The sequence below is a fragment of the Adiantum capillus-veneris genome, chromosome 21, assembly GCF_014529385.1.
Source record: "Adiantum capillus-veneris isolate H3 chromosome 21, ASM1452938v2, whole genome shotgun sequence".
Classification (NCBI taxonomy): Eukaryota; Viridiplantae; Streptophyta; class Polypodiopsida; order Polypodiales; family Pteridaceae; genus Adiantum; species Adiantum capillus-veneris.
The window spans coordinates 122,054,011-122,114,958 of NC_140951.1; the positions used below are offsets into that span (position 1 = coordinate 122,054,011).

At 42.7% G+C, this 60,948-nt stretch overlaps 2 protein-coding genes and 1 long non-coding RNA gene across 5 annotated transcripts; 2 read left to right on the forward strand and 1 right to left on the reverse strand.

The window, feature by feature from the left end:
* Positions 1-17,005: 17,005 nt before the first annotated feature.
* LOC147431650 (uncharacterized) lies at positions 17,006-20,090 on the reverse strand. 3 transcript variants are annotated; one of them, XM_086494170.1, is made up of 4 exons: positions 19,941-20,090; positions 17,963-19,258; positions 17,646-17,842; positions 17,006-17,372 (listed from the first exon to the last, which is right to left on the reverse strand). In XM_086494170.1, the coding sequence occupies exons 2-4, from the start codon at positions 19,241-19,243 to the stop codon at positions 17,264-17,266; spliced, it is 1,587 nt and encodes a 528-aa protein (XP_086350296.1). In that variant the 5' UTR covers positions 19,244-19,258; positions 19,941-20,090; the 3' UTR covers positions 17,006-17,263. The 3 variants fall into 3 exon arrangements, with proteins under 3 accessions (XP_086350296.1, XP_086350294.1, XP_086350295.1); XM_086494168.1 differs by having other exon boundaries at positions 19,885-20,060; XM_086494169.1 differs by having other exon boundaries at positions 19,796-20,060.
* Positions 20,091-45,866: 25,776 nt separating this feature from the next.
* Positions 45,867-47,268, forward strand: LOC147431651 (uncharacterized). The gene is made up of 3 exons (XM_086494615.1): positions 45,867-46,325; positions 46,446-46,642; positions 46,902-47,268. The coding sequence occupies exons 1-3, from the start codon at positions 45,936-45,938 to the stop codon at positions 47,008-47,010; spliced, it is 696 nt and encodes a 231-aa protein (XP_086350741.1). The 5' UTR covers positions 45,867-45,935; the 3' UTR covers positions 47,011-47,268.
* Positions 47,269-50,108: 2,840 nt separating this feature from the next.
* LOC147431652 (uncharacterized) lies at positions 50,109-52,235 on the forward strand. The gene is made up of 2 exons (XR_015185763.1): positions 50,109-50,387; positions 51,891-52,235. It is a non-coding gene; the product is annotated as an uncharacterized LOC147431652 (long non-coding RNA).
* The last annotated feature ends 8,713 nt before the right edge of the window (positions 52,236-60,948 follow it).

The window sequence follows — 60,948 nt, forward strand, 5'->3', positions numbered from 1 at the left end:
AATTGTGTCCTTCCCTATTGACAACAAACCCATATAAGTCAAACAGTGTAACGCTAAAGCCAATGGCAGACCGTGGGAAGGGAAAGATCACAGAATGCTACACACCTAGTCCAGAGCTAGTTTGGGCTCCAAGGCAAAACCAATTTATTCCACCTAGCTCAGGAAGGGGGGAGTTCCATGAAGCTTCTAGCTCCTCATGTAATACATCCATAGAGGTAAAAGCTTCTACACAGCCTCCACCTACAATAGTGGACCTCCATGAAGCTACAAAGGAATCCACACCTTCCAGTGTTCAAGAATCACCTAATGAACCACTTCAAGTTAGATCCTGGGAGAGTACCTTACCACCCTTGCAACTCGACGAGGCACCTAAGGTAATAGAAAACTACTGGAAAAAATCTTCACCTATAACAACTTGGAACAACTGGTTTCAAAGGGTGACGACATCATTTCAAACAATATGATCTACCCAAGGAAGGGGGGAGTGTTTGTGAACATCCATTATTCACTTGCTTCCCTCTCAACCTTTTTCCCTGACCTCTTAATCTCCAATCTTGGGGAATGTATATATAAAGCCTTATACTCACAAAAACAAGAAAAAAAGTAAAAGAGCAAGAGCCATAACACAAATCATAAAAACAAATTATGCACAAGAACACGACTCTTGTAATATTTGCACTCTAACCATCATCTATTTGCGTGTACAGATATGGCTAGTACGCTAGAGTCATCCACTCCTGCCTTGGGTGAGAGGTACCCTTGTTACTTTTCACAAATATTTCACATGGTCTTTCCAGTGCTTGCATGTGAATGAGATTTGATAGGTACGCTAGCATGTGAGAGGAATTTTGAGGAGTTAGAATGGCTGATACGTCTCTTGACCACATCTGATGCATACTTAGTAGAGAGCGTTTCTCCCATTGCACAAGCTTACCCTTTTGACCAAGATGACTATAGGCGTCTAGTGACCTTCTTAGTAAACATGGGCACCTATGATGAAGAAGAAAATTTACAGGACTACACGGATGGCACATATGGTCTCATGGATGATGACTTTGTTTATCTCGACGACGAGGATAGGGGTTTAGCCTTAGGGTTTCCCCCCAACCTCTACAATATCCTATTCCCTTGACTCTCTAGGGGAGTGCAAATAATTAGGTTAGGGTTCCTTATGTTTTTTGTTGTGTTCAATAAGTGTTGGTACCTTTTCCCACTAATGTGCCTCCTGGAGGTATTCCTTTTGTTTCCTAGTGTGTAAAGGAGCGTGTTGCTATTGATAGGATTTGGACCTTCATGAAATCTTTATCTCGACTCACTCTTCAAATCAAGCGCGACCATCGACACAAACAGGTGTTTCTTGTCCATTAGCATTGTCCCTTATCTTTTTTGCATCTATGATTGTCTGCTTTGATTGTGATTGGTAGCATAATATCCAGCACATTTGCTAAGTATCAAACATTTAATTCAATGTCTTTTTTGTCATAATCCCTTGTTTAGGTTTAAACATCAAGCAAGTCCGACTAAGCTAGTTTGACCAAGTTAGGTGTTAGAGATCTTCTCTTAATACCATGGGGAATGCCTTCCTAATAATTAATGGTTACTTAGGTTCTTAATCCAATTTAGGCAGCATTGTGTGAAATGTACTAGGGCTTTCTAGTGGGCTTGACCCTATTGACCTTTAGCTTAAGTATTATAAAGGGAGTTTACTAGTGTGATGAGCCTGGGAGGTGTATCAGTGTTATATGACACCCCAAAGTTACAAAATTAAAATGATGAAAATGAACAAACAAAAAATCAAAGTGCCACATTGTAAAATCTTAAGCCGGAAGAGAAATCTCAGCTTGATTGGGTACTTCACTCACATGTATCGCCTATGGTACTAGAGCCCTAGAGGTTCCCAGTATGGGCGCTTTTCCTTGAAAAGCAAAAAACCCAAGGCATACAAAATAAGCACACACATCAAATTGAATCACTGTGAAAAGACTTTGGGGGGTCAAAGAAAAGGTAATCAGTCAGGCGATGATTTCATGAGAAATTCCTTTTATCGTAGCTTAACTACAAGGTCCTCTAGGTATAGCCTCTAGTCAGCCCTCGAACATGAAATACTCGGCTCTCGCGATTAAACAACTTAATTAACCAGAGAAAATTAAGAAGCTTACCCATGGTATTAATAGTCGATTTCTAGTGCCTTTCGACTGTTAAATTAGCGACCCTAGACTTGTTTAATTTTTTACCTTTACATCTATTTATGCATTTGATTACATTGCAATTTAATGCTTATTGCTGATAAATTGTTTAAAATTCTGTTACCAATCAATTGTCTGCCTAAAATTGCATATGCTTTTTAATCGCTTATGAGAATGCAATTACTGTGCAATGTTGTTTGATTTTGCAGTGACTAATGAAGGCTAAGGACATTCATCTCAAATGCTCTTCCACCTCGACCAACGAGCTTCAACTCAATAGCTTCCGAGGACGGAATCTACATCAGGAAGGGGGGCATGTTAACCCTCACGGCTCATGTACACCCTATCACCTACGAGACGGACGTTGTAACCTACGGTGGACATTGTATTATTTATTTGGTAGAGTCAGGTATCGGGCTTGGCAGTCCAATAGGAAAAGGGTAAGAGTGATCGCCGATGAGAGGCGCACTCTAGCTGGGACATTCAAGGGATTAGTTGGCTAAGCATGGGCGCCCAAGTGTGAATGGGTTGAGCTCATATAAAAGCCAACTAAACCTAAAATTCACTTATTCTCTCATTTGTGCAATAGAAGAGTTCTCTTGCTCCATCTCCATCTCCATCTTCGTCTTCTTCACCTCCTTGTGTGTGTGTGTGTGTGTGTGTGTGTGTGTGTGTGTGTGTGTGTGTGTGTGTGTGTGTGTGTGTGTGTGTGAGAGAGAGAGAGAGAGAGAGAGAGAGAGAGAGAGAGAGAGAGAGAGAGAGAGAGAGAGAATTGCGACGGCACGACGGCGGTGAAGCGGTTGAGTGCGACGTAGCGGCGTCTCCTTCTTCTTCGCGGCAAGGAATCCTCCACGGCAGGAGCATACAGCGGTGAGTGACACACCATTGCCCTCTTTTGAGCTTACTAGTTAAGCTAGTTGTGTGCTTGGAGCCGTCTGTGGCTCGCACACAGTGTTAGGCAAGGCCCTTGCTTCGACAATGCGGCAAGGAGCGCACAGATGCCGATCAACGAGTGCCAATGGTCCAACTGTCAAAAGCTGAAGAAGATGCACTTAAAGAGTAGGTTGCTCAGGAGATAGGTGAACAATGGAAAGCAATGATGGATTGGGAGTTGAGAGTTCTCCATTCAATCAACGTTACTCAACTCACTCCCAACCAAATCAATGCACAATGGCATCAACAATAACTGCTATATCCTTTGATCAAGGTAGAAATTTTTACAGAAGGTTAAGGGAAGATTATATAAAGACATGCAGGCAGAAGGTGCAGAAGAAGTCCATCCCAAGTGGAGAAAGAGCTGGCTGAACAAGAATCTCAGATACTTGATTCTGTTCACAAGAGCACCTGTAGCACTTTAGAAGGACCCGAAATTTTGTCCTGTACCAAGAGTAAGGAAATGGCAAGCACATGAAGCAATGACAAAGAAGCGACCTACATGGTTGAATTATCCGAGATTTCCAGCTCCAAAAAAGGGAACATCAACAACGGAATACATGGTGAAAACCCTAACGGGAGCCATGATATTCTTCAAAAGTCTCCCTCATTTCTCATGCTATGCTCTACAAAAATTTTCCAAATGCTGCTCACATGCATTGAAGCTTTTCATGAGCCAGAGCAAGCAAGAGCACCGTGAATGTCATTCCTCAAAGGAAATATAGGTCTTTGCTATGACCTAAGCGGCCAACCTGGCATTGTAATGAAACTTAAAGTGTTGCTTCTACATGCTCTTAGCTTCATGTACATGTCTTTTATGCTGTGTTTGAGTGTGTTGTGCGACGCATCAAGTGGTTTTGGCTCGAGGTTGCTCCATATACAAATCTTGACTTTCAAAGTTAATTAGAGGTTTGAACTTGTTTCTAAGCTTGGACAAAGGTAGCTAGGACTAGAGAGGATCCATAGGACCCCTCATTCGTCACTTTTGGTGTTTGCTCATCCCAGCTAGATTTTAGGAATTGAGTTTTGGTCACATTTTTGGGTTCCCCTTGGTCTTATTAGCTAGGATATCAAGTTTTATCAAGTTTAGAGTCTGTTTGAGCCCTCTACAATCTTTAGGAATCTTGGTTAGCTCACATGCGAGTTTCTCGCTATTCACCAGATCTACCTTGTATAGAGAGTGTGGCACCTTTCTCCTTAGTGCATTGCTAATTAGGGCATTGAATTCAATGTTTCCATGCACTACTTGGGTCAGCTATGCCCTCGGATTGACAAATTTTGTTGGCTTGAGTTCTCGCTACGCTACATCGTCCGATTGCGGTGATGCGCCAACATTGGAACCGTTGCCAGGAACGTAAGGCTTAGGAGGTCGCAGTGAGGTTTACCAATCGTCCGTTGTCGTGCAACTCCGCTTCCATGATAAGAAAAAGAGTAGAGAAATGCAAGCTAAGATTCTTTGAAGCCTACACATTTACTGAGCAGTGATCAGGGCTTGTTAACAGGCCAAGTTTAATTATTAATGTATGCCAAATGCAGCTTAAAAGGGCCAACATATGTCTTAATGATGCCAAAAATGATTATTCTTGAAGTGAGAAAAAATGGAATATTATGATTTAAAACTACAGTGCTTGAAGTGATTTATCAGCCTGTGTCTACGGCTCGTTGATTGGAGCTACGGTGCAAAAGTTATGGCAGTTTGAAGTTTAAGTCGATTGCACATCCGTATTCGATTGGGCAACTGCAACTAAGGGGACAAAAATGAAATGAATGCATGGGCTTGAAGTGCTCAATTTGTGGAGCACATCGGTCTTTTCAAATCAGTGATTGGAGTTCTGATCGCCAAGATATTGGCCGTGAAAGATTCACCGGGGGCGGGTTTCGTACCGGTCCGGTAAGCTTAGTTGGTGTCTCAGCTCTGGGAGTTTTTGAGTTTCACCCAGGGTTTTGGAATGCGGAAGTAGTAATTGCTTGAGGAGTCTCATGTACGGGATGCTATCTCATGTAGTGCTTGGCTGACGGTAGTCGTGATTGGCAGTGCCTGTCTAGTCTGACACTCTTAAACTGAATGTGGTGGGAAGGCCTTACATCAAATGAAATCACTTATACTTTCATCTTGCAGGCATGTGGCACTATTCAAGACTTTTAGGGGCATCAAAATTCAATGATATTGTCAGTCGAGGGTGGATGAAGAAAGATGTGGTGCTTGGCGATGCTATAATTGATATGTACGCCAAATTTTGTGCCTACTGCATTGCCTTGGCCGGCATATATGCCTAAATTGGTGCCCTTACAAAGCCAAAGGGAGGCCGGCCGCCCAAAGGTTCATCTAATGTCCACCCTAATTTTAGTGGGCGTGTAGGCAAAAGAAGAAAAAGAAGGAGATGGCAGGCAGAAGAGAGCGCAGGCAGCGTGGAGGGAGAAGGAGAGACGTAGAGTGATGCTCCGATGAGCGCGAGCCAGAGACGAGAAATGACAAGATCACCAGAGTGTGTGTTTTCCGCACTGGTCCGCAGATTTCAGCAAGGTCAGATTTGGCGACTGCCACGTCACAAAGGGGGTTTTTATGCCTCCCTAGCAACGAGGGCACCATTGTTGCTAATGGAGGGGCAATCTATTAATAGGGGGGGACACCAATCTATTAATAGGGGGGGACACCTTTTGCATGAACTATTGGAAGCCAACAAGAGAAAAGAAGGGGTATTAGAGGATGATGAGCAAGAAAACGAGGAAAGAAGGCCAACCAGGGCAAGAGGGGAAGGAAGGAAGGGAGCTTGGAGGCTAAGCTCTCTATCCTCTCTCTTGACCTTGGCTAAGAGAGGCTAAGCTTTCTATCCTCTCTCTTAACCTCGGCTAACGGAGGCAAAGATCTCTATCCTCTCTCTCGTCCTTGGCTAACGAAAGAACGAGGTTACGAAGGGAGGATGAATAACGAAGAGAAGGAGGAGGACTCAAGGGCGAAGCAAAGCTTGGCAAAGGAGAAGGGTAAGGGAATTCACCGGACGATCTTGGTTGAGATAGGAAGATAAAGGTCGAGGATTGAGCAAGACGAAGCAAGAAAAGCATAAGGCAAGCAAAGGAGGCTTGTCGAGGCAAGCAAGCAAGCAAAGAAGAAGGAGCCTTGAACTTGGGTCAAAGGGGCAAGAATCTCTCGAAGCTTGAGCAAGCTGAAGCAAGAGGACATTCCAAGAAAGGTCAAGATTAAACAAGCCAACAAAGCAATCAAAAGCGAGAAACTTGAGACGAGGTCAAGGAGGGAAATCTCTCTCTCTCTCTTTCTCTCTCTCTCTCTCTCTCTCTCTCTCTCTCTCTCTCTCTCTCTCTCTCTCTCTCTCTCTCTCTCTCTATCGTCCTCTTTGAAGAAAGGAAGGATCTGTCGAGCTCAGTAATAGAAAGCAATGCAAATATATAGAGTTCAACAACATTCAAAGCATGGAAATACGACATGGAGGAAAATTTTGATCATCGACAGCATCTTAAACTTAGTTAATTGTTTTTGTTAAATCACGGAGCCGTTAACGGCCCGGGTAATTGCAACGGGAGCCTAAACTACTTGATTTCAGTGAACCTAGGTGTCAGTGTTGTTAACAATCCAACTTGGCTATTGCTAGTAGAATGTACTCAGACCTTAAATTGATTAATTGAAGGTTACGGTGATTGACATAGCCTTTTTCACCTGTTGTTCTTGTTCTCTTGACACCTCCCACAGCCAGAGGCCCGACGCTTGCCTGGCTCATGTTTCGAACACATATCCCCCAACATCTTTGGTGAACCCGACGTGAAACGAGCCAGGGTGGGAGGTAAAGATGGAGATATCAGAACAATTGAAGCAATTCATTGAAGATTTCAGTGCCAATGTATTTGATAAAAATCTAGCAGTTGCATATTTGCCGAAAATAATGGAATTAGTTCAGGGATGTCTGCAGGAAGCAAAAGCCATGCAGATAAAAAAGAAGATTGATGATGCTATAAATCTAGCACCTCATGCTATTTGGGAGCAGTATCATATTTTTCAGGGATATGATCCAAAAGGTTTTATTGCATGTTATGAAGCCGAGATGAAGAGCCGAAATGTTCCAGAAAATTGGATGATTGAAGCTTTTGAAGAGGCTGTAAACTCGGATTTTAAAAAGCAGGTAAAAGAACTAGCAGAAGCATATTCCACACGGTGGAACTATTTTGCAGAGGAATTCATTTACAAAAGCTCAAGGATTCTAGATTTGGAAATAAAAGAGATTACAGAACAAAGCCAGGTTGTCTTCAGTAAAGGTGAAGGGTATCCAATGCAGTTCCTCAACTATGATGAATTCTGGGAGCATATTTCTGCAAGAAGTAAAGCCAAAGAAAATACGGAGTTAAAAGTAGTAGATTCAATTTCAAAGGAGCATATTTTGAGCAACAAAGAAAAGTTAAACAGTGAATTTAATGCTGGAACAGATTTGTATGAATTTTTCTCAAAGATTGCTCGCATGGATGCTACCTCCAATAATGGTTTCAATGAAGACGTAGACTGTACAACAAGTGGTTCACAAGTTGTTGACCTTGACATGGGTTATTCTAAAGGAGTTTATCAAGCAGATGAGCCTCTACAGGATATTTCTAAAACTATCAGCACTATAGGCAAGCAGCACAACATGTTTGCTGCAGATGATTGCATAAATAAAGCTATTGTATAGAGTAGCTGATGAAGTGACCAAGATTGTGGACCCAGTACAGGATGAGCCTAAAAATGTCAATGAACCTATGATTTCTACTAACCATATGTTTGCAGATGCTATTATCATGGAAGAAGATGCCATAATTAATGATTTTTTGTCTTGATCTGAAGGAGATGCTTATGACAATATAGAAGAGTTTTTTGATGCGTGTACCTCTTTAGAGGGGGTGCCAGATGAGCCTTTACAGTGCTATGATGTATTGCTAAGTAAAATGAATGCAGATGAGGAATCAAAGGATGATATGGATGACTATGAAGACTGCCTAGATCATGCTGATTGTGAACAGGTTATCGAACAGGGATTTTACATCTATGCTTGTACATGGGCTGCATGAGGAGATAACTCTTACAGTTTTGATTAATGTTGAGACTTCCAAGGGTGTTTTGTCCAAGGAATGCTATGGACAAAGATTTACAGGATAAAGCTGTTTCTCATGATCAAGCTGAAATCCCAACAGGTGAAAATTCGTTTGATGATACTGTTGAGGTTAAGGCCTATGTGCCTTGACTGGTCACCCAGGTCATGGGCGCCCGTCCACTGTTACCCTATACTTATAGTGAGTATACTGTATAGGGGGATCTGCCACTTCACAGTCTCCCCACCCACATCGTGTGTGTGTCTCCTTCTCTCTCTCTCACTCTCCGTCTATGGTGCTCCCCGATCCCCTTCAATTGGTATCAGAGCTATGGTGACCGCGGAGAGCACGACGGCTTTGAGAGCTTCGAGGCGATAGCTCGCTCGCTCTCGGCGGTAGAGAGATTAATAAAGCTTGGAAGCTTTGTGACAATGCAATGGGAGCTTGTGAGCTCAGTTGAGAGTGATGTATGCTCTTGTGGAAGCTCAGAAAGGAGTGTGGAAGATTGAGTGTAAGTGAAGGTGCTGCCCTAAAACTGTGTGCGCAACAGCACTGTTTTCAGATTCGTTTTTCTCCTTGTAGAATGCAGATTTGAGAATTCTGTCCATCCGTTTCGACGTGGTCTACAACTTTGCAGAAGAAACTTTTTGCAAATTCCTCACCGTTTTGTTGATATTCAGCTCAAACTTACTGTATACAGAAATTCCAGATTTTCTGTTGTCGCATTGTGTGCGAGTTTGATGCACTTTTGGAAGCACGGGAGATGCTTGAAATTGAGTGCATAAATTCTGAGTTGAAGATGCAATTGCAGCTTGTGTTAAGCTTGTGGTTTGAGGGTTTTTTGGTAGACTTGGGCAACGAATTACGGAGGCGTTTACACACCACCGAGGCGTTCTCTTGAGAGACGCAGCTTTTTGGAGCACACAGGTGGAGCTTCTTTCACTGGTGGAATAAACCGTGCCATGTACTTCACTTTGTGTATAAAGGTTGCCAATTGCTTCGTACTCATAGGTGATGGAAGAAGAATAATAGACTTCACCTTATCTGGATCAGCCTCAATGCCATTTTCTGACACCATATGGCCCAATAACTTCACCCTTGGCTGTGCTAGATGACATTTCTTTGGATTTAGTTGTCCTCCACATTCATCATATCGAGCGAATACCATCTACAGCTTCTCATGGTGATCAGCCCTACTGCTATAGACACAGAAGTCATCCATAAAAGCTTTAACACAACTACCAATGAATGGTTCCAACACCCAATTTGCTCTCTCTTGATAAAAAGAAGGTCCATTTGACAACCCAAATGGCAATACTGTGTAGCAATAGCAGCCCCATGGCGTAATAAAAGTTGTCTTTGTGCGGTCTTTAAGAGCAATCTTCAATTGAAAATAGCCTGAAAAACCATCACACACACTGTACCTCTCATAACCTGCCACTGAATCTAAGATCTGATCAATGAATGGAAGAGGATATGGGTTCTTCTTAGTGGATGCATTTAAGGGTTTAAAATCTACACAGATCCTCCACTTCCCATCCTTCTTTGGACTGACTACTACTGGACTCACCCATTCTGTGGTCTCCACTGGAACTATGAACCCTGCCTTCAATAACTTGTCCACCTCTTCTCGCAAGGCTTCCATTTGCTCTTGACCCATCCTTCTTAGCCTTTGCCGCACTGGCTTAGCACCTTCTTTCAGCTCTATATGCATCTCTTCACCCTTGAACCCTCTGATCTCTTCATATGAAGTAATGAACAAATCAGGAAAACTAGCCAGCATATGAAAATATATATCCTTCTCCATAGCTGAGAGGTCTCCACTAATCATTTGTGTCATTAATTCCTGCTTCTTTGACAACTCAACCTTGGTTTGCATCAGCCCTTCAATCACTTCATAAGGCCCTTCACTTTCATCTTCAACCTCATTCGCAAATGCAACTAAACCAATCTCCTGGATTTCTTTGTCCATCAAAAGAAATGCAACATCAGCATCCTCGTCACTGCTGGTAGTGCTATCACTGTCCTCATCTGTCACCGTGGAAGAGTCTTCATCACTAGACTCATCCTCATCTTCATAAAGCTCCTCTAATCGTTTCCTTGTGTCCATATTATAAAGCTTCTTGGTACCTGTCTTTCCATAGAGGCTAATCGTACCATGTCGCCAATCTTGAACAGCTCCCACTGCACGTAACCATGGTCTGCCTAGTATAATAGGATATGCTCCCAACCCTGCTGGCATCACATGAAAATCAACCACTGCCTTTGCATCATATGCTTCCACTTCTAAGCTCTTTACAACACCCAAACATTTTACCTTCTGATGGTTTGCCAATCTAATCCGGAATCCTGACACTCCAGACACTGTAAGACCCATCTTCTCAACGCATGAGTGTGTTATGACGCATATTTGGGCTCCGCCATCCACATAACCTTGTCCCAAGTTTTTCCTTTTATGCCACACATCTACTATTGGACAAATGTCTGGTAGCTCATCCATTGCCAACACCTTTACTGAACCTCTCTCTGGCTCTTTCTCCATGGGGTTAACCATCCTCTTCCACTGTCGCTTTAGCTTAGGTACCATCTCTATAAGCTGCCGAAAAGTAACATCTGCCTTCCTGCTCGTCAGATCCTCCTTCAAGTCATAGCTTAATTGCCCATCCCCTAGTGGAAAATCTGAAACATGAAACTTTCGACGAGCTCTCCTTTTCCTCTTGGCCTTGACATCCTCGCCTTCATGGCTCTTTCCTTTCTTTTTACTAGGACCTGAGGCACTTCTTCCTTACTTATCCTCTGTGGTCCTCTTCCCAATAGGCATCACTAATGTATCCTCTAGCTTTGATGCCTTCTCCAAGGTGACTACACTTAGCACTTTTGTCTTTCCCTTTTGCTCCTGGGTCAGTCCACTGGTTCCTTCGTCTCCCTTAATTTCGATGCCATAATCATTTGACCTAGTTAGCACCTGTCTTGGCAATGGATACATGTCTCCCCCCATCCTTGGTGGCTTATCACATTGCGGGCTGATGTGACCCAACTCTCCACAATTATAACATGTGGGCGTCTGCCTCCAAAACCTACCATTGCTTTGTCCAACACCATTCCTAGGCCTTTCTTCACCTCCTGGCTGATTTGCAAACCTCCCTCGACCTCGATTATTTCCCACTTGACCTAGCATGTTTAGGCTGAGATTCTTCATCAAATCTACCATTTGCCTCATGTCTTGCCTTAGCCCATCATCTTGCACTGCTGTAGTGACCACTGCTGGCATAACCTGAGTAGTAATAGGAACTACTGGTTCATGATGAACCCCTGACATACGACCTTGTAAAGAGTCCATAGGATGAAATTCAGACCTCATTGGCAAAGACTCCACCCCTAATTGGCTCATTTTCCTCAGCTTTCACTCTTTGTTCCTTGCTACCTCTAGTGCATCCTCATATGTCCTAGGCTTCTTTAGCTCCACTCTCCAACGTATATTCTCCCAAAGACCAGCCAAGAACCTGTCCTTCTTCATCATGTCAGGCGGGGGTACCTGTGGTGCTAAAGCCTTGCACATTCGCTCCCATGCCAATGAAAACTTACGTATGTACGCATCTACTGGCTCACCTTCCTTTTGCACCAAAGCCTGTACTTCTTGCCACACTTTGTCAGGATCTTCTATCTTCACAAACTCCACTTCCAACCCATGTCGTAGATTGTCCCAACTCAACCTTACAGGTGGATCAGCCACACGCAACTCCTCTTCAAATGCTTTAGACCAAACTCGTGCATCACTCTTCAAACAAATTTGGAGAAGGCGTAACATCTGCGCAGGGTCATGAATCTAGTTGCTAATGCAGGCAACCTCCATCTTTTCCAAAAATTCTTCCACATCTTCATCACTTCTTCCATGAAACTCCGGATAAGAGAAAGCCATGGCTAGAGGACCCCTTCAAACACACGTGCAAGAACCCAAAACTTTTCACTACCCAATCCCCAGAAACTTCAATGGAGCTCAGCTTTAGATGAGAACAAACACATGCACATCAAATGAGTTTTCATAGTTGATCATTGGAATTACAACAGGCAAAGGACATTCCAGGATCTCTCTCAATCTTCTTGGCCCAAACATAAAGACTATGCGCTGCTGGAAAAAGATCTTCCTGGATTCTTTGAGTTAAATGAAAAGGAGTGAACTGAGGGCCATTTTGATCATCCATTAAAGCCAACCATGAAGCTCCCAAGAAGGCACACCTGACTCAACCTCTGATTTTGCCAAAATTTCAGCAGCATAATAGCATAAATGGCTCAAAATACCAAAAAACCAGCCATCATAACTTGGGAAAATTTCGACAGAGTTTCCCCAGAAGTAGAGCAATGAGAACCCAAAATATAGACTGTATCTGTATGCATAAACTGCCAACAATAGAACCCGAGCATCAAATAGGACTCACTAGTACATAGCCTATGGCGAGGTCACAAAAAGGGTGCTTCAGCTACCTGTATCACCGAAAGGATCTCCACATTTGAGAATCCCCCAGCTCAATAAAAACCTCACACTATCGACCCTCACACAAAGGCTAATGCAAATCGCATATAGTCAAGTCTCAGAAATGACTATCTTCCAGACCAAGTCTCAGAAATGGCTGGGACTGCCAAATACAACCAAGTATGGCTCCACAAATGCGTACAATGGCAGTTTCCACAAGTAACGTACAATCCAGCAGACAATGCGCTCAAATAGGCGCCAAGTGATGCATTCCCACAACAACTGCAAGTGACATCACTGCTAGTATATCACTGTACTCCAGCTACCTGTACCTGTGTGAATCACTTGTACCTGTACCTGTCCCTATAACCTGTAACCTGTAACCTATAATCTGAAACCTGTAATCCCGAATCTCGAAGCTTGAAGCTCGAAGCAGAAGGTACTCGAAGAAGATCCTCCGTGGGGGCACCAAAAGAATGTGAGCGGGATGAAAACACACACAACGCCTCTATAACGACCTGACACACACTCTTGGGAAGATACACACACACACTATGGGGCACCACTCGGCTTACACAACACACCTGGCCGAGACAGGGAACACACCTATGGAGTGAGAGGAGAGAGACTATCCACTTGCCCACTCCACACAGAGACACACACATACGCACACACACTCAAAAATTCAGCTCAAAAGAGGAGAATTTCTGATTTTTAGATACAAATGAGCTTGGGCCAACACCAATGGGGCAAATAGCTCACACAGTATGGGTAAGATAAGCCAGATATAATCACAAACTGAAGCAGAAACTTCGCTCATAGGAGAAACTTACACAGAAAAACAGCAGAAAAAGAGTGAGGAATTTGGCAAAATGGACAGCGCCATCGCGTCCGGAACGGCCCGAAACCCCAGTCTACAATGTCAAAGTGCTCAAATCCGACCTCGGATGAGCAGTTTACGGCCAAAACAGGCTCCAAAATGAGCAAAAACACAGCTGCGGCTGTTCCTCCTCTCTTCTCCACGTTTTTTCTGGTCTTCTCTCCTTTTTTTTCAGTTCCCACACTTAGCTTTATTACTTGGGCACCCTTGGCCTTTTAGATGACCTCAAACGGACCCCGAACAAGCCAAAAACTGACCTCGCAGTGCATAGTTGTCACCTTTTTGCATCATCCGCACACCTGGCACTCAGCTTTTTTCCAATAATGCATCTCGCCACCACGTGAAGTGGCCCCAAAAAGTGGTCCTAATGATGACCTTTTTGCGCAACTCTCACAAGAAAACACCCACGTTGTGTCCGTCCTCATCCGCGTGCAAATATTGACCTCGTTCGCCCTCCTGACGCCACTAGATGCCATCTGACGCACCTGCTGACCTCACGTCGTCGGCCCACGGATAGCTTCCTCGAGAAGTTTTACGCGCTACCAACTCCTCCTTATTGTAGAAAAAACATGCTGGTACTGGTGATAGTGAAAATCGATGCACTATGTACATGCTGTCCTACCTGTACACATGTGGGCCCCACGTAACCACGTGGCTCTGGAAAATGGACAATTCTTCATTTGATGCACCATGCATGTGTATGTACATATGCGCAATCCCTTGCTCCAAAAAACTCCTGACACCGGCTTCCATCTTAGTCTTGCAGCACTTTGAAACCGTGATTCTAACCTCATTGAAGCTTCTGTCAATTAGCTTTTGTGATGACGTATATGACTAGAGTGATCAGTTCTAGTAATATTTGTCCATGGTAAAGCTAGGCATTTCATCAAATATTAAATTTGATGATAATATCCCCTTCTTAAAATCATAGTTGTCCTCAACTATGCGTCTATTTTAAGAAAAAGGAAGCCCATCTATGCTGGTTGGATCCACATCGTAGCACTGTCCTTTCCATACTAGGTGACAAAGCTAGTAGGCGTTTAGGAGGCACAACCATCACTAAATTGACCTGAAACATGTGTCCATTGCTATCTTTTTTAAACATTTATAGCATGTCCTTCCCAACGGATTGACAAACCCATAAGTGCTTAGGAGATACAATCGTCGCTAAGCTGACCATGAATGACTTAAGTGTACACGAAACATTTAATTGCATGCAAATATAAAAACATAGAGGACACATATGATCAAATACTAACCTTTAATAATATATTTTCTTAAGTATCCTACAAATTATCCATAGCTTTATACTCTTGAAGAAGAGCTAAAGACTCTTTGAGTTGGGGTTCTTACATCGAGCGTGCATCCTCATCTGGATAATTAGCAAGCTTAACCAGATACCTTCATAAAACTTTGCCTGTCCTTGTCCTCATGCTTAAGGATCCTTTCAAGCTTGAGGATTTCCTCCTATTCATCAATTTCTGGTGGATCGTCTTCTATTGGAGCAAATGGTGGTGTTCTCTTATAGGGTTTGAGTAAGCTCACATGAAAAGCATTATGTATATGCCAATGTTCAGGCAACTTCAACCGAAAAGAGGTTGGGTTAATGCATTGCAAGATCTGGATCGGGCCATAATATCTATTGGCCAATTCAACATAAAACTTTTGATGGCCAATAGTATAACCTTGCCAATCTTTTCCAGTCTTGTACTTGAGCCGAGCTTTAGGAAATTCAAGCAAAACCCAATCATCTTCTTTTGAATTAAGACGATGGAGATGATACAAAGGCCACCTCTCTCCTCGTGCGCGATTTCCCCGAGTCAATGCTTCTAAGGAGAATCAAATGATTATTGTGAAAGTTATGACCTAAACCAAAGTTTTATAATCCTTTCTTTGCCAAATTTCGCACTGTCATGATTTTTTTTAGTGACTTTAATAAAATCCAAGGACAATTTTGATTATGCACATGGGTTTCATACCATGAAACTTTTCTTCTTTGAGTATTGGGGCACCCAATGCCTCATATAGCAAACTATACAAGCATGGTTGAGTTTTTCGATTCAACAAGAATTATAGCCATTTTTAACAACTTTAATCTTCATAGTATTGCTAATTCCAATAGCCAACTATGAAACTTTTGTAGCTTATATCCATATCTAATCATGACCTTAAAATTTGCTTATATATTGAGAATTCTTTAGGAGATTGGAAAGATCAAAGCGTAGAGCCGATTTTTTTCATGTTTGTTGTTTTAGTAATTTTTAATTATGCACAAAAATGTCAATGGTGAAAGTTATTTTTATGTTTTTGAAGTTATTCAAGGCTACTTATGAATGTAAAAGGACCATGGGGACCTAAGAAAACATGCACTTAGCAACACCAATGAGTGTCGTAAAATAATGTTTGATGAGATGTCAACAGAATGGGAAAACGTAACTTTTTGGAACCTTATTCTTTGTCCCAAAACAAAATTGGTGAGGCTAAAAGAACAACACAGTATGATCACTAACTAATTGAAGTTCATGGGAAAAATTATGCTATGGTCTAGAAAAATCCTCAGTTTACTTAGTATGCAATTGATTGAAAGAAATTGTTGTTTTGAGCGAAATGCTGTGGCACATCAACTTTGGAGGCTTACCATGACCAAATAGTAAGGAATTTTCAAAGTTATTCATTTTTCCCATTAGAATGGTATCTTATCTTTAAGCACAAGAAAAGATTTTTCAAAAAGAATGGGTCTTGTATGAATTTGGAGGTTTTTTTCAAAACCCTGAAAGGACACTTTATGTCCTGTTAGGTTACCAACCTAGTGTTAAGCATGCCTCGCTCTTCCTCAAAGAATGTTTGGTGGGTTAGGTTGATAGACCCTCGAAAGCAATGTATAAATCACTTCGAAGAAAAAACACTAGGAAACTAGTTCCGCTGTTCTCAGATTCTTCGCAGGCTATCACCAACGATGAAGAGAATCTAGAATATGCCAGGGCTCATTTTGAAGCTCTCTTCAGCCCTAAGGAAGTTATATCTCCAAACGTTGCTGCGAGTAGAGGATTGGTCTAGACAGCCAAATCTAAGATTATTTCAGAGGAAAGCTTTAGGTCAATGGAGTCACACACACACACACACACACATACCCATACTTAGACACTCCTCAAGTACATACTCACATTTCACTACAAAAGGTTGTGTGCTCTTGTGACGCTGTTAGCGACGGATTCCATGCATACACGCATGCACGCACACACATCCACAAGCCATCCACACAACATCAGTGTGTGTGTGTGTGTGTGTGTGTGTGTGTGTGTGTGTGTGTGTGTGAGAGAGAGAGAGAGAGAGAGAGAGAGAGAGAGAGGGGTTACTTGTGGGAGAGTCTGTTCAAAACATACGAAATACTAAAGCATTGAACTTTTCTTTTCCTTTTGAAAGAAATTTTAGGGCAAGAATCTATAGAAACCACACACACCTACATACCACATAAGCTTGAGCTTTTATTTTTCTTTTGAAATAAAGTTTAGGGCTCTTGACCTAGAGAAACCACACACAAATAGGCTCCAACTCACAACCTGATATGATCTTACTCTTACATTGACCGACTAGGATATATAATAAGCCTTGAAGTAAAGCATTGGATTGTCTGGAAAATATGAAATTATACACTAAATGAGCTAAAGTGTTTAGCAATCAACACTTCATGGAATGGCAAGAGCTCTCTTGATTTAAAAATGGCTACTCCCAAGTTGAAGGATGGAAGATGCCATAGATGAGTTGCAGTTGATCCAGGAACCAACCCTTGCGACCTTGAAAGCCAAGCATGAAGGAATGTCGGGGAGGCGTGCTGCATGCAAAGACATATGGGATCGATTGTTGAGTTGAGACATATATACAAACGATGTTTTGGGTATTTTCCCAAGTGGGAAACTAGCTAGGTGTGGTGGGGGGCAGCCTCCAGGAGGTTGCCGATCCCACACCTGCACCCCCACCCCCCCCCACCGCACCTACTAGCTAGGCCGGCATGCATGATGCGGCAATCCCCAAAGTGGGAATTATAGTGGGCTTATAAAACTTCAAGGTGAAAAGCAGAAAGAAAACAATCATGTTTGTAGCTTACTTGTAAGTGTTTTGCACTGTGCCGGAGTTAAAGCTGCCGCCGGAGACGCTGCGACCATCACTAATTTTAAGTCGAAGTCCCTCAAGGGGAGGTACCCCTGGCGGCCAGTAGGCTGTTGACATGCTGGTGACATGGTGACCTCTGGGGACAATTAGAATGGGTTGCAAGTTGCCGTGGCCGACTCGACCGTGGTTGACCTGTGATGCAGGGAGAAAACACACTTATATATTCCTTGTGTGCAGAATCAATATCACATGTGAAAACATCATGAGCTTTTGTGAATTGTACTGAATGGAGTATTAGTACTTTAGTCTTACCGTTGTAGACCCAGTTATGTTTTCCATGCCACGTGAGTAGGTTACAGAAAGGTTGTCAATGAACCATCCACTGTAGAAGGCAATGGAGGTGATCCGAGTGAACTTTTGAACAAAGGCCATTGGATCACCCACATCGTTGAAAGGGGTATGGCCAGGTGCACCCAAGGTTTCGCCCACAGCGGTAGTCCTAATGCTGAGAACAGGGGTGCCATGGTTGAGAGATGGTAGCTCGTTGACATTCGGAATAGTGATGTGCCCCAAAGGATCATCAAAGTATGATCGAATTATGGCTTGCAATGTCCTCTCATCGGCATCTGCCTGCCTCTCCACAGATGCTAGCTCTGGATCTAGTTGCTCGGTAGCAATCCTGTAAAATGCGTGGATCTGCATAATCTGAGCAATAGCATTGTTCAAATCTTGAACACGTAGCAGAATCCCTCTGAAGTTTGTGCTATCATTCGCGGAGCCACCGATAAGCATCTCACGATTGTTGGCGATGCGTCGAAACTCCGTTGCCGTCATCTCTGGAACTGTCTCATAGCCACTGCTGTTGAAAGAAATGATGACGGGGGCGTCGAGGTCCATAGAGGGGAAGCTGAGTGCGAAATCAATGCAATCCTCAGAAGTGGGTAAGGAAGGACGTTGAATGCCACTGATGTATTGGTTGAACTCCACGCGCACATTTGTCTCTTTCGTCACCTGCTGTACCATGCCAGAAACAGAAGCATTCACGCTCCCCCATAGACCCATCCCCGATGCTGCGATTTCAGTACTCACTTCATGTTGCTGCTCCCTAGACATCGAGTAGAATGTGAAGCTCGCGATGTACTCCCCTCCTTGCTCCATCTCTGAGATGAAGCAATCGCCATAGCTCCTGAAAAAACGTTGTAGCTCCTCATCGGTACCGGGAGCCGTCACATTGCTCCTCATGGCCGTGTTGGTGACTGTGGAAAGGCCCAAACTCCTCCTAGCACGAATGAGGATAACAATCGAGTTGATGCTTACCTGCAGGCTCTGGACAAACTGCAACTTCTGATTTACAGAAATATTTAGGGAGCTAACTCCCAGCGACTGCTCCAACCCGACTGCATTCATCACCTCCTGCTCGCCCTTGCATACCGTGTACTGGACAAAGGCTGTTGCACCCGTTGTAGAACTGGTGCCCGTTACTGCACTATTTGGCATTGCAAGCCCGTTCACCTTTGAGAACCCTTGGAAAAGCTCAGCCACAGACACAGAGCCAATGCGTTGCGCCCTCGCAGCCTCAGAGGCCACCTCCATATTGCTCAAAGGCCACTGCAATTAGCACAACAGGCCATCAAATGCCATTCCACACAAAATCATACTATGGCCTACTATATTAATTCTATCACAGTCCTCCTGCACCTTTTGTAATTTGTATTTCATATAAATATAATTCCAGCTGCCTTTGATGAGAAAAAAAGAAAGAAAAATGAAGAGAAGAGCACAAAACAAGAAAAGGGTACTCGATTAACAGGACTTATATTTATATGAAGATAAAAGAAGAAAATTACAAAAAGGGAAACAATTACAGGGCTTATTGAGTAAAGTAGTGAGCTCAACAAGTGTACAGGTAACAGTTTACAAGCATGTTTGGTCTGCTTGGCACCAACCGCACCAAGCTAGCTAGTCTCTCCCATGGTGTTGTCCTAATCTGCAAAGTGGGAATTATAGGGGGAATTTGCCTTAATTATATGTGTGCATTCAAGAAGATTTTCCCATTTTCCCATGTGGGAAAGAGGTCTTATGTTTGCCTACAGTGTTCAATATCAAGAGCTTCGATTCTGCAGATGAGGCTCCGAGTCCGCATACCTAGCTAGTTGCAGTGGGGGCCCGGGGGCAGGAGGCTACCGGCAGCAGTTCAACAGAAATTTACACAAAGGGGTGAAGAAGATGAGCACCTTCTTCTAGTTCAGCAGCACAAAAGAGCTGATTGAAGGGTGAAGATGATGAGCACCTTCTTCTAGTTCAGCAGCACAAAGGGTGAAGACGATGAGCACCTTCTTTACTTTTAGAAGCACAAAAGAGAGGAAGCATGAAAGTGGAAGACCACCCTTGTTTTTCTTTGACAAGGCCAATAATCAATTTGAAGGTTGTAACTTGGCCTTAATTCTTAAAGCTTGAAACCAAAACTAAATGGTACCTTTAAACGTACATAACTTGTCATAACGTACATAACTAAATGGAACCTTTAAAGTGACATAACTTATCACGTGAAGCACAACGTACATAACTTGTCATATACAAATAAGAGGACCACATATGACATAATATGTCATGTACGAAACTAAATGGAACCTTTAAAGTGACACTAGTACATCAACGCCGCCTTCGACGGCGGCATCGCCTCCGCGGTGCTATGTGAATGCATATGAGAGACACCCTTGCGACCAAGGTAGTGCCAAGCACGACATTTTTTTTCAACGACCCCTAAGTAACAATTATATCATCGTAAATTCTTTTGCCAATATCAACGTCTTGTGTAATGCCACATTCCTTTAAGGTGCAAGTGTACGTGATTGCATTTGGAGAGATGCCCTCTCTCCATCTATCGAAAATAGTGTAGAGCTTCCTAACCCTAACTCTTGCCTTCGAGTTGAGAGCGTATGTGATTTCATCTAGAGAGACACCCTTGCTTCGCATCGGCCCAAAACATCCCAGAGCTTCTTTTGCCTATATGAGCATCTTGTGTAATGCCACATTCCTTCAAGGTGCAAGTGTACGTGATTGCATTTGGAGAGATGTTCTATCAAAAATAGTACAGAGCTTCCTAACCCTGACACTTGCCTTCAAGTTGAGAGCAAAAATATGGAAACTAAAATATGGAACCTTTAAAGTGACATAACTTCTATATCTATATCTATACTTTATATATTGTAGTTTAAAATTTTCAAGCAAGATTCAAGAAGAAGGCTTCCACGTGTCATGCACTGTTTACCTCACAAAAAATTTAGAGCAAACATCTAATGTAAAATGTAAAAGTGAATGGTAAGATTGGACATGCACAAGGAAATGAAAAGCCTTTCACAATGTACACTGTAAACACAAAAGACTTTCAATTGTACATAGAGTAAATGTATAAGTTGAGTTTCACTACACCTAAACAAGTAAACATATTTTTTGTGGAGATTTATATAATCTATACTATTATAATGGGGAAGGGATTTCGGGCCCTCCCCCCAGACATGTGGCATTTTCTCATCAATTCGGCACCTTCGAACTGTGAACTCTGTCGCAAAGAGAGAGAGAGAGAGAGAGAGAGAGAGAGAGAGAGAGAGAGAGCGCTCATTAGCCTATGTGTGGTCTGTCGGGGGGGGAGGGGAGGGAGCTCACTATGCACCAATAGCAGTGGTCCGGAGGTGTGCTCACTTAGGTGGATTGCAGGTTTAACACACCTTGCCCTGATTCTCGTGCTAATTCCCATGTCCCCAAAAACTTAGGCGTACGTTGGCGCTGAGAGTGGTGGGGCCTCTTCAATAGACACGCTTGTGAGTCCCGACTCTACTGTCACACAGATAACGGTTGGGGGGGACTTGAAGGAGGAAGGAAGCGCAGAGCTGAGGAAGGCGGCAGGGGTGGTGCAAAAAGGGTAGCCGTGTGTAGCCCTAAGTGTGTGTGTGTGTGTCTGACAGCGACAAGCAGCTTGGTTTTTTGCACTTTAGAGCTTGGCTCTTGAATGCCCGAGAAGTTGAAAACGCACGAAGTCATTTCGGACCCTGAAGAGCCGTCAGGCCTTCAAGGAAGGCATTGACTTGAAGTTGGTACGTACCTCAAACTGGGCAATGGGTGCACACTGCAAACCTTTGTCAGTTATCATCTCTCTCTCTCTCTCTCTCTCTCTCTCTCTCACACACACACACACACACACACACACACAGTCAGGTTGACGCCCAGGCCGCAAAGCAGTCACTTCATCATGTGGCACATGCATGCAGTAACTACTAATGGAGAAGAGCATTCTCGATCGCTTGCTAGCCGTCCAATGTGCAGTTCCATTGCCGCCTCATGAGTCCTCCCCCTTTGCCTCCGTCGACTGCTGCCCTATTTTCCCTCCCCTCCTTGAGCTCACGTAGGATTGCATACTCTCTCTCTCTCTCTCTCTCTCTCTCTCTTATACGATATCCTGTGCACAGCTCTTCTTCCTTATCACCTTTGAATCCAATGAATCCTCTCAGCTTCCTCTTCTCTTAATTCTCTTAATTACAGTGCTGATAAGTCCCACCTCCTCCAAGAGTTTGGGTACCAGTAGACGTCAGTAGGAGAAGTTGATTGACGGGGGCAAGTGAACAGGCATAGTTGTCGACAGTTAGACAGGGGCAAAAGGAGGGTCGTCCGCAGTAGCAGGCGGAAGAGTCAGGTCGTTGACACAGTAGGCATTCAGTAGGTGAGGGGTCATCATCACCAGGCGGCTCAGGCAGTCGACGAGAGAGAGAGAGAGAGAGAGAGAGAGAGAGAGAGAGAGAGAGAGTTGTGATTTAGTTAGAGAAAATGCATTACTATGTGTGTGGGAGGCATTAATGCAATGAGATGCATCCAACCTCCAAGCTACTCTTGCATCCATCCTCTCCAAGAAAGATAAGTGGTAGGACCAGCTGCATCATGTTGAGAAATCCGTTTATGACCTTGAAACCTTTAGGAGTGTCCGCCCCCCTCCCCTCGATGGAGAGTTGTTTCGATGGAGGGAAGAGGATGTATTGGCAATGATGCTACATAGAACAACCTAAAATATGGCATTGGCCATGCTTTTGAGGCCGGTTGGAACTATAGCATGTGCGCACAATAAGAGAGACGTGCCGATAGATAGATAGATAGAGAGAGAGAGAGAGAGAGAGAGAGAGAGAGGCCGCCGAAGGCGGTCGGCCATACTAGTGCAGCTTAAAATTTTCAAGCAAGAAGAAAGCCTCCACGTGTCATGCACTGGTTCACTTCACAAAAATTTAGAGCAAACGTCTAATGTAAAATGCGGAAGTGAAGGGTAAGATTTGACATGCACCGGGAAATGAAAAGCCTTTCACAATGTACACTCGACACTCTAAAGACAAAAGACTTTCAATTGTACATAGAGTAAATGTATAAGTTGAGTTTCACTCCACTTAAGCAAGTAAATATATTTTTTGTGGAGATTTTGTTATTTAACAAAAATATAATTTTTAATAATATATTTGGCTTTGTTTTATCAAGACTAATATTGATACCTTTTAGAAATTTGTGTAAGTTTTTAATTTTTACAACGGTTGAGAAAAAGGAGAAGATTCGCATGTCCGCGCATTGATTTAGGCCGGTCTCACTTTGAGTGCATGCATGCAAATGAAGGGGTTGTTATCTACATTATTCACACACACACACACACATTTTATGATTGAGCTCATGGGGACTCCTACTCACCACACCCTTGCCCTTCAAATTTCCAAGACATTGTTATTTTCTTAGTATTATCATGTATTTTTAAAAGAGTAGGTAACATTTTTTCCCATAAAAAATAAGAAAAATGCCTTAAAATGGGTAAAACATTGACAAAAACCAACCCTAACATTGGCATCAAGCCTAATTTGTAAAGGCTTTGATGCCCTTCGGAGGCACTTTTATCCTTCAGTGGAGGGCAAAAAGATTTTTACCCTTTGAAAGAAGGATAGAATATTGAAAAATCTTTGAATAACCCTTCTAATTTTTGCCTAAATAAAGCTTAATGAAGGATAGGTAAAAATTACCCTTCAAATGAATGATTAGGGTTACCCTTAAAAAATGAGCCTTGATTGGCATCCCAAATAGGGAGAGAGATTTTCCAATTGGTTTGCCTTTTATCAATTCAGAGTTATTTTATCCTTTTTATTTTTCAAAGTCAAACCATGTGCCACCCTAAAAAATCTATAAATTTTCTAAATTATGATGGACACACACACACACACACATACATGTATATATATACACACAAATATATATAGATATAAATTCTCTAAATTATGATTGACATACACACGCACACACACACAAATTAATCTCAAACATCTATCCCTAGAAAAAAAAAGGAGAGTCGACTTCATTATGTATTGCTTTGGGGACATGCATCCAAATGATGGGGTTATTATACATGTTATTGGCCATGCGAGAGAGAGAGAGAGAGAGAGAGAGAGAGAGAGAGAGAGAGTATCACCAAGCTCATGGGGACTCCTATTCACTAGGGGCACCCTTGCCAATTTCCAAGAAATTATTATTTTCTTGGAATTATAGTGTATTTTTGAGAGAGTGGCTAACATTTTCTCCCATAGAAAACAAAAAAAAGCCTTAAAGTGGGTAAAATCCATGAAGAAACCAACCTCGATATTGGCACCCCAAATGAGAAGAGAGAATGCCGAGTTGAAAGGCCGTTTACCTGTTCTAAGGCATTTTATCCCCTTTTGTATATATATATATATATACAGAGAGAGAGAGAGAGAGAGCAGAAGAAGAAGAAGATTAGTTCTACCTCCAATAAATCTAGGACTTTGAATCTGTTCCTTAGAAGGGAATTTGGATAATGTTGGCAACAAAAATGAATTTTTAATCTCTCTCTCTCTCTCTCTCTCTCTCTCTCAAAAGAGGCTTATTCGTATTACTTGAAAAATCTCTGAGAGTGACTAGATGATGATGAATCTAAGATAAATAAATCAACAAATTGGAACTGTGAGAACCAAACATAACTAGCTACATGCGCAAATAAAAAAATAAAACTATAAGAAAAGCCTCTCTTAAAAATAGTAGAATTCCATGGTAAGCTAAATGGAGAGAAGATGACAACAACTTTGAAAGATAGTCCGTTCCACCAAAACCACACTCTGCAAAAACTCTCTCTCTCTCTCTCTTAAAATATTTCCATACACACACACACATACATACATATATATATATATATATATATATATATATATATATATATATATAAGTGAAAGGTAAGACTACATGAATAAAAAGTAAATTGTATGGATTAAAAGCCTTTTGACAATGAAAAATAAAAAACTTACTTTGGTTTTTTTAACAAAAGACTTTCTACTCTACTAGAGTAAATCATAGAAAAAACATAAATTTGAGGGGGTTGCTTTTCAATGCAAATTTTTGGCTTTTGAAGATATATTTGTATTTTTTAAAAATAAAAATTTATCAAGACCAATATTGATATTATTTTTTCAAATTGTGTAATTTTTTATCTTAAAATTTAAAAAGTTATTCTAAAGAGGCACTCCTATACTCTTTCTTAAAGTTCTTGAAAAATTGACACCTCCACGTGTCACGAGCAATTGTACTACCCCCTCCCCTCCCCTCCCCTCCCCCATTGAGTTGTTGATTGTTGCGGTGAGTGTCTGTACGCACGCATACATGAGACATGCGTACATGAGAGACAGACTGAGAAAAACTTGAAGGTTAAGTACATTTTTACAAATAGAGAGGGACTCGCTTGCTTATAGCAAAGTTAATTCGTCCACATATCAACTCCAAATGTAGTTCAAGTTTGTCATGGGGAGAGAGAGAGAGAGAGAGAGAGAGAGAGAGAGAGAGAGAGAGAGAGGGGGGGGGGGGGGGGGGGGGAGAGAGTTGGTAAAGAGAGAAAGTTTGTGGAAATTCCATTATCAAATTTGACAAGAGTGCATTTGATTGTGTGAATCATCCTCTAAGATCATGGCTAGGCCACTATCAATGCACGGGCATGCACGCGCGCGTGTCTGTGTGTATTTACACACACACACACACTCAAACATATATACGTTGCCACTTACGAAGAAGGTGAGGGAAGAGAGTGCCACAGTTACTTCTTCACGACCACAACAATGCGCGGGTCACATACTATTGTATATATGTACATGTTGCCACCTTTGGGAGAAGTTGAGGGAGGAGAGTGTCATGATTTCTTCTTCTTAGCTGCATCAACGCGTAGGTCGCATACTAGTCTATATCTATCTATATACTTACTATATATAATTGAGCTTAAGATTTTAAAGGAAGAAGAGGGCATCCATGTGTCACGCTCTCCTTCATTTCGAAATGAAATGTAAAAGTGAAGGGTAACTGAGATTCTAAGAAGTTATTTGGAATGAGATGTAAAAGTGAAGGGCATTTAGCAAGTACATTGATGGTAGAAAATGGAAAGACTTAGTTTTGACTTCTCATCTTTATATTATTTAGTACTATATATTATTTAAACTCTTTAGCAAGGCCATGGAGTTTCACTCCAACCTTCAATTTTTTTTTGTAAAGGGTGGTTCTACTTTGCACCTTGGGAAAATAGCGAGCTATGCCACACGTCGATACGTTGGTCTGCTTCAAACATGTGTGTGTGTGTGTGTGTGTGTGTGTAAGAGAGAGAGAGAGAGAGAGAGAGAGAGAGAGATCATGTTTTATTTTCTACGGCACTATCGTGTGTGCCGTAGGTCAAAGAGAGAGAGAGAGAGAGAGAGAGAGAGAGAGAGAGAGAGAGAGAGAGAGACGTCTTCGTTATTTGTTGCAGCTTTGTGTGTGTGTGTGTGTGTCAGAGAGAGAGAGAGAGAATCCCATTTAGTCCTGATGAGGAGTGTGTGTGTCTATTTCTGTTCGATCGAGAGAGAGAGAGAGAGAGAGAGAGAGAGAGAGAGAGAGAGAGACATTGATTGGCCTTGACGCTTGATAGAGAATGCCCCCTCCCCCCCTGCTCCCCTCACCAAACTCGATCATGAACACAACCCACCACTTACTTCATGTACAAATTCTCAAATGTTGCCTCAACAGGCCTCATGTAGTTTCCTCTATCAACACCCCTAGCTACCAACAGTTGATCTGCCACGAGCCCTACACCCTTATACAACCTCAATCCTCTGTTGGTTTGGACGCCAAGACTCTAGATCCAATACATGTCCCACTCGCCACAAGCGCTTGCTGAGCCACCTACTCCTCTACTGCTGTCAGTCCACCACCCTTGATCCCTATGAGCTCCATTTTTTCCTAGCTGCGATCCTCCACACCACGAGCGAGAGAGAGAGAGAGAGAGAGAGAGAGAGAGAGAGAGAGAGAGAGAGAGAGAGAGAGGGAGAGTCCCACATCCATCTCCGCGCTTTCTTTGTCTTTTTTCGGCCAGTCAACGGATTCTACAATGTTTAGAGCTCCAACGTGACCATCCAAGGTTTTTAACTTTCTCAAGTTTTCACATCTCGAACTTGTGACATAGGCAAGAAAAAAGGGGTGTTGATAGAGGACATGTGGCATTGCCTGCTGCTATAGTGCTCACGGAAATGGTCGTGCAAGGCAGATCTTCCATTCAGTCTTTGGGAAAAATGTGTCTTTGCTTAATATCATGCCGTTTTTTATTTTCAAAAATGCCGGTTGAGGGCAAGGGGGAATGAGAAATCCCACCCCAAAATAGAAAAAAATAGTGTAAAAACCTGCAAAATAAACCTAATTTTCTAAATTTCCTCTTAGAAAATTTAAGGAAAGCAATTTTGTATGGTTGAAAAAATGATTTTAGCAGGGCCATGGAGTTTCACTCCAACCTTCAATTTTGAAGGGTGATAACTTTTGTTTTTGTAAAGGGTGGTTTTACTTTCCACCTTGGGAAAATAATGGGCAGCGAGCTGTGCCACACGTCAATAAGTTGGTCCGTCTTAAAGGTAGGTGGGTGTGTGCGTGTGCGTGTGCATGCGTGTGTGTGTGTGTGTGTGTGTGTGTGTGTGTGTGTGTGTGTGTGTGTGTGTGAGTGAGTGAGTGAGAGAGAGAGAGAACATCGCAGGTCTGAGAGAGAGAGACCAGGTTTCATTTTCTACAGCACTTTTGTGTGTGTCGCAGGTCTTAGAGAGAGAGAGAGAGAGAGAGAGAGAGAGAGAGAGAGAGAGAGAGAGAGAGAGAGAGAGAGAGAGAGAGAGAGAGAGAGCCAATCCCATTTAGTCCTAATGAGGAGTGTATGTGTCTATTTCTGTTCGAGAGAGAGAGAGAGAGAGAGAGAGAGAGAGAGAGAGAGAGAGAGAGAGAGAGAGAGAGAGAGAGAGAGAGAGATTGATTGGCCTTGGCGCTTGATAGAGAATGCTCCCTCCCCCCCCCTCCGCTCCCCTCCGCAAACTCGATCATGAACACAACCCACCACTTACTTCATGTACAACTTCTCAAATGTCGCGTGAACATGCCTCATGTAGTCTCCTCTATCAACACCACTAGCTGCCAACAGCTGATCCGCCACGAGCCCTACACCCTTATACAATCTCAATCCTCTGTTGGACAGGATGCCAAGACTCTAGATCCAATACATGTCCCACTCGCCACAAGCGCTTGCTGAGCCACCTACTCCTCACGGAAATGGTCGTGCAAGGCGGGTCTTCCATTTAGTGTTTGGGAAAAATGTGTCTTTGCTTAATATCATGCCGTTTTTAATTTCAAAAATGCCGGTTGAGGGCAAGGGGGAAGGAGAAATCCCACCTCAAAATAGAAAAGAATAGTGTAAAACCTGCAAAATAAACCTAATTTTCTAAATTTCCTCTTGGAAAATTTAAGGAAAGCAATTTTGTATGTTTGAAAAAATGATTTTTCCAGAACACTGATGTGATTGCATTGGAGGATGATCATTGCCAGTCAAAGGTGGTGGCCTTGGTCTTGGAGTTAGCAATCCTTTGCTCATTTGGATCCTCCTTGGTGTTGCATACCTAATGTGGGCCCTTTGCCTCCCCCTAGAAATGATGACTCCGGTCTCTTATTGTAGGGCTGCCTCCATGCATGTGCCTCCATTGTAGGATTGCCTCCATGTCATTTTGCTTACATTGAGGGCCTGGTCACTTTGGAACGGCTAAATAGCCTTCCAGCTTTGTTTGCAAGTCAAGAAAACCGGTGGCTTCTTGAAGATAAATGCTTGATTTGACTGAGTGATGAGATAGATCTTGAGAAGGTTCTTGCTACTCTCGACAGGCCCTCAAAAGTCAACCATGTGAAAGGCTATGCCCGTTTCGAGGCTCTTTGTTAACCCTCACGGCTCACGGACACCCCATCACCTACGACGGACGTGTATTATGTATTTGGTAGAGTCAGGTACCGGGCTTGTCGGTCCAATAGGGAAAGGTAGAGTGATCGTCGATGAGAGGCGCACTCTAACACGAATATTCAAGGGATTAGTTGGTTAAGCATGGGCGCCCAAGTGTGAATGGGGTGAGCTCCTATAAAAGCCAACTAAACCTAATTTTTACTCATTCTCTCATTTGTGCAATTGAAGAGTGCTCTTGCTCCATCTCCATCTTCTTCTTCTTCACCTCCTTGTGTGTGTGTGTGTGTGTGAGAGAGAGAGAGGGAGAGTGTGTGTGCGATCGAGCATTACGAAGGCACGACGGCGGCGAAGCGGTTGAGCGCGGCACGACTGCAGCTTCTTCTTCATCGCGGCGAGGAATCCACCACGAAGGCGAGCGTAGAGCGGTGAGTGACACACCCTTTGTTTTCTTGAGCTTGCTAGTTTAGGCTTGTTGTGTGCTTGGAGCCGTTTGTGGCTCGCATACGGTGTATTGGCAAGTCCCTTGCTTCGACAGTGCGGCAAGGAGCGCACATTTTTGGCGCCGCTGCCGGGGATATGCCCTACACTAAGCTCGGTTAGCACTTTACGCTTCCTTGTGGTGCAACTTCTATCATAGGAAAGGCAGGGAAGGAGTGTGTGGAGATTTTTGTTTTTTGCGTTTTCTGCATTTTCTGTCAAGTTTCAATTTCTGCTATTGTCTGCGTTTTTTCAATTTCTGCAATTTCTACATTTTCAAGTTCGGCGTTTTCAATTTCTGCAATTTTCTGCATTTCTGCGTTTTTCAATTTTCTGCATTTCTGCATTTTCAATTTCTGCAATTTTCTGCAATTCTGCGTTTTTTCAATTTTCTGCATTTCTGCATTTTCAATTTCTGCGTTTTTCAATTTTCTGCATTTTCAATTTCTGCAATTCTGCGTTTTTTCAATTTTCTGCATTTCTGCATTTTCAATTTCTGCGTTTTCAATTTCTGTATTTTCTGCATCAAAAAAAAAAAAAGTTTTTTCGGGAAAAAAAATTTCTGAAAATAAAAAAAAAATAAAAAAAAAATTCGGAAATTAAAAACGCGAGCGAGCGGGCGGCTAAATTTTTCGAAAATAAAAAACGTGACTCTTAAAACGGACGGGTTGGTTTGTATAAAAGATAGATCAGGATCATTTTCCCAAGCCCAAGCCCAAGCCCAGGCCTCAGTCCTCAGTCTTATGATATATATTAGACTCACTCTTATATATATACCCTACTCCCTCAAGAGAGAATGAGAGCATGTGGGACAAGTCCTTCACTCTCCTCCTTTCTCTTCCCACTTGCACCCTTAGACTTTCTAGTTTGGGCTTAGTTCCCTACTGGAAATTAACAATTTTAGGGATTCCGAAAGCATAGAGTGACCAAACGGAGGGCTGTAAAGCACGGCACGACCCTCTGACCGATACGCTCGTTTCGAGCTATCACACGGCCCATTCCACGACACGCTCTAAAAAATCTAGCAAAAAAAACAAACAAAAAACACGCTAAAAACTAGTCACAAGGCCTCCTAGAGCAGCTTTTTGACACCTTAGGGTATCAAAAGCACATGCACTTACGCTCTGGGCGGGTGCTAGAACACGAGCATATTGAGGGTGCCTCTGTTCATACGGACACCCATTACCCATCCACGATAAGCTCTAGACCCTCAGCGGGGACACAAGGTAGCACCACCCAAGACCCTAAAATAGCCGCTAGTGATTCCTCCTCCGACTCAGAAATCATGGAAGCATACCCTACCCAAAACACTGAGAGAGAAGACCATGCACCTCCCGAAGCTCCACAGCTAGTACTAGTATGTTTAGCCGTTTCATGGAAACATTAGGTAGAGCTACTCGCTCGGAACCTGATGCAAATGAAGCACACGAAGGGGGTGGGGAAGTGGACTCTCCTTTCACATCGCACGTGGACCCCACACCCCCAAAGAGTGTCCATGTGGATATCCTGCCAACTTCTTACCAAGAAGGCCCTGTTGAGCTGCCTCCTTCAGAAGTTCCCTCTAGAGTACCGTTGGTGACAAGTAAAACCACGGGGAGCAACATTGCTTCTACCTCACAAGAAACCATTAACACGTCGACTCTAGAAGGATTGTTCATTAATGATCATTGGACATACGACCTCCACACTGAGGTGTTGACGGATCTACACTCTGGCCACGCCTACCATGTAGGATGGATAGAGATTGTACAATCCACCTCTAGTGCCACGAGCATCGAAGATCAACAGAAAATGATCTGTAATGTTATCCATGGCATTATTCAATCAGAAAGGCAAAACCGAGGGGTAAATATACTCTCAACTGGCCCCATGAGATTTCTGGATACGAGCAAGGCTCAACAGCCTACTCTATCACAAATGGAGACTCCTCTAATGAGCCCCATGGACCCATCTTACGTCATTTCACCTGGGGTCTCTATGCAATCTGAGCTTCCGAGCGAAAACTTTAGCTTCCCTAACTTGGCTCAACCCTCTATTAAGGAAAACCCAGTGCTCACTCCAGGGATAAGCCTGACAGAGAATGTACCGATGACATCTACGGTTAGCGCAGTGCCACTACCTAGTGTTGTAGTACCTAATATGGGGCCTCGACCGTATGTGCCTCTAGCCCCTTATGCACACATGGCCCCCACACCTCCAATTGTACCACTTGCTTATGCTCCTCGAGTGCCGCTCCCTAGCTCTTATCCGAGTGGACCTATGCCCGGTTATGTTCCATATCTTGCATCATCTACACATATGCCAAGACCGGTACCCGTTCCTCTCCCACATATGATTCCAAGAGTACCTCCACCGGCCCTACCTCCTCACATAGGTGACTTGGCAGCGTTTGCTCAAACCATAGGTCGATCTATCGCGGAAAATATGCGTCATGCATCTGATAGAGAGCCTAGAAGTAAGGCAGTACAAATTGCCAAACTCACGCAAAAATTCAATGGGGACGAAGATGCTAGAAAACACATTGAAGTGTTTGAACAAGTATGTGATTCCTTAGGGGAACGCAACGAACTACATAAGTGCAATGCCTTAAGCTTGACATTAAGTGGGAAGGCTGGAGATTGGTATAGAACCCTAAGGGTGGACGAGAAAACAATCTACCCTACCCTTCGAAGGTTGTTTCTAAAGGAGTACATACGAGAAGGTGTGCTTTGGGGTGTAGCATCTCAGCTACAGAAGGCCGAACGTAAGGAAGGAGAGTCAGTAAGGGACTTCATTAGTCGTCTAAAGCACTTAAACTCTCGTTGCCCTGTAAATGAGCGCTTCAACAATAACCAACTGCTTGATCGATTCATTCGAGGGTTGAGGAATGAAGGAATCTATAATGGACTAGTGATTAGAGGTATCACAACCTGGGAAGATGTCACTGCCAATGCAATCCAACTAGAGGACAACTTGATGATAGCAGGCATGAGGGTGTCTACTGACACGAGATCCACTAGCTCACAAGCCATTGAGTATGAACCCATGACTGCAAAGCCCATTGCCAATGAGCCAAAGGTATTTGAGACATTCTTGACAGACCTCACCAAGGCAATCCAAGAGTCTCTTAAGGATAATCGACCCCCTCAAAATAGTCACATGTATCCAAGAAGGGAGCAACAATGGTGTTCCATTTGCTTAGGTCCACATAGCACTAGTGAGTGCCCTACGTTTAGAGTAAAATTTAATGGAACTTGCAACGCATGTGGTAGGTATGGTCACCAAGCTAAGGATTGTTTAATGATCAAACGTATGATGGCAAATAGACCACCTGTAGCCTGGACGGATGCACCTCGAGCTCCTGTATTGATGCCTACTCCACCTGTTGAGCAACTACCGCAACACATGGTCCCTAGATCTCAAAATGTTGTACAAGCTACACCGTTACCACCTCCTGTGCTAGGACCGCAGCCCCCGCATCCAAGAGTCGCCCCTATGAACCAAGTGGGTTGCGAGCCATCAAATGCTTATGCAGATGGCTGTGAGGAGGAAATAGACACTAGTATTGCCTACGGTCTTGATACATTGGAAGAATGTCCTATATACTACATGGAAGATTGTTGGGGACAAGTCAAGCCGGTTTATCAAGCTGCTGCTCTCGCATCCAGAGGTCAAAATATCAACACCCAGGCTAGGAGGCCACCTCTTCAATGCTACGAGTGTGGTGGACCACATCGAGTAGCGGAGTGCCCTATTAGGCTGCAAAAGAATGCTGCACAGATGCAAGTGAATCAAGGGAGCACGTCTACAATGCCAATACTCACATGTAATCGTTGTGGCATAGATCACTTGATTGCCCAATGCCCCTATAACCCAAATGCGCCTAAAATCACACCCCTGAATTTGGTCGAAATTGCTAGTGTGACATCGCCAATACCACCCGTCGCACCCGCTTATGCGATTACACGGTCCATGCTTCAAGGGCCAGGCCATATCCTCGAAGAGAGAGATACTGCGTCAGTTATCCAAGCAAAGAAAAAGAAGACACGAAGGAAGAAGTCGCAGAATACGAAAAATTCAAAGCCAAGTTCCAAAACAAACATAGGAACAGGAGATGACCCCGTGAATATGAATGACCTCGAGGATGATTCAGATTCAGTCGAGACAATGGAGACTAGAACCAATACCACAAAGAGAAAGACCGACAAAGAAAACCGTAACATGGAACCAAATGAAAACCGAATGAGAGAAAACCATAAAGAGCCTCTGAAAACACCACAAGTGTTTCCAAATCCAATCCAAGACCCCCAAGATAAACCGCAGGGGCAAAAAGGGAAAATTCGTAAAAAGAAGATTGGGACGTACCCAAACCCTGTAGACGAGATTAAGCAGGTGAAACATCTAAGAGATTTAGTGGAGGAGACTCAAAGGAAACTAGAACCAGAACCCATGCAGGTCAAAATTCATGACACAGTGTTTCCCACGCAAGTTCATCCACCCCACATGAACCATAGACCGTTAGCCATATCTAGTATCATCCAAGAAGGGAGTGAGGACAGGACATCAGAAAGTGAGCATACACCTTTCTTGTTGGAAAGGATGTTTAACGAAGGAATACCTGATCCCATTGAGGAATATGAGATTCCATCCTCACCAGTTCCTAGTCAAGGACCTACACCCTGCAAAACACCAATGAATGTTGCCAAACTAGTGGACTTCATGTCTTCTGAGTTCCGAACCACGATCATAGCAAAGCTGTATGGAGATCCTGAGTTATTCCTTGCACTTCGAGCATTCCTTAACGGAGCGCTACGAACGGGATTACCGCAGTTTGCGCAACCAAATAGGCCTGACTCGATTATGATTGATGAGGAAAATCATGTGCAATCACTTGACTTAGATGGACACGAGTCTGTGATCGAGGTACCCATTAACGAATTAGGGCAGTATTTTGAAGGCGACGAGTCTAATGCGACCCTACCCATCACTACCAAGGGATTAACTATAAAGGGAATTCTTGATGGTGGTGCGGGAGTTAGCATCGTTACAAAAGATTGTTGGGAATCCATGGGAAAACCCCGCCTCAGTGTTACTAACATTGTGGTAAAGATGGCAAATGGTACCATAGCCAAACCTATGGGGATGCTCAAGGATCTTAAGATCAAAGTTCTAGGACACAAGGTACGACATACGTTCATTGTAATGGATTTCTCTAAACACCTTATGTCATATGAAATGATTTTAGGACGACCATTCATGAGGGAAGCACAAATGGTTCACGATTGGTCTAAAAATCATGTCTATTTGCAATTCCAAGACTCTGTCCTTAGAGTGGATTTGGTGACTGGTAAGGTACACCCCTTAGGGAGTAAAACCATTATTGATCATCGCTCTGACACCACAGTTCACTCGGCCCCACTACAATATTGTTACACTTGTAAGAAGGATACAGACATTGGCCAAGATTCTCCTTACATGGATGTGTTACCGGGTATGACGGAATCAGACAATGTGGATTGGGTCCACCTAGCATCAACCATAGACACTTGGGGAAATAGGGGAAAGACCTGGGTAACACCTGAGGGGGATGAAATGCCTATACCCTTAAATATGCTACAAGCAATGCATATCGCTTCTGACAAGACTCATCCTAATGTAACGAAGAAAACATACAAGTGGGTCCCTAAAGCTTCTTTAGTGACCATAGCTAGTGCTAAAAAACAGAAGCCTTGTAAGAACCGTACCACTCGCTCCAAGAAAAATAAGAAAATGTTGCGATGGATCCCTAAACGACTCTTGGAAGCCTAAGGCTACTATCAAGGAAATGATCAAATCTGGGTGCCAAAACGTAGATTGTGCTCTGACCTATCACCTGACCCAAGTGAGCCCAATCCCGTAGCTCCAAAACGAATCAATGATCGTGGAAAGAAAAAAATCACAAAATGCTACACACCCGCTCCCGAGCTAGTTTGGGCACCAAAGAAAGAACGATTTGTTCCACCTAGCTCAGGAAGGGGGGAGTCCCATGAAGCGTCTAGCTCATCATGTAATACATCCATAGAGGTAAAAGCTTCTACACAGCCTCCATCTATAGTAGTGGACCTCCATGAAGCTACAAAAGAATCCACACCTCCCAGTGTTCAAGAATCACCTAATGAACCACTTCAAGTTCGATCCTGGGAGAGTACCTTACCACCCTTGCAACTTGACGAGGCACCTAGGGTAATAGAAAACTACTGGCAAAAATCCTCACCTATTACCAACTGGAATAATTGGTTTCAAAGGGTGACAAGCTCATTTCAAACGGTATGATCTACCCAAGGAAGGGGGGAGTGTTTGCTGACAGTCATCATTCATTTGTTTCCCTCTCAACCTTTTTCCCTGACCTCTCAATTCCAATCTTAGGGAATGTACATATAAAGCTTTATACTCACAAAAAAAAAAGAAAAAAAAAAGGAGCAAGAGCAATTAGCAAACGAGTATGCACATTCAAGTCAAAACATTGACTCAGACCTACACATGTCACATTTGGTACAGTGAAACAGAAACCTATGCCATAAAACACCTTCGATCCTCATCACTTGAGTGATGGAGGGTAGGTAAGATTAGTACGATAGGAGTGTTTCTGTTTTAGAGTTGAGAGATTAGCGAAGTTCTCTTTTCCCACTAATGTGCCTCCTGGAGGTATTCCTTTTGTTTCCTAGTGTGTACAGGAGCATGTTGCTATTGATAGGATTTGGACCTTCATGGAGCCTTTCTCTCGTTCACACTTCAAATCAAGCGCGACCATCAACACAAATAGGTGTTTCTTGTCCATTAGCATTGCCCTTATCTTTTTGCATCTATGATTGTCTGCTTTGATTGTGATTGGTAGCATAATATTCAGCGCATTGGCTTAGTATCAAACATTTAATTCAATGTAATGTTTTGTCATAGTCACTTGTTTAGGGGTAAAAATCAAGCAGTCCGACTAAGCTAGTTTGACCAAGCTAGGTATTAGAGATCTTCTCTTAATACCATGGGGAATGCCTTCCTAATAAGCAATGGTTACTTAGGTTCTTAATCCGATTTAGGCAGCATTGTATGAAATGTACTAGGGCTTTCTAGTGGGCTTGACCCTATTGACCTTTAGCTTAAGTATTATAAAGGGAGTTTACTAATGTGATGAGCCTGGGGAGGGTAACAGTGTTATATGACCCCCCAAAGTTACAAAATTAAAATGCTGAAAATGAACAAACAAAAAATCAAAGTGCCACAATGTAAAATTTTAAGCTGGAAGAGAAATCTCAGCTTGATTTGGTACTTCACTCACATGTATCGCCTATGGTACTAGAGCCCTAGAGGTTCCCAGTGTGGGCGCTTTTCCTTGAAAAGCAAAAAACCCAAGGCATACAAAATAAGCACACACATCATAAATGAATCAATGTGAAAAGACTTTGGGGGGTCAAAGAAAAAGTAATCAGTCAGGCGATGATTTCATGAGAAATTCCTTTTATGGTAGCTTAACTACAAGGTTTTCTAAATATAGCCTCTAGTCAGCCCTCGAACATCAATACTTGGCTCTCGCGATTAAACAACTTAATTGACCACAGAAAATTAAGAAGCTTACCCATGGTATTAATATTCGATCTCCAGTGCCTTTCGACCGTCAAATTAGCGACCCCAGACTTGTTTAATTTTTTACCTTTACATCTGTTTATGCATTTGATTACATTGCAATTTAATGTTCATTGCTAACAAATTGTTTGAAATTCTTTGACCAATCAATTTTTCTACCTAAAACTGCATATGCTTTTTAAGAGAATGCAATTACTGTGGCAATGTTGTTTGATTTTGCAGTGACTGAAGAAGGCTAAGGACATTCATCTCAAATGCTCTTCCACCTCGACGAACCAGCTTCAACTCAATAGCTTCCGAGGACGGAATCTACATCAGGAAGGGGGGCATGTTAACGCTCACGGCTCACGGACACCGCATCACCTACGACGGACGTGTATTATGTATTTGGTAGAGTCAGGTACCGGGCTTGTCGGTCCAATAGGGAAAGGTAGAGTGATCGTCGATGAGAGGCGCACTCTAACACGAATATTCAAGGGATTAGTTGGTTAAGCATGGGCGCCCAAGTGTGAATGGGGTGAGCTCCTATAAAAGCCAACTAAACCTAATTTTTACTCATTCTCTCATTTGTGCAATTGAAGAGTGCTCTTGCTCCATCTCCATCTTCTTCTTCTTCACCTCCTTGTGTGTGTGTGTGAGAGAGAGAGAGAGAGGGAGAGTGTGTGTGCGATCGAGCATTACGAAGGCACGACGGCAGCGAAGCGGTTGAGCGCGGCACGACTGCAGCTTCTTCTTCATCGCGGCGAGGAATCCACCACGAAGGCGAGCGTAGAGCGGTGAGTGACACACCCTTTGTTTTCTTGAGCTTGCTAGTTTAGGCTTGTTGTGTGCTTGGAGCCGTTTGTGGCTCGCATACGGTGTATTGGCAAGTCCCTTGCTTCGACAGTGCGGCAAGGAGCGCACACTCTTAACTACCACAATTAGATGTGTGGAGAGAGAAGATCCGGCTCGTGATCGACGGGCAAAAAGCACGATCACTGGTACACGCGACCAATCTCTTCGCCTCTCACATGCTTCATTTTAATAATATAAACAAGACATGCAGCCTGATAGAGAGAGAGAGAGAGAGAGAGAGAGAGATTTTTCTTCCTACTGATGTGGTTTGAGACTCGTTAATCTTGAGACCGACTAATCTTGACTCTCAACTACTAAGTTTAGGCAAACCTTATCCAATCCAAACATTGTTGGCAACAAGTCGTCATGTTGCATAGCAAGTTAGGAGAGAGAGAGAGAGAGAGATAGAGAGAGAGAGAGAGAGAGAGAGAGAGAGAGACAAAGAGAGAGAGAGAGAGAGAGAAGAAGAAGAAGAAGATCACAAAAGACCTAAAAATTTTAGCCGATGAACGTTGATTCTTGAACTCAAGGGCTTGCATGCTCACATACTTATTCAAGGAGAGGGGGACATAGTGACCTCAAAGATTAACGAAGAGAGAGAGAGAGAGAGAGAGAGAGAGAGAGAGAGGGGGGGGGGGGGGGGGGGGGGGGACATCATCCTTAAAGGTCAGATTGACCTATGGGACAGAATACAACATGCAACATGCTTGAAGACTATGGATATAAGGGTGGCCACTCACAAGTTGAATCCATGAGGTGGCTAGGAGAGAAAGGTATGTAGGCAAGTTTCATTTGATCAAAAGCTAAGCACTCATGTAGGGTATGATGATTGCACTGTCAAATTGGTAAGGGATATAATTTGCATATAAAAAGAGACTCTCCTCCATGTAGTGCCTCAATGCTCTGTCTCACATTTAAGGGAGTGGAAGCTAAGCCAAATGGATGCTATGGTATAAAATATGGGTAAGGGCAAGCATGTGAATGGTTGAATATAGTCTGATCTATCAAAGAAGAACATGCATGTGTGTATATGCGACGAGACACGGGAATACAACAACTGAATAACAGAAATTTGCAAGTACACAGAATAGATGCAGGAAATCAGAGATGTATATTGAAATCAGTTCCCGAGTACAAGAAGAGCGTAGCTCGTATCAACCTCCCGACCACCCCCGAGCTATCTCACTCTCAATCTCAATCTCACTCTCAATCTGTGCACAGTTCTCAGTCGCACTCTCACTCTCACTCTCAATCTCACTCTCACTCTCAATCTCAATCACAAGGCGCCTTCACTTTAGAATAGCCTCCTTCTCCACAGGCTGTCTTCTTCACGCGAGGCCAAAAGTGGCTATTTTCGTCCTTCTGTTAGTCTTTAGCAAAAGCGGTCCAAAATAGGTTCCGAAAAGAGACGTCCTGCATTCAAACGCATAAGAACCACAAAACGCAACCCACACTCGCAAGTCCACAATTTCTGGCCATTTTCAGCGAGCTATAACTCCCAAACGGTTCAGAATTTGACCGGGTTTGTCTCACGTAAATTTGTTTGTCTCATCGAGCTCTTCGAAAGTTGTGAGACACGAAAAATCCATATCTTGCTCAGTTTGCCCGAAAATTTACCTGCAAGTCAGCACTTTTCACAAAAACAGTCTAAAACAGCATTTTCTCACTTTTTCTCTAATCTACGGGCTGAAACGGGCATCAAAATGCAGGAACCAACAAAAACACAAAGAAGAATTATTTTTCCTCGTGTCGAGGGCTACAAGTGCTACATACAAAACTTTCCCAAATTTTGACCATAGTATCCTCGAAACCGGCTCCCGAGGGGTGTCCCTGGTCAAAATTTGAAACTTCACGAGCGATTAAAATGAAATCCTACACTGTGGAAAAACACTGGAATGAACAAAATGTACTCTTAAACAAAAATATTCATCAAAACTTTGCAGAATAAGTCCTATTACAGTATGTGTGTGTGTGTGTGTGTATTTTGCAGCACGCCCTTTCTTTTAGCATGATGCCCAAAAATCTTGCAAAGAGAAACAATTGAGTGAACTTTTTTTCTTTCATTGCCCTCACATTTTAAGGTGCCAATGGTGCCCAAATGTACACAAACAAACAATATGCACCTTATATTACTAACATTCTTATGGTCAATTACAAGAGACCTCAACATCCATGCGATGAGTCTTGGTAGATGCAAGTGTACATGCTAGCTAGATTGAGTGCAATCCAACCTGTAAATTTTAAAATTTACCCACATATAGAGACAAAGTTGCTATAGCCAAGCAATCACCCCCAAATCACATACCCATCATGAATACTGCCTTTGAGAAGCAAATGACACACTTCTCACCAAATCAGTTGTGCATACCAATGGAAAAGTTTCTTCTACTTCTATGTGTGTGGTGTAATGTTGGCATGTTGTGTAATGGCTAGTACATACATGCTAAGTGCCAACAAATAGCAGTCGATGACTTAGTTGACTGTGATGCCCCAAATGCAAGACCAAAACTACACGAGAGAAGCATGGGAGAGTTGATATCATGACCAATGCCTTGATTGATAAGGATGGTGAGAGGGATGGTAATGCATCTAAATAATTCGACGTTCAATGCAAACACTATATCCAAAGAAAGATACCAACTCTCTATTAGTCTATTTAGAGTGCCACTACCACTCACTAGGGTCCCATATCAATTGTGTGAGGGGGACTTCTCTAGCCTAATCGCAAATTTGTTGCCTCCTTAGAGAGAAACATAGGATGCTAAGACAAGACATCATGCGAAGTGAGCCCATTTACTGAATTCATTCCCAAGAAACCTCAAATTCATCTGATAATTCTTGAACTCAACACACACACACACACACACACACACACACACACACACACACACACACACACATAGATAGAGAGAAGGGTGGGAGGGAGAGAGACAAACTTGCCATGATTAGGAGAAGTATGTTGGAGCTTGGCTTGTCCAACTAGAAGGAGATGTGTCCTTGGTCAATCCACAAGAATGTGGAGAGTAACTACACTTCATCAGTTGTTTGATCTTACACTCGAAAAGGTAGACATAGTATTGATCCAAAAGATAGATTTGTGATTGGTTGATGTGAATGTGGAGGGCACTTAGACCTTGTGTGTTGTCATACATTGTCATCTAGAAAGTAGTTATAGTGATGGTTGATGCATATGTGTAGTAAAGAGCTATAAAAGCTCACCTGAGAATCATAGGCATTTACCCACATTTGCTCTCCCTGTGAAGGGAGGGAGAACAATGGTTGTTTCAATCGATGCACATGTAGCCGCGACAACGCGCGGGTCACATACTAGTTTATATAATGCTGCTTAAAATTTTCAAGCAAGAAGAAGGCCTCCACGTGTCATGCACTGGTTCACTTCACAAAAATTTAGAGCAAACATCTAATGTAAAATGCAAAAGTGAAGGATAAGATTTGACATGCACAAGGAAATGAAAAGCCTTTCACAATGTACACTGTAAAGACAAAAGACTTTCAATTGTATATAGAGTAAATGTATAAGTTGAGTGTCAGTCCACCTAAGCAAGTAAATATATTTTTTGTGGAGATTTATATAATGCAGCTTAAAATTTTCAAGCAAGCCTCCACGTGTCATGCACTGGTTCACTTCACAAAAATTTAGAGCAAACATCTAATGTAAAATGCAAAAATGAAGGGTAATATTTGACATGCACAGGGAAATGAAAAGCCTTTCACAATCTACACTTTAAATACAAAAGACTTTCAATTGTACATAGAGTAAATGTATAAGTTGAGTTTCACTCCACCTAAGCAAGTAAATATATTTTTCGTGGAGATTTTGCTATTTAACAAAAATATAATTTTGAATGATATACTTCGCTTTGTTTTATCAAGAGTCTTTTTTCAAGACCAATATTGATATCTTTTAAAAATTTGTGTAAGTTTTTAATTTTTACAATGGTTGAGAAAAAGGAGAAGATTCGCATGACCGTGCATTGATTTAGGCCGGTCTCGTTTTGAGTGCATGCATGTAAATGAAGGGATTGTTATCTACATTATTCACACACACACACACACACACACATTTTATGATTGAGCTCATGGCGACTCCTACTCACCAAGGACACCCTTGCCCTTCAAATTTCCAAGACATTGTTATTTTCTTAGTATTATCATGTATTTTTAAAAGAGTAGCTAACATTTTTAAAAGAGAGGAAGCATGAAAGTGGAAGACCACCCTTGTTTTTCTTTGACAAGGCCAATAATCAATTTCAAGGTTGTAACTTGGCCTTAATTCTTAAAGCTTGAAACCAAAACTAAATGGTACCTTTAAACGGACATAACTTGTCATAACGTACATAACTAAATGGAACCTTTAGAGTGACATAACTTATCACGTGAAGCACAACGTACATAACTTGTCATATACAAATAAGAGGACCACATATGACATAATATGTCATGTACGAAACTAAATGGAACCTTTAAAGTGACACTAGTACAACAACGTCGTCTTCGGCGACGGCATCACCTCCGCGGTGCTATATGAATGCATCTGAGAGACACCCTTGCGACCAAGGTAGTGCCAAGCACGACATTTTTTTTCAACGACCCCTAAGTAACAATTATATCATCGTAAATTAGCTTGAAACCAAAACTAAATGGTACCTTTGAATGTACATAACTAAATGGAACCTTTAAAGTGACATAACTTATCACCACATATGACATAATATGTCATGTACGAAACTAAATGGAACCTTTAAAGTGACATAACTTCTATATCTATATCTATACTTTATATATTGCAGTTTAAAATAATTTTCAAGCAAGATTCAAGAAGAAGGCTTCCACATGTCATGCATTGGTTTACCTCACAAAAATTTAGAGCAAACATGCAGTGTTAGGATTTGAAGGGCAACCTATTCTTTCAAAAGATGGGTTGTAGAAAAATGCACCGTTGCCTATAGAAGGGTCTATTTTCAATTTATGTAAAATACGGTAAGATTTGACATGCACAAGGAAATGAAAAGCAAAAGACAAAAGACTTTCAATTGTACATAGAGTAAATGTATAAGTTGAGTTTCACTCCGCCTAGACAAGTAAAGATATTTTTTGTGGAGATTTATATAATCTATACTATTATAATGGGGAAGGGATTTCGGCCCCTCCCCCCCAGACATGTGGCGTTTTTTCATCAATCCGGTGCCTTCGAACTGTGAACTCTGTCGCAAAGAGAGAAAGAGCTCATTAGCCTATGTGTGGTCTGTTGGGGGGGGGGAGGGGAGGGAGCTCACTATGCACCAACAGCAGTGGTCCGGAGGTGTGCTCACTGAGGTGGATTGCAGGTTTAACACACCTTGCCCTGATTCTCGTGCTAATTTCCATGTCCCCAAAAACTTAGGCGTATGTTGGCGCTGAGAGTGGTGCGGCCTCTTCAATAGACACGCTTGTGAGTCCCAACTCTACTGTCACACAGATAACGGTTGGGGGGGACTTGAAGGAGGAAGGAAGCGTAGAGCTGAGGAAGGCGGCAGGGGTGGTGCAAATAGGTAGCCGTGTGTAGCCCTAAGTGTGTGTGTGTGTGTGTGTGTGTGTGTGTGTGTGTCCGACAGCGACAAGCAGCTTGGTTTTTTGCACTCTAGAGCTTGGCTCTTGAATGCTCGAGAAGTTGAAAACGCACGAAGTCATTTTGGACCCTGCAGAGTCGTCAGGCCTTCAAGGAAGGCATCGGCTTGAAGTTGGTGCGTACCGCAAACTGGGCAATGGGTGCACACTGCAAACCTTTATCAGTTATCATCTCTCTCTCTCTCTCTCTCTCTCTCTCTCTCTCTCTCTCTCACACACACACACACACACACACACACACACACACACAGTCAGGTTGACGCCCAGGCCGCAAAGCAGTCACTTCATCATGTGGCACATGCATGCAGTAACTACTAATGGAGAAGAGCATTCTCGATCGCTTGCTAGCCGTCCAATGTGCAGTTCCATTGCCGCCTCATGAGTCCTCCCCCTTTGCCTCCGTCGATTGCTGCCCTATTTTCCCTCCCCTCCTTGAGCTCACGTAGGATTGCATACTCTCTCTCTCTCTCTCTCTCTCTCTCTCTCTCTCTCTCTCTCTCTCTCTCTCTCTCTCTCTCTCTCTCTCTCTTTTATACGATATCCTGTGCACAGCTCTTCTTCCTTATCACCTTTGAATCCAATGAATCCTCTCACCTTCCTCTTCTCTTAATTCTCTTAATTACAGTGCTGATAAGTCCCACCTCCTCCAAGAGTTTGGGTACCAGTCGACGTCAGCAGGAGAAGTTGATCGACTGGGGCAAGTGAATAGGCGTAGTTGTCGGGACTTAGACAGGGGCGGAAGAGTCAGGTCGTCGACACAGCAGGCATTCAGCAGGTGAGGGGTCGTCAGCACCAGGCGGCTCAGGCAGTCGACGGGGGGGGGGGAGAGAGAGAGAGAGAGAGAGAGAGAGAGAGAGAGAGAGAGAGAGAGAGTTGTGATTTAGTTGGAGAAAATGCATTACTATGTGTGTGGGAGGCATTAATGCAATGAGATGCATCCAACCTCCAAGCTACTCTTGCATCCATCCTCTCCAAGAAAGATAAGTGGTAGGACCAGTTGCATCATGTTGAGAAATCCGTTTATGACCTTGAAACCTATAGGAGTGTCCGCCCCCCTCTTCTCCCCTCCCCTCCCCTCCCCTCCCCTCGATGGAGAGTTGTTTCAATGGAGGGAAGAGGATGTGTTGGCAATGATGCTACATAGAACAACCTAAAATATGGCATTGACCATGCTTTTGAGGCCGATTGGAACTATAGCATGTGCGCACAATAAGAGAGACATGCCGATAGATAGATAGATAGATAGATAGAGAGAGAGAGAGAGAGACAGAGAGAGAGAGAGAGAGAGACCGCCGAAGGCGGCTGGCCATACTAGTGCAGCTTAAAATTTTCAAGCAAGAAGAAAGCCTCCACGTGTCATGCACTGATTCACTTCACAAAAATTTAAAGCAAACATCTAATGTAAAATGCGACAGTGAAGGGTAAGATTTGACATGCACAGGGAAATGAAAAGCCTTTCACAATGTACACTCAGCACTGTAAAAACAAAAGACTTTCAATTGTACATAGAGTAAATGTATAAGTTGACTTTCACTCCACTTAAGCAAGTAAATATATTTTTTGTGGAGATTTTGTTATTTAACAAAAATATAATTTTTAATAATATATTTGGCTTTGTTTTATCAAGACCAATATTGATACCTTTTAGAAATTTATGTAAGTTTTTAATTTTTACAACGGTTGAGAAAAAGGAGAAGATTCGTATGTCCGCGCATTGATTTAGGCCGGTCTCGCTTTGAGTGCATGCATGCAAATGAAGGGGTTGTTATCTATATTATTCACACACACACACACACACACACACACACACACACATATTTTATGATTGAGCTCATGGGGACTCCTACTCACCACACCCTTGCCCTTCAAATTTCCAAGACATTGTTATTTTCTTAGTATTATCATGTATTTTTAAAAGAGTAGATAACATTTTTTCCCTAAAAAATAAGAAAAATGCCTTAAAATGGGTAAAACATTGACAAAAACCAACCCTAACATTGGCATCAAGCCTAATTTTTAAAGGCTTTGACGCCCTTCAGAGGCACTTTTATCCTTCAGTGAAGGGCAAAAAGATTTTTACCCTTTGAAAGAAGGATAGAATATTGAAAAATCTTTGAATAACCCTTCTAATTTTTGCCTTAATAAAGCTTAATGAACGATAAGGAAAAAATTACCCTTCAAATGAATGATTAGGGTCACCCTTCAAAAATGAGCCTTGATTGGCATCCCAAATAGGGAGAGAGATTTTCCAATTGGTTTGCCTTTTATCAATTCAGAGTTATTTTATCCTTTTTATTTTTCAGAGTCAAACCGTGTGCCACCCTAAAAAATCTATAAATTTTCTAAATTATGATGGACACACACACACACACACACACATCCGCGAATGATAGCACAAACTTCAGAGGGATTCTCCTACGTGTTCAAGATTTGAACAATGCTATTGCTCAGATTATGCAGATCCACGCATTTTACAGGATTGCTACCGAGCAACTAGATCTAGAGCTAGCATCTGTGGAGAGGCAGGCAGATGCCGATGAGAGGACATTGCAAGCCATAATTCGATCATACTTTGATGATCCTTTGGGGCACATCACTATTCCGAATGTCAACGAGCTACCATCTCTCAACCATGGCACCCCTGTTCTCAGCATTAGGACTACCGCGGTGGGCGAAACCTTGGGTGCACCTGGCCATACCCCTTTCAACGATGTGGGTGATCCAATGGCCTTTGTTCAAAAGTTCACTCGGATCACCTCCATTGCCTTCTACAGTGGATGGTTCATTGACAACCTTTCTGTAACCTACTCACGTGGCATGGAAAACATAACTGGGTCTACAACGGTAAGACTAAAGTACTAATACTCCATTCAGTACAATTCACAAAAGCTCATGATGTTTTCACATGTGATATTGATTCTGCACACAAGGAATATATAAGTGTGTTTTCTCCCTGCATCACAGGTCAACCACGGTCGAGTCGGCCACGGCACCTTGCAACCCATTCTAATTGTCCCCAGAGGTCACCATGTCACCAGCATGTCAACGGCCTACTGGCCGCTAGGGGTACCTTCCCTTGAGGGACTTCGACTTAAAATTAGTGATGGTCGCAGCGTCTCCGGCAGCAGCTTGAACTCCGGCACAATGCAAAACACTTACAAGTAAGCTACAAACATGATTGTTTTCTTTCTGCTTTTCACCTAGAAGTTTTATAAGCCCACTATAATTCCCACTTTGGGGATTGCCGCATCATGCATGCAGGCCTAGCTAGTAGGTGCGGTGGGGGTGGGGGTGCAAGTGTGGGATCGGCAACCTCCTACAGGCTACCCCCCACCGCACCTAGCTAGTTTCCCACTTGGGAAAATACGTTTGTATATATGTCTCAACTCAACAATCGATCCCATATGTCTTTGCATGCAGCACGCCTCCCCGACATTCCTTCATACTTGGCTTTCAAGGTCGCAAGGGTTGGTTCGTGGATCAACTGCAACTCATCTATGGCATCTTCCATCCTTCAACTTGGGAGTAGCCATTTTTAAATCAAGAGAGCTCTTGCCATTCCATGAAGTGTTGATTGCTAAACACTTTAGTTCATTTAGTGTATAATTTCATATTTTCCAGACAATCCAATGCTTTACTTCAAGGCTTATTATATATCCTAGTCGGTCAATGTAAGAGTAAGATCATATCAGGTTGTGAGTTGGAGCCTATTTGTGTGTGGTTTCTCTAGGTCAAGAGCCCTAAACTTTATTTCAAAAGAAAAATAAAAGCTCAAGCTTATGTGGTATGTAGGTGTGTGTGGTTTCTAGAGATTCTTGCCCTAAAATTTCTTTCAAAAGGAAAAGAAAAGTTCAATGCTTTAGTATTTCGTATGTTTTGAACAGACTCTCCCACAAGTAACCTCTCTCTCTCTCTCTCTCTCCACACACTGATGTTGTGTGGATGGCTTGTGGATGTGTGTGCGCGCATGCGCATATGCATGGAAGCAAGAGTGTTGTAAAGGTGAGTATGTACTTGAGGAGTGTCTAAGTATGGGTGTGTGTGTGTGTGTGTGTGTGTGTGTGTGTGTGTGTGTGTGTTTGTGTTTGTGTGTGTGTGTGTGTGACTCCATTGACCTAAAGCTTTCCTGTGAAATAATCTTAGATTTGGCTGTCTAAACCAATCCTCTACTCGCAGCAACGTTTGGAGATATAACTTCCTTAGGGCTGAAAAGAGCTTCAAAATGAGCCTTGGCATATTCTAGATTCTTTTCATCGTTGGTGATAGCCTGCGAAGAATCTGAGAACAGCGGGACTAGTTTTCTAGTGTTTTTTCTTCGAAGTGATTTAAACATTGCTTTCGAGGGTCTATCAACCTGACCCACCAAACATTCTTTGAGGAAGAGCGAGGCATGCTTAACACTAGGTTGGTAACCTAACAGGACATAAAGTGTCCTTTCAGGGTTTTGAAAAAAACCTCCAAATTCATAGAAGACCCATTCTTTTTGAAAAATGTTTTCTTGTGCTTAAAGATAAGATACCATTCTAATGGGAAAAATGAATAACTTTGAAATTCCTTACTATTTGGTCATGGTAAGCCTCCAAAGTTGATGTGCCGAAGCATTTCGCTCAAAAAAACAATTTCTTTCAATCAATTGCATACTAAGTAAACTGAGGATTTTTCTACACCATAGCATAATTTTTCCCATGAACTTCAATTAGTTAGTGATCATATTGTGTTGTTTTTTTATCCTCACCAATTTTGTTTTGGGACAAAGAATAAGGTTCCAAAAAGTTACGTTTTCCCATTCTGTTGACATCTCATCAAACATTATTTTGCGACACTCATTGGTGTTGCTAAGTGCATGTTTTCTTAGGTCCCCATGGTCCTTTTACATTCATAAGTAGCCTTGAATAACTTCAAAAACATAAAAATAACTTTCACCATTGACATTTTTGTGCATAATTAGAAATTACTAAAACAAGGTCATGATTAGATATGGATATAAGCTACAAAAGTTTCATAGTTGGCTATTGGAATTAGCAATACTATGAAGATTAAAGTTGTTAAAAATGGCTATAATTCTTGTTGAATCGAAAAACTCAACCATGCTTGTATAGTTTGCTATATGAGGCATTGGGTGCCCCAATACTCAAGGAAGAAAAGTTTCATGGTATGAAACCCATGTGCATAATCAAAATTGTCCTTGGATTTTATTAAAGTCACTAAAAAAAATCATGAAAGTGTGAAATTTGGCAAAGAAAGGATTATAAAACTTTGGTTTAGGTCATAACTTTCACAATAACCATTTGATTCTCCTTAGAAGCATTGACTCGGGGAAATCGTGCATGAGGAGAGAGGTGGCCTTTGTATCATATCCATCGTCTTAATTCGAAAGAAGATGATTGGGTTTTGCTTGAATTTCTTGAAGCTCGGCTCAAGTACAAGACTGGAAAAGATTGGCAAGGTTATACTATTGGCCATCAAAAGTTTTATGTTGAATTGGCCAATAGATATTATGGCCCAATCCAGATCTTGCAATGCATTAACCCAACCTCTTTTCGGTTGAAGTTGCCTAAACATTGGCATATACATAATGCTTTTCATGTGAGCTTACTCAAACCCTATAAGAGAACACCACCATCTGCTCCAATAGAAGACGATCCACCAGAAATTGATGAATAGGAGGAAATCCTCAGGCTTGAAAGGATCCTTAAGCATGAGGATAAGGACAGGCAAAGTTTTATGAAGGTATATGGTTAAGCTTGCTAATTATCCAGATGAGGATGCACGCTCGATGTAAGAACCCCAACTCAAAGAGTCTTTAGCTCTTCTTCAAGAGTATAAAGCTATGGATAATTTGTAGGATACTTAAGAAAATATATTATTAAAGGTTAGTATTTGATCATGTGTGTCCTCTATGTTTTTATATTTGCATGCAATTAAATGTTTAGTGTACACTTAAGTCATTCATGGTCAGCTTAGCGACGATTGTATCTCCTAAGCACTTATGGGTTTGTCAATCCGTTGGGAAGGACATGCTATAAATGTTTAAAAAAGATAGCAATGGACACATGTTTCAGGTCAATTTAGTGATGGTTGTGCCTCCTAAACGCCTACTAGTTTTGTCACCTAGTATGGAAAGGACAGTGCTACGATGTGGATCCAACCAGCACAGATGGGCTTCCTTTTTCTTAAAATAGACGCATAGTTGAGGACAACTATGATTTTAAGAAGGGGATAATATCATCAAATTTAATATTTGATGAAATGCCTAGCTTTACCATGGATAAATATTACTAGAATTGATCACTCTAGTCATATACGTCATCACAAAAGCTAATTGACAGAAGCTTCAATGAGGTTAGAATCACGGTTTCAAAGTGCTGCAAGACCAAGATGGAAGCCGGGAGTTCACAAGAGCCTACAGAATCATTCCAAAATCAATGGACATTTTACAGAATCTCAATCGAGGTTCAAATGTGTCCAGAATGGCCAAATTACTGTCAAAATGCGATTGCGGATGGGTTTGGCATGGGAACTAGGGCCAAGATGGGGGCAAGAAAGGTGTGGATGAGGGCTGAAGGCTGAAAACAAGGGCCTAGAGCAAATTCAAATTTTGGAACCCCTCTCACCCACTCATGCAGCCCACTCTCCACCTATGGCTCCCATTCGTCCACTTCCTCTCGCTAGAAACTGACCAGGTTCAATGTATCTAGCATGTGAGGCTTGCATGTCACTCCTTTTAGGGATGAAAGGAGTGGTTAAGGAGTCCAGAGCCTCCCCAGCCATTTTTTTAATTGTGAGAGAGCCCCTATGCATCTGCAAACTCTCTATAATCAACCCTCAGGCCTCATTTTGAGGGGTGGATGATCAAGGAACCAGACTCTGCTGAAGCTACTCACGTCTTCTAGCAAGAGCAACCAGGTGAGAGGACTCCACACCTCTCAAGGTACATTTAGTGTTTCTTTTAGGGAAATTAAGCTAACCCTAAGGGCTTAATCACACCCATCTAAGCCATTTAGGCCTAGAAATCCTCCAATTTATCATTGCTTTAGGAATTCTCCTCTCTACTGTGTGTGTGTGTGTGTGTGTGTGTGTGTGTGTGTGTGTGTGTTGTGTGTGTGTGTGTGTGTGAGAGAGAGAGAGAGAGAGAGAGAGAGAGAGAGAGAGAGAGAGAGAGAGAGATGATAACTGACAAAGGTTTGCAGTGTGCACCCACTACCCAGTTTGAGGTGCGCACCAACTTCAAGCCAATGCCTTCCTTGAAGGCCTGACGGCTCTGCAAGGTCTGAAATGACTTCGTGCGTTTTCACCTTATCGGGCATTCAAGAGCCAAGCTCTAGAGTGCAAAAAACCAAGCTCCTTGTCACTGTCAGACACACACACACACACACACACACACACACACACACACACACACACACACACACACACACACACACACTTAGGGCTACACACGGCTACCCAACATCAGCTGCTATTGTCCTTATCACCCTTTTTGCACCACCCCTGCCGCCTTCCTTAGCTCTGCACTTCCTTCCTCCTTCAAGTCTCCCCCAACCGTTATCTATGTGACAGTAGAGTCGGGACTCACAAGCTGCGTGTCTATTGAAGAGGCCGCACCACTCTCAGCGCCAACGTACGCCTAAGTTTTTGGGGACATGGGAATTAGCACGAGAATCAGGGCAAGGTGTGTTAAACCTACAATCAACCTCAGTGAGCACACCTCCGGACCACTGTTGTTGGTGCATAGTGAGCTCCCTCCCCTCCCCCCCCCCCCGACAGACCACACATAGGCTAATGAGCTCTCTCTCTCTCTCTCTCTCTCTCTCTCTCTCTCTTTGTGGCAAAGTTCACAGTTCGAAGGCGCCGGATTGATGAGAAAACGCCACATGTGTGGGGGGAGGGGCCGAAATCCCTTCCCCATTATAATAGTATAAATTATATAAATCTCCACAAAAAATATCCTTACTTGTCCAGGTGGAGTGAAACTCAATACATTTACTCTATGTACAATTGAAAGTTTTTTGTCTTTACAGTGTACATTGTGAAAGGCTTTTCATTTCCTTGTGCACGTCAAATCTTACCCTTCACTTTTACATTTTACATTAGATGTTTGCTCTAAATTTTTGTGAGGTAAACCACTCCATGACACGTGGAAGCCTTCTTCTTGCTTGAAAACTGCAATATAGAAGTATAGACATAGATATAGAAGTTATCTATACTAATAGATAATGGGGGAAGGGATTCCGGGCCCCTTCCCCAGACACATGTCGATAGGAGATTGATCTGGTCAGTGTCTCCTAGAGCCTAGCGATAGAGGCGGACAATGTAGAGCGGTTTGTGCGCACATGCAATAAGGAGAGAGAGAGAGAGAGAGAGAGAGAGAGAGAGAGAGAGAGAGAGAGACTTAGCACGTGCGTGCAGGTGGGATATCATAGACGGGACTCGGGACTCGGGTGGCCTTCAAAATTTCAAATTAATGGCGGCGGCCTTCAAGCTGCTCAAAATTGAGAGAGAGAGAGAGAGAGAGAGAGAGAGAGAGAGAGAGAGAGAGACTCGCGATCTCCATAGCTTCGTGCTTGCTCGCTTTTATCATCGGCTCTGCGCTGCCAAATGAGGATTATTTACTGAGGTGGAAAAAGTTTGTGATTTGGCTTAACTAATACATAATTGGGTTTAGTATATGTGGGAGAGCTCCCTGGTCAAATTTGTTAGGATTTGGACATCTGGATTGAAATGGAGAGTCATTTTAGTGTTTATAGTCTTTAACTTTGCTAAAATGGGATTTTTGGGCAAATTATGAATCCAAATTGAATTCTAACTTGATGGATAGGCTCTATGATGTGAAAAACCATTGGGAACCTTAAAAATTCCATCCCCCAAAGTTCACTAGAGCTAGAAAATAATCTTGATTATTTTCAAGTGGTATACTGAATGTAGATTTTTTTGCATAGTTGGGAGGAGTATGACTTATTTATCATGTTGATGAAATCTGGAAGAAATTTGATGTGTTTCGAGGGTCCTACACGGACCCTGAATAGATAATTTCTAAGGTTTTGCTGGGACTAAGTCAACTTTCATAGGATTTCTATACATGATTGGCATTTTTTTGTGTTGGTTAATCCATCTTTGAAGTCAAAAATGCATTTTGACCAAGTTTAGGATGAGAGCTTAGTTAATAATCGCAATTATTTACCGTGCTTAAAAATAAAATTGATCCTCTACTTCTCTTGTGGATTCACTCGAGCTCCTGGCATGAATTTCTCTATTTCTAGAGTGCTTGGGCACTGTTTTGTGATCCTTTAAGGTCCTTGCCTAGCACTTTGGCCACCGATAGCCTGATTGCAATATCTTTCGTGCAGTTAAGTCTCCTGAAAAATGTCCGCCAGCTATATCCATGTGTGCTTCTTGTAGAATATGCAAATACTCGTCCTCACGAGCGCAGCGCCTAAGAACATCATCTTTCCCTTGCTTGTAAAGAGTTTCAGCCACTAGGCAATTTGGTGCACATTCCTTGATGAGCTTATCAGCTAGATCTTTTTGAAGCTCCTTAGGTGGAAAAGTTAACGATCTTCTCACTCCACTCAGGCATCGTTTCAACCATGAAAAGAGAAGTATGTGGTAGATCATAATCAATTCCTATAGGAGCCTCCCCATTAGGTATACGATATAGATGATCAACCATGACATGTTTCTTTCCAGGTCTCACAACAATAGTGCAGTCAAACTCAAGTAGAATCAACAACCATCGTGTAATTCGGCCTGTGGAACATGGTTTATTTACCAAATATAGCAACGCTTGATGATCCACGAAAAACACAAACTTGGTAGCAAGAAGGTAATATCTAAATTTCTTGACTACATAAATCATACCCAACCCTTCTCGCTCCATAGTAGTGTAGCCGATCTCAACATCATTTAGTTGGCGACTAGCAAAGCTAATGGGGTAGTCTAGGTGATGTTCTCCAGGTTGAGCTAGGACACACCCAATACCAAAGTTTGACGCATAGATATGCACATGAAAGATCACATCCTAGTTTGGCATTCATAGGATAAGTGCACTTGCTAAAGCCTTTTTTAATAACTCATAAGCTTGGTCACAATCTTCGGTCCAAATAAACTCGATAAGAAGCTTGTACAAGGGACAAGCCCAAGTTGCATATCGGATATGCTATTTCCTGGATGATAGCCCATGCTGGCCTAGCAGTAGGTGTATGGTCCAACAGTATGGGCCATGACCCATTATGTCAAAGATGTTTACATCAGCTAGAGAGTATCAGCCATTGCTTGTGGTCCTGCCCAGCATCTATTGAGATCTGGAGAGCGGTGAGCTCCTTTTGAGCCATTCAGGGGTTCAGCATGATTTTCTCACATGGGGCTCTATTTCTTGGCTGCAGTCATTTCCAGCACCACACTATTTTTTTGAGAGAAGTGCCACATATCCTGTCTACATGCTGACTTCTACTAGCTATTTGTGCAGTTGCATGAGTATGATGCGACCCTCAACGCGTGATGCACAGCTTGGTCTCAGAGACGAGATTTTCTCTACTATAGTTAGCATTGCTCTGTGGAATGTGTGGAGAGCCCATTGCTATCATGTTTTACGAGGTGCACCTTCCACAGCGAAGGAAATTCTCTCATCCACTTGGATAGATTTGATACACACTCTCCGCAGTCAGAAGAGCGCCGCAACATCTGCTCTCGGTCAGCTAGCGAGCGACGTCACAGCTTGATCAGATAATGGGTGCACACTCCTCTCTTCTTCTCCATGAGAGGAGACCAGATTACCTGGCATTACAGCACTCCAAGTGTTTACCACACTATTTTATTGCGTTTTGTAGAGAGAATGTGCAAATTCAAGTAGAGAAACAAGAGAGAGGAGGACGGGGGGGGTTTGTTTTGCGTTTAAAATATTGTCGTGACAGTTTTTGCTATTTTTATAGAGTTTATTACCGCGGGTATTACCGCTGTTATATCCAACAACCAAATTTAGCGCCTAAACTTTCAAATTCTTGCCTAAAATAAACATCCCCCCCCCCCCCTCCAAATTTTGGTGTTTCCCTCCTCCCAATAAAAATTAAAGAATATTGTATAAAAATTTCAAATTTAAAAAAGAAGAGAAAGAAAGAGAGAGAGAGAGAGAGAGAGAGAGAGAGAGAGAGAGAGAGAGGGGGGGGGGGGGGGGGGGATATAAGATTAAACTTGGTTACAACTAAAATAATCACTGTGAATTGATTAACATAATTGAGCATATTCCCAAATCTAAAGAGAGAAAGAGGGGGGAGAGACAGATGAATGGATTACACGACGACCAAAAAACTTCATAACTACAAGATGTTTATGAATCATCTTCCAACAAATCTCTACATGAGGCATCATCCAATTCTAAGCCCATGGCTCCTAAATCAATAAAAGAGAAACAGAATTGTCGTTTGTGGATGCATTGCCTTCCTCATCTTCGAGTTCGTCATCCTTTATCTCATCATCTTCATCATCATGACAATCATCCTCGCTAAGACTTGCTGCCACCGGACTTGATTCATCGACCTCCTTCTCCTCTGTTTCCACCTCATCCAAAGTCGGAGGTGGAAGAGGGTTGAAGATAGTCTCCACTTCATTAGTGGAAAAAATGGTTCTCCCCCGAGGTGTTACAGGAATTACGAATCAAAGTTTTGGTTGGTGGATTGCTAAGATATAGATGACCTATAAAATATAAGCTCAAAGTGAGTAACTTTGGTATAACTAATGCTACAAGAAAATAAGAATACAAAAGGTACATGTCACTCACCTGCTCACAATTGCGTGGTGAAACTAAATTGTCATACCTCTATTTGTGATGCACACTAGAGTCCACCATGTAGAGACCATTCTCATGTCGTCTAGACACATTTGCAAACCACTTGCACTCGAAGATGAAGGTATGAAAGCTTCCTTGTGAATATACACAAACTATAGATAGAATAGGGAGTATGAAGATTACTTGAAGCATCTTATTCCAATCATGGGACTTCAACCCATACAATTAAACGCTTCCACCCTTCTTCGCTTTTGTGAAAGCTCCCTTTAACGACCTCATGTATCCTGTTGGTGTGTGAATAGAGGCAATGGTACCCTTCACCTTATCTATTTCTTATTTGGCTAGCATCCGTGGTGCTTTAGGAAGCACAATCTTTCCATTTGGGGCACGACGTGGAGTAGCAGAGGCGGGGAGACGTTTTAAAAGCCTCAAATCCTCCCTCGCACCCAAAGAGTCCTTCTTGCCAATAATGTGGTCCCATAGTGTTTGGGCTACATTCTTGAATATGTGCATGGGATCCAAGAGGTGTTGTATTTTTAAATCCTTCCAATATGAAATCCTTAAAAATATGGAATACCTTGACATACCTTTTGGTGGAGGACACGGAGCTGGATTTTTATTGTGGTGTTCTTCCCCAATGGTTTCCCAATCTGCCATCGTAAGCTTTAGAGGGTTCTTCCCATTTGTTGGAGCCTTGTGCTTGTTATGCCCTTGGGGTAAGAAACACTGATTGTTTGGATAGATTACCTTGCGCAAGGAATCGGGCCTCTCTGTCACCAATGATGGCCCGCAAGTAGGGCATGTATTGTGCCCCGATGTGGACAACCTTGCATACATATCATATGGTTAGAGAGATGAGTGAACTAAAGTGAACTAAAGGGAGAGAGGGAAAGAGGGAGAGAGAGATAGAGCAAAGGGGGTTACCAGAAATCTCTCCTAGCCTAGGATAGTCGTGCATAGTCCACATAAGGATTCCCCTCACAATGGCCTCTCTCCCCCCCTTTGCAAGTGAGACATCGACAACAGGAATGCCTCTCCATAACTCCTCAAAATCCTCGACGATGAGGGGCTCAAGGTTGATGTAAATATTTGACACTTTGTACTTCCTTGGCACAAGCAAGGAAAGAAGTATATTTCCCTTCTTGGTTGTCTCCCATGGTGGAATATTGTAGTTGATGATCACCACAGGCCAAGTGCTCCATGAAATAACTTAGTGCCAAAGGGGGTTGACACCATCACTTGCTATCCCAAGCCTCAAGTGTCGAGGATCCAACCCAAAATTTTGCCACTGAGTTTCGATGTACCTTCATGCAGGTGAATCGGCAAGGACACGCATAATTCCATCATTTGAGCGATGGTTCGCGTGCCACGCGAGAAGATCCACGATAGACCTGCTTTTAAACATGTGTTGGATCCAAGGAATTAATGAAAAATGTCTAAATACCTTGCGGGGTAGGGGCGCCCGGCTCACTCATGTCTTGTATCGTGCCTCCTCGTACACGGGACATGAGGTAGCATGTGCATGCTCATTGCGTTATAGCATGCAATCATTGATGCACACATCGATGCGCTCAACCTCCATTCCAAGTGCAGTGACATACAATCTAGCTCGTCGGCGAGCTGGAGGTATGTGGTGATCTTCTAGCAACATTTTGCCCATCAAACTACAACAAACATGCGTATTAGTATAGTTGCTAGAGGGACGGCACCATAAAGCAAGTGGAGAGTATATAAAAGCCACATTCCATACTTACAGAAGTAGTGCATCGACACTTGCATTACTCCAACCGAATTTTTCTTGCAAATTGAGGACTTCCAACGATGCTTGGAGTACCGAGTACCATGCACCGTCTTAAAGAGGTGTTCGGGAACTTGTCATCAATCTATCCTCTATTTCGGCAGCCCGTTTAGTGCAAGGCTGAAAATCCTTCTCGCACATGTCGCACTCATGAGCTAGTAACTCATCACACATGTCGAACATGTGTTCATCCTCGGCCTCAAAGTGCGATGGAGACGCCATAGGAGCTGCTGAAGTAGAGCCAATGGGAGGATTACCATGCGGTGCACCCAAATTGCTCAATCGCTGCCTCTGTCGTTCGGCCTTGCGCACCAGTGCACCACCAGCGCGAACACAGACTCATGGGGCACCTCCTCAAGCGACGGGTGAGTTGCGCTCTCATCTCTCCGAGTGCTTTTTTGAGGATGCCAAAGCCCTTCATTCTTCATGTGCTCTAAGGCAATGCGCCTCAAGCAAGAGATTGCCCTTTTGCACTTGAGGCAAGGACAAGGGACTTTTTCCTTGAGCCAACGATCGCGGTCAGGGCCTTCAGGGGGACCACGATCATCCCAGTCGATGTCCTACACATGCAAAATGTTGTTTATTTAGTCATGTGTCCATTAAAAAAATTACATAATAAAGTTAAGGTTAAAGGGAATAAATGACAATGAGTGCTAAATTTACTTTTAACTAAAAGAGAACTTAAAAAATGCAATAGATAAACATTTAAAGGTACTACAAAATAAAGTATCCATAAAAAATTAAAAATCTTCGCTAAAAAACTCAAAAGGCTAAAATTGAAATAATGGATAGCTAAGGGTAGAGGGGGTGGTTTGTAAACCCCCCCCCCCCCCCCCCCCCCCCCGCAACCTCGGATTTGCATGTATCCGTTTAAAATGACCGGTCGTGGTAATAGACGCGGTAATGGGCGTGATAATATCCGCGGTAATACCCGCGGTAATGCCTGGCGCCTAAAATAGGCAAGAAGGCAGAGTATGCCACAATTTTGCTGCATACTTTGCATTCTTGCTCTCCGCCATCGCTCCCAAGCTGACCCCCCCTCCCCCACCCCCCCTCTACCTTCCCTCTCTCTCCTTCTCCAAGCTTTCCAAGTTTTGTCGAAGGGGGTTTTCGCCATCGTCTTTGGAAGCTCAACTGCGCTACAAAAACACAAAACAAAGCACCTCCCCCCTCTTTCCCTATTGTTTTCTACTACATACACATGCATAAATTGTAAAAAAATAAAAAAAATAGAGAATTCATAACATACCTCATTCATTTGGAAATGGTTGCTTTGCTCGGGTTGTTTGGAAATGGTTGCTTTGCTAGGCTTGTTTGGAAATGATTGCTTTGCTCGGCTTGTTTGGATAGAATGTTAGAAATGTTAAGTTTATTAGAGAGAGAGAGAGAGAGAAATGAAGAAAGAGAGAGAAAAATAGAGAGAGAAAAATAGAGAGAGAAAGACAGATAAATTTAAAGAGAGGGAGATAAATGGAGAGGGATAAATAGAGAGAAAGGAGAAGGGAAATAGATAGAGAGGGAGGGAAAGAGAAAGAGAGAGAGATAGATAAAGAGAGTGAGAGAGAAAGAGGGATAGATAAAGAGAAAATCAGAGAAAGAGGGAGAGATAGAGAGGGATAGAAATAGAGAGAATGAGGGATAGATAGAAGGAGAGAAAGAGAAATAGAAATAGAAATAGAGAGAGATATGGAGAGAGAGAGAAAGAGATAGATAGATAGATAGTTCTATTATCGTCCTCGGAGGTCCAATATGACCTATGGGACCAAATGAACATGTCATGTGGTGTGAGTGGAGGTCATAAGTGACTCTCGATGCTCAAAAATGGCTGAAACAAGCATCGCAATAGAGAGTCCACATCGTGGTTGGGAGAGGAAGGTATGTAGGGAGAGCTCATGGCTGAATATATGGGGAAAAGAGGACCTAATGTGGTCAAAAGCTGAGCACTCAAGTAGTGTGTGGTACTCACTCTCTCGCACTTGATGAGGGCATAAGGTGCAAAGTGGATGACACTCCTCGTCAGTGCCCCAACGTCCTGTCTCGCAGCATAGAGAATGGGAGCTAAGACAAACGGAGACAATGGTGTGGATCGCACTCAACGGGATGGGCTCAAGGATGTAGGGATGGGTTCAGTTACCTCGTTTGGAGAAGAAGAGAGATTGTAGTTTGGGGCAATGTGTGTGGTGTAATGGCTGAAGCGAGAACCTTCGGATTTCTCTCTAGCCGTGATACATTGGCGTTGTAAGAAGGCCTTATTAACTTGGGAGTCGATCGACGCATCCTTGACCAAGTGACATGCATCCCATCTTCCAAACCATTTCTTGATGTCACGCATCCACCCCGAACTTAGTATTTTGCTCTTGCATGTCTTTTGAACCTTTTGACTTGCTTCATATGTGATTCTAGGAAGTCGATGCAAAGGGCTACGTTGTGTCTTACACATGAACTCCACAACCCTTTGCATGTCCGAGACCTCAATGGGAAGCGATCCGGACTCAAGAAGTAAGAGCATGTAGGGTGTTTGTGTCTTGACTTGGAGAAAGTTGGTGAGAAAATGCTTTTGGACATTCTCAAACTCTTTCCAAGTAGACTTCCAGATGCTTCCACCCCACACCTCCACTCCATAAAGAAGCACCGGTGTCACCAATGTGTCAAAGAGGTACTTTTTGAGAGCCCAACACTTGATCTCTCTAGCATTGCAGATGTTCTCAAATGCATAATAAGCCCTCTTTCCGGCTTCCAAGCGACGCATTGCACAATCCTTCCATTTATGATTGGATGGAACCTCAAGGCCAAGGTACTTGAAGTGATCTACCACTTCAAGTTGCTCATTGTTGTATACAATGCATGGATTTTCATCATTGAGGGTCTTTACAAGCATAACCTTGGTTTTGGATCCAGTCACGATCAGCCTGCTATGTAGGCAAAAGTGTTCCAAGACACTCATAAGCTTTTGTGCATCTTCTAAGGTATGTGCCAAGAGCACTACATCATCGGCATAAAGCAAAAGCATGACATCGCATTTCCAATCTTAACCTCTTCTATGCCTTCTTGCTGCATAAAATCAAGAACCATGCATTCCAATTCATCAATGAGTAGCCCAAAGAGGGTTGGGGAAATTGGGCATCCTTGTTTGACACCAATGGTGCTTGCAAAAAATTCTGAAATTCCATCTCCCATACGTAATCGACATATCACTTTTTGGTAGATGTGAAAGACTGCATGCATAAATTCTCTCGGCACTTGAAGGCTTTGCATACGTCTCCAAATATTTCCTTGCGGTACCATGTCGAATCCAAAAAGCAACAATACAACTTTTTTCCTTTCAATCGAGACGCTTCCATAAGAACTCGAAGTGTGACAAGGTGATCAATAGTGCTATGATGCTTTCAAAAACCTGCTTGGCCAAGCTCACGTTTGCCATTCTTTTCAGCCCATTCACTTATCTTCATCTCCATGATACATCCAATTAACTTTGCCATCAAAGAGCCAACCATTATAGTGCGATAGTTGTTCACATTGTTTACATCTCCTCCTTTGTGCAAAGGTTTTATCCAATTTGCACTCCAATCATGAGGCATGCCATACTGAAGTGCAAGGTTAAACATATCGCATATCCAATATCGTGTTTTCTTGCTTGTCCATTTAATCATTTCAGCCTTGACACCTTGAAGGTCACCTACCTTGCAAGTAGCAATTTTCTCAAGCGCGCGGCATACATCTTCAATGGTAAAGAAGGGAGACATAAACGGAAGGGAGCTACAACACTCCATCTTATCAAGATTGGGTTACTCATAGAGGTTCTTGCAATGCATATACATATCCTCAAGAGTCAAGTCACCAAATCTCTCAACGCGCTTGCCTTTTAGATTTTGCCAAAACTTGCCACA

Bases quoted from the DNA above. Each gene is read 5' to 3' on its own strand.
- LOC147431650 (XM_086494170.1), bottom strand. From the start codon at position 19,243: ATGGAGGTGGCCTCTGAGGCTGCGAGGGCGCAACGCATTGGCTCTGTG. The intron at 17,843-17,962 runs GTAAGACTAAAG...CCTGCATCACAG, and splicing joins ACATAACTGGGTCTACAACG to GTCAACCACGGTCGAGTCGG. The intron at 17,373-17,645 runs GTAAGCTACAAA...CTTTGCATGCAG, and splicing joins ACAGTGCAAAACACTTACAA to CACGCCTCCCCGACATTCCT.
- LOC147431651 (XM_086494615.1), top strand. From the start codon at position 45,936: ATGCAGATCCACGCATTTTACAGGATTGCTACCGAGCAACTAGATCTA. The intron at 46,326-46,445 runs GTAAGACTAAAG...CCTGCATCACAG, and splicing joins ACATAACTGGGTCTACAACG to GTCAACCACGGTCGAGTCGG. The intron at 46,643-46,901 runs GTAAGCTACAAA...CTTTGCATGCAG, and splicing joins ACAATGCAAAACACTTACAA to CACGCCTCCCCGACATTCCT.